This window comes from Bubalus bubalis, chromosome 15, assembly GCF_019923935.1.
Source record: "Bubalus bubalis isolate 160015118507 breed Murrah chromosome 15, NDDB_SH_1, whole genome shotgun sequence".
Taxonomy (NCBI): Eukaryota; Metazoa; Chordata; class Mammalia; order Artiodactyla; family Bovidae; genus Bubalus; species Bubalus bubalis.
The window spans coordinates 18,854,192-18,926,280 of NC_059171.1; the positions used below are offsets into that span (position 1 = coordinate 18,854,192).

General features: G+C 40.9%; 1 protein-coding gene and 1 non-coding gene across 3 annotated transcripts; both read right to left on the bottom strand.

The window, feature by feature from the left end:
- Positions 1–17,261: 17,261 nt before the first annotated feature.
- On the bottom strand, positions 17,262–52,068 carry YWHAZ (tyrosine 3-monooxygenase/tryptophan 5-monooxygenase activation protein zeta). 2 transcript variants are annotated; one of them, XM_006046432.4, is made up of 6 exons: positions 51,910–52,068; positions 48,631–48,935; positions 24,814–24,937; positions 23,909–24,072; positions 23,732–23,827; positions 17,262–19,441 (listed from the first exon to the last, which is right to left on the bottom strand). In XM_006046432.4, the coding sequence occupies exons 2-6, from the start codon at positions 48,922–48,924 to the stop codon at positions 19,382–19,384; spliced, it is 738 nt and encodes a 245-aa protein (XP_006046494.1). In that variant the 5' UTR covers positions 48,925–48,935; positions 51,910–52,068; the 3' UTR covers positions 17,262–19,381. The 2 variants fall into 2 exon arrangements, with proteins under 2 accessions (XP_006046494.1, XP_025120878.1); XM_025265093.3 differs by lacking the exon at positions 51,910–52,068 and adding an exon at positions 51,406–51,529.
- A 6,333-nt stretch (positions 52,069–58,401) lies between these two features.
- On the bottom strand, positions 58,402–58,473 carry TRNAY-AUA. The gene has a single exon. It is a non-coding gene; the product is annotated as a tRNA-Tyr (tRNA).
- Positions 58,474–72,089: the final 13,616 nt, after the last annotated feature.

Sequence of the window (72,089 nt, forward strand, 5' to 3'; positions counted from 1 at the left end):
CTTCAAACAAACCCACATATAAGGGGTCCCACCCAGTTCAAACCTGTGTTGTTCAAGGGTCAGCTGTACCACAATCTGGGTGACTTAAACCACAGAGGTCTATTGCCTCAGTTCTCGAGGCTAGTAGTCTGTGATCGCGGTGTCAGGATGGTGGCTCTGTCTGAGGATTCTGAGGGAGGCTCTGTTCCATGATGCTCTCCTTGCTGGGGGTGGTTTTCTGGCACTCTTTGGCATCTCTTGGGCATTTCCTGTGCCATCCCAATATCTACCTTTATTTCAGCTGGTATTCTCTGTGGGAGTGGGTCTGTCTCCACATCCAGATTTCCCCTTTTTATAAGGACACCAGTCATATTGGGTGTCCTCTAATAACTACAACTTGATTATCCATTCGATGATTCTATTTCTAAATAATTGTCCAAATAAGGGTCGAAAATATCTGGTTACCTCAGTTTGAAATATACAAGTGCATCAAATCAACACGTGTACTCCTTGTTGTTGTTGTTCAGTCTCTCAGTCGTGTCCAACTCTCTGCAGCCCCATGGACTGCAGCACACCAGGCTTCCCTGTCCATCACCGTCTCTCAGAGCTTGCTCAAACTCATGTCCACTGAATCAGTGATGCCATCCAGCCATCTCACCCTCTGTTGTCCCCTTCTCCTCCTGCCTTCAATCTTTCCTAGCATCAGGGTCTTTTCCAATGAATCAGCTCTTCACATCAGGTGGCCAAAGTATTGGAGCTTCTGCTTCAGCATCAGTCCTTCCAATGAATATTCAGGACTGATTTCCTCTAGGATGAACTGGTTGGATCTCCTTGCTGTCCAAGGGACTCTCAAGAGTCTTCTCCAGCACCACAGTTCAAAAGCATCAATTCTTTGGCGCTTAGTCTTCTTTTTGGTCCAACTCTCACATCTGTACACGACTACTGGAAAAACCATAGCTTTGACTATATGGACCTTTGTCAGCAAAGTGATGTCTCTGCTTTTTAGTTTACTATCTATGTTTGTTGTACACCTTAAATTTACACAGTGTTATATGTCAATTATATATCAATAAAACTGGAAGAAAAGAAGCAGCCAAAAAAAAAAAAAAAAGACTCTATTACCAAATGAGGGACACAATTCAACCTGTAACAGAGCCCTTTACACCAGATCTCTGCCCTGACTCCTGTCCTTCTTCAGATAGCAGACTCTGTATTCTGTCTGCTTCCTCGGCCCACCCCAGGGGCATCCCAGTTCACTCCCAAAACTCTGTGCCTATCGGCACCCAGCTGGCTCCAGAGTACTCTCAGGTTGACACCTCAACCCTGAAAGCCAGGGTTTTTGAACAATAGAGCGCCTGGGTCACTGTTGCTAGTCTCATCAGCTTCTACACAGCCCAGACCCCTTCTGATCCTCTGGCGTGTGCAGGCACCAGCCCAGCTAAACTGCTGAATCGCACAGAGCATCAATTAGGGGGATAATCAACATAAAGAAAGTGTATTTGCTACAAAGCTCTTGTTATCTCAGATGTTAAGAGAAAAAAAAGAAAACCCTTGATTTTCTCAGTCTCTAGGGCAGCCACCAGAGCAAGCACAGAACTAGCTCTCAAAGAATCCGTGTACCAGCCCAGCCCCCACCTACCACTGGAGTAGCTTTGAGCAAATCACTTAGCTCTCTGGCACTTTCGTCTCTCACCTGGAATGGACTTGCATTGAACTAAGTATTTACAAGTTCTTCATCTCTGTGATTCAAGGAGGACAGGCAAAGATCAGGCAGGAAGTACATGCGATACATGGTGATATCTGTTTTTCCTGAAAGCTACACAGGGCTGCTGGGCTGGAAGAAGCACAAGCTGGAACCAAGATTGCCGGGAGAAATATCAATAACCTCAGATATGCAGATGACACCACCCTTATGGCAGAAAGTGAAGAGGAACTCAAAAGCCTCTTGATGAAAGAGGAGAGTGAACAAGTTGGCTTAAAGCTCAACATTCAGAAAACGAAGATCATGGCATCTGGTCACATCACTTCATGGCAAATAGATGGGGAAACAGTGGAAACAGTGTCAGACTTTATTTTTTTGGGCTCCAAAATCACTGCAGATGGTGACTGCAGCCATGAAATTAAAAGACGCTTACTCCTTGGAAGGAAAGTTATGACCAACCTAGATAGCGTATTGAAAAGCAGAGACATTACTTTGCCAACAAAGGTCCGTCTAGTCAAGGCTATGGTTTTTCCTGTGGTCATGTATGGATGTGAGAGTTGGACTGTGAAGAAAGCTGAGCACCGAAGAATTGATGCTTTTGAACTGTGGTGTTGGAGAAGACTCCTGAGAGTCCCTTGGACTGCAAGGGGATCCAACCAGTCCATTCTAAAGGAAGATCAGCCTTGAGTGTTCTTTGGAAGGACTGATGTTGAAGCTGAAACTCCAGTACTTTGGCCACCTCATGCGAAGAGTTGACTCATTGGAAAAGACTCTGATGCTGGGAGAGATTGGGGGCAGGAGGAGAAGGGGACGACAGAGGATGAGATGGCTGAATGGCATCACGGACTCGATGGATGTGAGTTTGAGTGAACTCCAGGAGTTGGTGATGGACAGGGAGACCTGGCGTGCTGAGATTCATGGGGTCGCAAAGAGTCAGACACAACTGAGCGACTGAACTGAACTGACTGACACAGGGCAGATAAAGTCTCTGTGGATGGGAGAGCGTGGAGCTCAGAGGCCTGGTTACTATGGTTTTGTGCAGGGTTATAGCTGGGGAGAGCAACCAGGGAGCCAAGTGCTGCTTTGAGAGGGCAGAGCCGCCCCAGTTCCTAGAGAGCTGATGATGTCCTTTTAAAGCCTTGCCCTAGATTTGCTAAGCAGGCAGTCCTCGGAGCAAGGTGAGAACGCTCAGAGGTGGGACTGAAAAAGCCTTCTTCAAGGATAGTCTTAGCATTTCAGGGCGATCGTCACAGCCTAAATTCCATTAAGGTGGAGATAAATGCAAGGATTCAGATTACAAGTACAGGAAATATCCCGATTCGAGGTCAGGAGACCCATCTTCCAGTCTCAGTCATGTCACCAACTGTGTGACGTCAGGCAGGTCACTGAACTGCTCCATAGCCCACGTGAGAGGGGCCTCAGAAGCCCTCTGCAGCAGTCAGCTCTAACTAAGTCTGTGTCATTCTAGAAGAACACAGTCAGGTTGACCAGGTCATCTATGAGCTAGAAGCCTGGGGACGAACGGGTTCTATAAGCTACAAAAGCCATGCAAAGGTAAGAATTTTTTACTGGAGATGGAAAACATTAAGATATACTTAATTTTCTCAATCATCTATGGGGCAACAGATATTTAGTGAGCTCAATGCTGGGTGCTGAGAATACAAAGAAACATAGGATAAGCCCCTGACTTGGAGGAGCCTCGGATCTAGAGAGGAAACAGCCAAGGACAGTGGAATTGGGAAGGGTGGTGGGCGGGTTGGGGTGGGGGAGCAGTCCTTGCATGAGGCGGCACTCAATCTGAGTCTCAAAGAATAATATCCTAGCCAAGGCTGATCTGACTTCAAGGAATAGAAATCTCTTCAAATGAGGGGCTGAGGGATCTCCTGGAACCTAAGCCAGGAAATGAGTTATGTAGCCCAGGGTCATTGATCTGAAATGGAACACTGGAAAGAACAGAGGAGACACATGGTCACTCTCTTTTTGAAAAAAAAAAAAAAAAAAAAAAAAAATTTTTTTTAAATTATTTTTGGCTGTGCTGGATCTTCATTGCTGCGCAGGCCTTTTTCTCTAGTTGTGGCGAGTGGGGGCTACTCTGGTTGCCTGGCTCAGGCTCCTCACTGCGGTGCCCTCTCTCGTTACACAGCACAGCTCCAGGGTGCATGGGCTCAGTAGTTGCAGCTCCCGGGCTCTAGAGCGCAGGCTCAGTAGATGCATGGGCTTCATTGCTCCACAGCATGTGGGATCTTCCCAGATCAGGGATCAAACCCATGTCTGCTGCATTGGCAGGAACCACCTGGAAACCACCCTCTGAACTACCAGAAGAGCCCGCCTCTTTTTCATTCTCTCTCTCCTACTCCTCCCTTCCCTCCCTTCCTCCATCCCTCACTCTCTCTCATTTCTGACTCCCTCTGTACATCTCTTCCTTTTTCTCTGTAGATCAGGTTCTCTGTGTGCTCATCAGCCTCTGTGTGCTCATCAGCCTGTAAATGAGCCCCAAGACTGCTGCCATAGGCTCCAAGCCCAGAATCCAGATAAACTTCTAGTACCGTTTCTGATTTGCTTTGTTTTTTATTTGCTTTGTCACTACCTGACCACAAGGTACAGAATTCGTTTGAATTCTAGAATGATTGATCTGGCTCAGTTGTCCAATCCAGGACACCCAACTCACTAGCCAACCACTGGTCAACTGTTTGGGGCTCAGCTGACCATCTCTGGTCCGATCAACAGAGTGCATAGTATCGGGAAATCTCTCTTCCAAGGGCCAGGCAAGCTACAGGGGAGTAGCAGGCTTGTTTGTCAATGTTGAATCTAGTGGAGAAGAGAGGAGAAGAGAGATGGCAAGGAAGAGAGAGGGCAAGGAAGTAGTATGAGTGAAGGACCATAAGTTCCTTTTGGTATCATGAAGCATCTTGAGAGGTTCAATAAAGGGTGCCTCCATCTAGAGATACTATTTGAATAATAACATCTTAACTGGAAAGGCCTGGCTGCCAGCCTATTAGAACAGGCAGTGGCTGTCAACAGCTGGACTGGTGCTTGAACCCGATGCTTGAATCCAGCATTCAAGGCTGAATATCACACCTGTCTTTAACTATTATGAAAGCTTTTCAAGCATCTGCATTTTTACTGAAGGTTGTGGCCCTCTCTTATCAGGCTCCCCTGCCCTCACTTCTTCTTTTACCAAGTGAACGATTCTCAGACTGAGGAATGAGTCAGCTCTGCGGGCTGGGTCAGGACTGGTTTTCACCTCCAGGCCATTTGTGGAGTGCACAGCACGCTGTTCCTTCTGGCTGCTGCTTGGGTCTGAGGGGACTTGACTTGCCTGCAAGAGTTTTGAAGCTGCATTTCCCCTTTTCAGACTTTCTAGGGATAAGAAGGAGGAAGCTAACGTGGTTGGATGGCATCACTGACTCAATGGACATGAGTTTGAGTCAACTCCGGGAGTTGGTGATGGACAGGGAGGCCTGGCATGCTGCAGTCCATGGGGTCTCAGCGAGTCGGACACAACTGAGCAACTGAACTGAACTGAACGTGTTTGAGCCCCATGGAGGCTGCAGAGAATTCTGGGTGAGTGAGCACTAAAAATGGGGCAAGTTTCTGAAAAGTGTTTCTCAGCCAGCAGTACTTTAACCCTGGCTGGGGTGAGTCTCTACCAAGCTTTGTGTACAGGTGACTCATCTGAATGACTCCTTCCCTCGCCAGAGTGGCTACTGGTTCTTATGGGGCATCTCCTATGTGCTGGACACTGAGCTAAATATGACATGTATCATCGTATTCAATCATCCATAGTCCACACTCAGATTCACTGCACAAACTTTTCCATCCCAAACATCCTCAGAGCCCACCTATTTCATATGGAGCTCTGGGTACTCTCTATAAAAACCACCATTTGGAAATAAGGCAGAGAAGATGAAGATGGCACAACCTTTTCACATCATAGCAAGTCAAAGAGCACCCCAGAGTGTCTAGAATTGCTCTGCCCAATGCAATAGCCACTAGCCACTCTGCCTGTGAGCTTTTGAATGGTGGCCTCTGGATTGAGATGTGCTGTTAAGTAGAAACTCTACACTGGATTTCATAGACTCAGCATGGAAAAAAATTGCAACATAGCTTCTTTAAATGTTTCATGTTGATTCCATATTGAAGTGATAATATTTCAGATATATTGGGTTAAATAAAATTTATTACTAAAGTTAACTTCAGCTCCTTTTTAAATATGGCTAATCAAAAGTTTTAAATTATGTCTGTGGTTTGAATTTTATTTCTATTGGGAGGACTGCTCTAGTGGAATGTACTTAGAACATCTCATTGTTTCCTATTGATTAAAAGTTCTAGATGTAATGAAGTTACTTGTTAGTTTATAAACTTTTTTCCAGTAGAGATGCAGATAATTTCTGTTGAGTGGAACAAATAACCCTTAAGATTTCACTGGTTTTATATCTAACCCAGCAATTGTATCCTAACATTTCATTATTCAATCATTGTTAATTCCTAACATCTTGGCTTTTCATGTGTTCTTTGTACTGGTCATAACATCTTATTGGTTCCCTAATTAATGAGTTTTTTAAAATCCTTGACACATGTTCATTTTACATTTAAGAGTTTTTCTTAACTTTTTGAAAAGTTTTTTTAAAAAAATAAGTGATTTTTACTTTTTAGGCCATCATTAATAGCATGCAAGCCACATATATCATTTAAAATTTTCTTGTAGTCACATTAAAAAGTAAAAATTGATTTAAAAAATATATGCCTTTTAATTTTGTATGTGCCAAATATATCATTTCTATAATCAACATAAAAACATTATCAAGTTTATTTTACATTCTTTTTTCATACTAACCCTCAGAAATCTGGCCCATCTCAGCCTGGACCAGACGCTTTCAAGTTCCTAATAGTCACCCGTGGAAGTGGATCTCACATTGGACAGTGCAGGTTTTGACTCTAAATGTAGAAGTAAAGGAATATGACCAACAAATAAAGTCAGCTCAAGACATCCAGGGTCCACATGTGAGCTGGAAGGCGGTTGTCTCTACAAAGACAACCAGAGGCCCCAGGGCAGAGTAGAGCTGTACCTGATGAGAGTCTGCCCCAGTGCTCAGGAAATGCTCATCCCACCTTTGGGATGAGCATCCTGTCCACCCACCAGCTGGGTCCACCTGAAGAAAATCACCTCTCTTTTGGGTTTCTCTCATGCATGTGTGATAAGTTGCCTCAGTCGTGTCCGACTCTTTGCAACGCTATGGACTGTAGCCCGCCAGGCTCCTCTGTCCATGGGAATTCTCCAGGCAAGAATAGTGGAGTGGGTTGCCATTTCCTCCTCCAGGGGATCTTTCTGACCCTGGGATCGAACCTATGTCTCCTGTGTCTCCTGCATTGGCAGGTGGGTTCTTTGCCACTGGTGCCACCTGGGTTTCTGTTTCCTCGTTTGTAACATGGAGGGGTTGAAGTTCTCTGAAGTCCCTTTTGTCACTGATGTGCCATCATTCTCTGAACTCCTCCTTAGAAGCACCCTCTGGGGAAGTCAGCCACTCACTCTTGGAAGCTTCTGGGTACTTCTGAGTCTTCCTCTTGTTCTTGTCATCTCTTGACAAGAGGCTGGGAGGCTGGGAAATGGATATGGAGCTGTCCACTCAACCCAGAAGAGGCTGCTCCCTTTGGGCCAGTGGGTAGGATCTCTTGCTTCATGAAGTTCTATAGTCAATCTTATGCAACAGAAGATGAAGGAAGTTAATTCCCTTCTGAGGATTCCAAGAGACTGTGAAGGATATTAGGAGCCAGGATGTAACAAAGAAGAAAGAGAAACTCCAGGTTGATGGCTCACTGCAGGAGCTGTTAACTAAGCGTCGATTTCTGTAGGTGCAATTCTCTGGAGCCTTAAGACCAAGTCTTAAGTCTGTAGCTCTTAAGTTTGTATATGTTTTTGCATAAATCAATGAGGGGAGGCCAAACGGATATGCCTTCCTCCAGTCCAACAAGATGCATATCCTGTGGGGATCCAACAACTAAATAACAGGGAGATGCCTCACCTGCTGGTGCGGGCCTATGGGACAGAGGCTCAGGGAGGTCAGTTTCTGTCTGTAGGTATAGGGACTGTCTGAAGATGGGAACTTCCTGTGAATCAATGGACAGCCTCCAAAGGCTGGGAGATACAGGCCTTTGAGGTTCCAGGCAAAGTCTACCAGGAGAAATGTTCCACGTGGAGGCTTAGGACCTGTCCAAGTGCTCCCCTGTTTAAATCACCTTATATCGTTTAATAACAGTTGTGCTTGAATTACGCCTTTTATTTCAGCTTCTCCAGTGACTGGCACATTATCTGGTCCACAGCAGCTACTCACTTGATGCTGAATTCATGCATGAATCTATCAAACAGTTCACCAGTGGATAAAGCAATGAATAAATAAATACATGATTCTTACATCAGATGGTTGTTGGACTAGGTGTTTTTTTCCAGGCTTGAGAATGGAAAGTTTAATAAGCTAGGAAAGATAGGAGAATCACCCCTTTCTCTGGCGCTGGACAGTCCTTTCTTCTGACATTTCCACAGAGCAGAATGGCCAGGAGCTTTTGAGGCAAAGGCTCCCTTTCCTCCTGGCCCATGACTTACTGAAGCCATCTCCGGACAGAAAGAGGAGGCGGGGAGGGAGAAGCAGGGGCAGAGATGTTTTCTGTCACATTTGGACTTATCCATTCAGGCCAGTTACATGTGTCACATCAAGTCACAGCAGGGTAGGCGCCTTACATACAAGGGCAGCATTATGATTCGCGAGATGCTAGAGAGGGCGCAAAAGTAGCTCCTCCCCTGTTGCCTGAAATCCCACCATGAGGGATGCACTAATAATTTCTTTATGTCTTAAAGAATAATTCTGATTTTAGGAGTTCTCTATTACACTGCATAAAAACCTGGGTGAACAGGCACCCTTAGTGCTTATCAGCTCATGTCTTAGGGTCCTGTAGGAAAAAAAGTCATAGCACAAGATGCCTGAAATAAACTCTGCTGTCTTTGTTCCTTAATGCTGAAGAACACTGGGCCTTTTCCTCCCTGGAGCTTAAGGGTTTAACATCGGGCCAATTTCTGGTGAGGGAAGGCAGATATAACACTCTGACTGCAGGCTATTATGAGCCAAACAGATCCTTGTGGAGGTCCTTGTGTGAACAAGAGCGGACCCCACCAATCCACAGGGCACAGGACAGACATCTATAATAAAGCCTACCTTGGACTAGAACCCTAGGAGCCAGGTACATCTTTAAAATACACCCTAAGCTTTCCAAATTTGCCAATAACTCAAACTGATACTGCTATTATCATTGTCCCTTGAGGCTATTTTTTTATATTAAAAAAATAGCTGTTAAATATAAAACAGACTTTATTCTGGAAATACGGTCTTGGGAGCAAATTACACGTGAGATTCCTTCTTCTAACACAATATTTTTTGAACACCTATTTCTAGTAAGTCATTGCTGCGTACTATTTATGTGTACAAAATTGCTTCAGTAGGGTCCGACTTTTCTGAGACCCCATGGACCGTAGATCACCAGGCTTCTGTCCATGGGATTCTCCAGCAAGAATACTGGCTTGGGTTGCCATACCCTCCTCCAGGAAATCTTCCAGACCAGGAACTGAACCCACATCTCCTGCATTGGCAGGTGAGTTCTTTACCACTGGCACCAACTGGGAAGTCAGGTAGGTGTTTGCAAAGTCAAAAAGGGAAAAATCTTTTTGTTAGTACAGATGCCAGAAGGAGGTTTACAGCTTATTTACAATTGTTTGCTAAGGATCTATTCTGCGCCATGTTCTATGCTGAGTGAAGAACAGAATGATCAAGAGAACATCGTTGTTGCCCTCTAGCAGCTTAATTCACTGTCCCTGTTGGGTGTAACTTGGCTGGGGTGTCTCCAGAATGCTTGCCCTGAGTAGGGAGGGTACACTTTTCCTGGTGTCCTCTTGTATGTGCAGATTCTAGCTGAGGATGGTTTTATTCATTGTTGAATTCCTGCTAGAGGTCAGGATAATTTTGGGGTCTCCCGTTAACAAGGAGAGTGTGGTATTTGGGCAATTTATTAATATAATTTTAAAGCAATGAGAATGTTGAATAAATGATGTGCCCTCTACTTTCTTAAGAGAGATTTTTTTTCTTCCACAGCATCAGCAATGGGGCTATCACATGCCTCCTGTCACGATACCCTGAGGACCCCAGCTCATTTCAGGGCAACTCTTTGAAAAAAGGGCACAACCTGAAACTAACGGGAAAACATCAGGGAAAAACAAAGCCCACAATGGAGAACAGAAACACAGATCATTGGCCTGTACTCTGAAAACATGCCATGAAGACGAGAACCAAGAAACTGTTTCAGGTTAAAGGAAACTACAGAGACATAACTAAGATCCTGGGTTGGATCTTAGACCCAGAAAAGAAGTTCCTTTCTTCTGCCACAAAGGTCATTAGCAGAACAGGCAGATTTGAATAAGGACTGTAGACTATAGTGTCACAGGTGTAAATTTTCTGGGTTTGATCATTATATAGTTTTATATAAGATTATCTTATTTTCTTTTGTTTTGGCTGTGTGGTGGCTTTCAGGATCTTAAGACCCCTGACCAGGGATTGAATCCAGGCACCCCCTGCAGTGAAAGTGTCGAGTCCTAACCATTGGACTGCCAGGGAATTCCTGTGACTGTCTTTTCTCTTTTCAAATAAATAAACACTCCAGCATACACTGTTAAAGAGGCATCACCTCTCAAATTTACTCTCACATGATTCAGAAAAATTACGCAGGGAGAAAAATATGGCAATATATTGACATTTGGAAAGCCTGGATGAAAGGTACATAAAAATTCTTCATATTATTTTTACAACTTTTCTCTAAGTCTAAAATTTTACAAAAGACCGTTTCATGTTTGCTATTCTTGTTAAGAATATGCAATCAAAAAAGGTTTTTAACTCTAAATCACCTGAAGCTCCACAACGTTGATCCTGTTTCTTTGATGAGAGAACACGCTCAAATTTTGCTAAATGTTTTAAAAGATACACGGACTATATTAATATATAACAGTTTTTTCTTAATAAAAGACTGATTATAAGGCTTTCTTCTCAGGAAAAAGTGGTTGCTGTTTTGTGTCATTAGACAGAAAGATTTTATTTTCTGGGAAAAGTAAAATTCCTCACTGGTGTTTTTGCTTGTTCCTTGAAAGAAAAATTAATCAAGTAGGAACGTGTTTTCTCAGTTTACTGAGCTGAGTTTTTTTAGATTACCTGCCAGATTATTCAATTATTATTCAATCACCTGTTCAGCTTTTTTCAGCATCTTCCTTTTTTTTTCATTTTGGTTTCTATGCTTTCACCTTCTTAGTCATATCAAAAACCATTTTTTCCCGTTTCTTTCAGATGGCTCTTTCACTCAAGCTCTTAGAGTGAGAATCCTTCCGTTCTTTTGCAGTCTCACCCTTGTCATTTTTCACTGAGCTGAAATTGTTTTAAAAGTGGAGATGAAGACCTAATTGCACAGCCTGTTAGTTTCCTTCCTTCACGGTGCGCTGATGGAGGGACGGGTGGGCAGCTTCCTTCTCCATGTCCTCACCTGGCCCACTCCTCCTCCAGCGGCCAGCTGCGCTGGCTCCAGCGGGGTTGCGTTAGGTGGGGGCAGCTCTCACAGGACGAGAACCACAGAAAATGAGCATTACTCTCCTCTGACCATGACGGATGTTTTAAGCCAACTTTCCTAGCCATCTGTTGATTCTTTGGAGATCAGTCACAGGCACTGCTGGGCATACACACTGAGGAAACCAGAAGGGAAAGAGACACGTGTACCCCCATGTTCATCGCAGCACTGTTTATAATAGCCAGGACATGGAAGCAACCTAGATGTCCATCAGCAGATGAATGGATAAGAAAGCCCTGGTACATATACACAATGGAGTATTACTCAGCCATTAAAAAGAATACATTTGAATCAGTTCTAATGAGGTGGATGAAACTGGAGCCTATTATACAGAGTGAAGTAAGCCAGAAAGAAAAACACCAATACAGTATACTAATGCATATATATGGAATTTAGAAAGATGGTAACAATAACCCTGTGTACGAGACAGCAAAAGAGACACTGATGTATAGAACAGTCTTATGGACTCTGTGGGAGAGGGAGAGGGTGGGAAGATTTGGGACAATGGCATTGAAACATGTAAAATACCATGTATGAAACGAATTGCCAGTCCAGGTTCAATGCACGATACTGGATGCTTGGGGCTGGTGCACTGGGACAACCCAGAGGGATGGTATGGGGAGGGAGGTGGGAGGAGGGTTCAGGATGGGGAACACATACATACCTGTGGCGGATTCATTTTGATGTTTGGCAAAACTAATACAATTATGTAAAGTTTAAAAATAAAATAAAATTAAAAAAAAAAAAAATCTTGAGCGCTCTCACCATCAGCTGCTGCTGCTCTGCCCTTCAGGGGATCCCAGCCAGGCAACCCTTTTAGACCAAGTTCCTGGTCTTGATCCTGGCCTCCTGGAAGCATGTCCACGTTCTGTCTTCAGAAATCCTGAGAGAGCAGACCGTTTCGAATGCCATTACTTTTCCCCATCTGCTATCAGCATCACCAGCTAGACACTGTCTCGACTTGAGAATTCCCAGTGAACCTAGCTTCACAGAGCATCACACAGATTTCAGAAGTTTATGAAATGCCCCCTCCTTTCTTCCCGAGCAGGCAGGTGGTGGTGGAGGGACATGCCCAGCACTTTAAAGCTTTCTCCTAAGAAACTGTCTCATTTTCAATTTTGCTGGCTCTTCAACTTTTATCCTTAAGACCAAGTGTGGACTAAAGTCTCCAAAAATGATTATCTGGATATCTATCTTGCAAACCTTGGGAAAGAAAACAAAGGACCAACAGCTGTATTTTTATTTGACCTAAGTACTTCTGTGTACGGATCATAAAAAAGTAGATTTTGTACTTTTAACTCGTCAGTAGACTTTCCCTACAGAAACCAATTAAGAACTCCTGAAGAATCCAAGAGATGAAAAAATATTGAAAAATTTAAAAATTGGTTGGTGATGGACAGGGAAGCCTGGCGTGCTGCGATTCATGGGGTCGCAGTCGGACACGACTGATCTGATCTGAAGGTGCAAAAGGAAATGCCTCAGTGATTTAGGACTGAATGCAACATGTTTCCTCTAAATGTTAAGGAGTGAGGAAACTTAGGGTGAATTCGCTGAAGTGGTTTGGCTGGTATGACAATTCTTCAGACCCCAAAATTCTTCAGGATAGACCCAGAATGTGCTGTCAAAAGTTCCTGAAGACTTTCCTCTTTCATGTTGAGACCCTTCATTCCTCACTTGTTTCAGTATTTCCTCACACACCTTACCGGCTCAGTCCTTCTTCCGGCCAGAGTTCTGGTTCTTGCTTCCTACTCCTGCACAATTAAATGCAAAGGATGGTAGGAGTTTTAGGGTGTAATGCATGGGGTGGCGATTTTTAAGTACTGACAGCTTCACGAATCTTGCTATTTTCCGTTATTTTTAAAACTGCCAATCGTTTTACCATTCAAGCAAGCTTTTGACTGATTGGCCCTCTGTACTTTGTTTCCCTTTAGTTCCTTTCCTTTGACTTTCAATACCCAGAACTGGGTTAATCATAATCCTTGTTTCACCCCTCTTCCTGAATGGATCTCTGAGTATTTGTGAACCCACTGCCCTGCTCCCAAGCAGATAACCAGTAACGTATTTACCTTGTCTTCCCATACTAGCCTATCCCTCTCCATAGTTCACCTCTGTTCTACATTTTATACTTGTCATACGAGTCCTTGGTACAGAAACTTTTATCACATTGTTTGCCTAGGCAAAAGATCTGCTCATTTTTGAACTTTATATTGTACTGTATTATGTAGTTTACTGAGGCTGTTTTCTTACTCAATGTTATTAAAATTTAAGCATGTTATTGACAGGACCATAGTTGACTTACTTTCATGAATGAAGACTATCTCATGGGGAAAATATTTATCCATTTCCTTTCAATGAACGTTTGGATCGTCTCCAGGTTTTTTCCCAATAGTTTAGCTCTGAATACTCTATTTCAGTTTCTTGGGGCACACATGCAAGTATTTTTAAGAGATGTGTTCAAGAGAGAGAATTGCTTGGCTACTTAACAAGATAATGCCAAATTGTTGTCCAAAGGGATGTAATTTAAACTCCAATCAACACTGTATGTGACATTTCCATCCACATCATCTCCAATGTCTGGTACGGCCAGACTTTTAAACTTTATCCATCAAATGGAGTAAAATGGTAGTTAAACTAAATTGTGGTCTTGGTTTGCCATTTCTCTGTTAAGCCTCTTTTCATGTATTTAATGATCAGGTATTTTCTTGTATAAAAATGCCTGTTCTGAATCTTTGTCAATTTTCCTATTTTTATTATAATTCTTTACATATTTATACTCGCTTTTTGTCCAGTCTTTCCTCAGTTGTTTCCACTTCCAGGTATAAAAAAACTCCTATACAGCTGAATTTATATTAAGGTTCATATATTGACTGCTTTAATGTTTCTAGTTTTCTGAGTCCACCTTTACTAGACTTTTCCTTACAGACTTCAAGGTCAGCAAGTTACTCAATATCTTATGACCATTCCAAAGTTAGCTTTTAAATTTTTCATTCTTCTGGTTTGATTTTTGCTTCCTGGCTTGCGTGATCTTACCCAACGAGCGGTTGAACCTGCAGCCTCTGCAGTCAAAATGTGAAATCCTGAGCACTGGACCACCAGGGTACTCTCTGATTTGATTTTTGTGCATGACAGGAGTTAAAAAAACCAGTAGAACTTGCGTTCATTAAAACAAAACATAAAATTGTGTGTTACCTCTCTCCTGTTGACAGTTTTAACCTACCTGCTCCAAACTAATTCAGAATCAGTAAGGTGAAAAACCTGTTGTGACAGGTAAAACATCATTAATCTCTGCTTAGGAAACATGATCTGCTAAGCAGATCCAACTTTTGTTTTGCAGACTGAAGCTTTTTTTGGGGGGGGCCGGCAGTTGTTGAAATGTTTTACACACCCTTGTTTTCTCAAATACCCAAACATTACATATTCCCTCTCCACCTAGACTTCAGCAAAGTGGACACTAAGTTGTAACTCATCAAGTAAACACATATCCCTGGGCTTTAACTTAAATTAGAATCCCTGAGACTGGGTGCTGGTAGTAAGCATTTTAGACAAGCTCCCCTAATGTGATCAAATGCATTACAAGTGCAAAGCTACAGGTGTTAGGAAAGCAGAGCCTGTTTCTTCGTACTCTCTCACAGGGCTCCTCACCTGAGTGCAGGGAAGTCTTTCAAGTTCTATCTTGATGCCTTTGTGCAGACTATAACCTCCATCAGGTCCCATCCATTTTCCAAGTCTGACTCTGACATAAAATCTCTAAATAAAGTCCACCTTAAACATTCAGGAACAGTGGCTGGCCCTAACCAATCTCTAATATTAAAAAATTTAAGTATCTACTGAAATATTGATAGGTTTTAAAGTTCTTGAATTGGAAATAATTTTACTAAGGACTTAATTTTTAGTAAGTTTGGGTTTTCAGAAATTTATGGTACTTATGAGTACTTACATGAAATACTCAACTGAATCCCTGGCATCACCTAGGATTGATAATAGCTGTGCCTAAGTATATCCATTCAATATATCTTGGTTTCTGCATCCAAGACACACATACTTGCTTGACCAGCACGATGGTTGGATATTCTTATATACCATGGGTACACAGGTCAGAAGCAGATGTCCTTGATTACTTGGGGGCTGACAGTCAAACATAGACTTCAAAGGACCAGGTGAGTAGTATAACCAGACTTGGATGTACACAAGCAACATTTTTAGTTTTCAGACTTTTAAAGTAGACCTACCACTGTGATGGGTTCTTAAATACCATTTCTTGATACCAAAAGTATCAATTTCCTTAGAGACACGTTGTAGTTTCCAAAACATAAAAAAAAAAAAAACACAGAAGACCTATGAAGACCCAGTGAGCAGATCTTACGTTTAGGTCTCTTGTATTTTTAAAGGAGCTAGAATCAATCAAGATTGTGATTGTTGTCAGTCACATCAAGGTAACAGAAAAGTACTTTATAGATGCAATTTCACATTCAGCAAAGGATCCAAGTCCAGCCATTTCCCAGATGCCTAGTCTAAGCCACCATTTTAAGACTGCAGATATTTTGATTCCACCACTATAATTTCCTATATGGTATGTGACAAAATAAAGTGGCTTTCTTATTTCTTGACCTTTTTTCTAAAGGAATGTGCATCTCTCTGAGCACATAGGGCCATTTAAAGTTCTCGCACACTTCAGGCTCTTTCTTATTTCTTGACCTTTTTTCTACAGGAATGTGCATCTCTCTGAGCACATAGGGCCATTTAAAGTTCTCGCACACTTCAGGCTCTCCTCTCAGGGAACAGACTACAATGTTCCTGCATCCAAATAAAATGCCACCCTCCCCTACTGGCAGTATAAACCACTTAGAACACCACCACCACCACAAGTCTCAAATTCTTAGACCTGCACTCAGTCAACTCAAGACTTTCAAACATCTCACCATCAATCAATAAAGTCAAGTCACTCAGTCATGTCCAACTCTTTGTGACCCCACGGACTGTAGCCTACCAGTCTTCTCAGTCCATGCAATTCTCCAGGAACAGTACTGGAGCGGGCTGCCATTCTCCAGGGGATCTTCCCAACCCAGGGACTGAACCCGGGTCTCCCACATTGCAGGCAGACGCTTTACCATCTGAGCCACCAGGGAAGCCCAATAAAGTTAAGACCTGACCACAAATAAATCTTTGACTGAAGATTACAAACTGGCTTTAACTAGTTTTAAAAATATGCTCTGGGCCATGGCAAAATTGTTGACTATTTTTAGAGAAGACAAGAAAACTCCTATAGTTACTAAGCCCCTTGACATTACCTTTTAATCCTCTTTGACCCCCACCCCAACTGGAAAAGCTAGGACCACAGGCCAAGGTGGCAGCAAAATTCAGATTTTAACTGATCACACTGCTGCCCACTCACGAGGCACAGCTCTCAAGTGGATATATACATTTAACAACTCCAATACTACACATACACCAAATACAAAAAACGTTGAGGTCTCCAAATTCCTGGGAATGTTGACAGAAACAGACATGAAGCCTGAATTGGGGGCAATTTAAGAAATGTTATAAAAAATTTATTATTCGGATCTCAAGGCAAAAAAAAAAATCTCAGGTTGAAATCTTCATCTACTGGGCACTACTATGCAGAAACATATTAACAGCTAATATTAATGAAATTTTATCACAATTTCAGAATCAAACTAGCTTAGCAGATGACTGAGGCACAGAAGTAGGCAAATGAGACAAGCTTTAGATTTTATTTATAATTTACGTGAATAAGATCCATCTCCTCAGTCTAGCTTCATTCCCTGTAGCTATAAAAAGATTTCATGTCCTTGGCCTGGCGGTCAGCAGAAATTAACAGAAAAAGAAAAGAGTTGTGAGTGAAGATGCATTATCAAGTTGTCCCAAATGCATAAGAGATCTCTTACTCTTGAAAGAAAGACCCCAAGGCCTCCATTGCACTTTTATTTGAATGTAAGATTTGGGACAGTTGTCCCAGAGGGCTAATTCCCAATTTAATCTGAGGTCATAATAAAACAAACAACAAAACAGTATTTGGGATTTCAGTTTCTCACCCTTATCATCAAGACTCACTGCCTCCCATCATCAGTATTTATTGAGCATTTACAGTGTACTAGGCACAATAGAACATACAGAAAACATTGTCCCTGCTCTTGAGGAGCTTACATTCTAGAAGGAAAAAAAAAAAAAATACACCTCTTTTAAAATGGTTATTTTTGTTTGGTGTTTTCTGCAAGGTACTGAGGAAATAGTTGGTAGGGTGAGCTTTGGGTATTACTTAGCCCCATCATTATTTAAAGAGAGGAAGGGGAAGGAATTTAAAGGCAAAGACAATGACAGACCATTCAGGATAGGTAGGGTGTATAGGGAGATAACACAATGTCATCAACTCAGGAGAGATTAGCTGCAGTGAACAGGAAGAGGGAAATAGTCTGTGGGATGCAAGCAAAGGAAGCAGGGTGTCCTTAGACATTGAGTGGAGCCAGAAAGATCATGCGGCCTTTTCCCCAAGTACATGGCCACCAAGTAGGAATGGTTGGTGACAAGACAGAGGCTAAAAAAGGTAATCCTGTGCACCTGACAAATAGACAGAAGAAAGGATCAAAATTGAAGACAGGCTATAAGAATACCAAGAAATTCTTAAAAACAAAAGTGATTTGGAAGCACAAAACTTACAGTTAATGCTACCCAATGTCATGATGGGCCAAGAACACTGTGGCTTCCTAAGTTAGAAAATGCCATATACCAAAATTTTAAATGGAATAACATTACTTTTTTCAATCAACTCCCCGTTTCTGAAAAAAATTTTCAGGGGGAGGGGGGAGTATAGGACATGGTTGGGAACAGTAGTAGTTATCTTAGTAGTATTTTACTGTTATGATAAACTTTGTATTCAAACTTGGTAAAAGCCCATTAGCTGCCAAGAGGGAATAAGGAATAAATTTCCAAAAATGTACAATTTTCTTTAGAGAAGTTTCAGAACCAAAGGACTAATTTACATGAAAAGCTTAGAGAAAGTAGTTGAAAAGTCCATTCATAAAACTTTTATTCCACTTACATGAACTTAATACACGTGTTCTTAACAATTATGCTTGGATTGTTCATGAAAATCTCATAAGACATTAAACAAAGCTAGCCATCATCTCAAGTTATTTCCCTGTTAACTATTTTTTACAGCACATGCATGTTAGGCAAGTATCAAAAAAAAAAAAAAAAAAAAAATCACAAAAGCAAAAAAAAAAAAAAAAAAAAAAACCTAAAAAAAGTTAAATACATGGGTTTTTGTTTTACTGCTGTGCTTGATATACATGAAGTAATGAATATCAAGCAATTCATTTTTACTGCATCTTTACTTGTACATTTGTTCTTAGGTTGCCTAAAACATTTAAATACAAATAAAATGAGTGTAGCAAAAATAATGAAAGCAAACAGCAGGTAACTTTACAAATAATGGAATGTGAACCGTTTCTGCCCTTATCCAGAGTAAATTGGGTCACAACTAAAGGAACACTTCTATAGCTGCAGTCAATGGTGTGCACACTGAGTCTGAGTATTCCACAGATAACACATGGTTTAACATGCAATATCCATGGGATATCCATTTCTACTACAGCTTTGTAAATGCTCCAAACCTAAAAAGTACCCACAACTACACCTGTGATTGGAACCAATTATCCCTTTTATTCCCCACCAGGACATACCAATATGCAGGCAGTTTTCTTTGCTTAGACATGGAAGCAGTTTTAACACTGGCCCTTGTGAAGCCACAATGTACCAAAAGTACTATGCCAAACATTTATAACTTGTATAAAAATTCCACATCCCCATATTGGCCACCTCAAGATGAAAACAGATAACTCCCTAAATGTTAACTGGCTCTACTCCCCTAATATTAAACATAAAAACCACATGGGAAATATAGAAATTCAAATAGAAGTAACATAAACCTGTCATAAATCGTAAACAAAAAACTATTTGTGGGACAGCATGGATGACAAATGGTCTACTGTGTAAATTTTAGAATGAGGCAGACAAAAGTTGGAAGGCAGGTTAATTTTCCCCTCCTTCTCCTGCTTCAGCTTCGTCTCCTTGGGTATCCGATGTCCACAACTAGTTAAAGAAGAAAGAAATAATTTTTAGTATATTTCAGCTTGAAAATTTTTTATCATATACTCCAAGGTACCAGAATGTAAGCACAATTATTGGAAGGCTTAAAAAATAGCAGCACTGAAAATAGCCTCAAGATATTAAACACCTCCAGGAAACTATCCAATATCCTGTGATTAAACCATAATAGAAAGTAATAAGAAAAAAATGTTATGTATGTGTAATTGAATCACTTTGCTATACAGGAGAAATTAACACAACATTGTAAATGAACTATATTTTAATAAATTTTAAAAAACACCTGAATAGAACACATTTATTTCCTACCTAATCATTCTTTCAGCACAGTAAATACATACCAGAGTTGTCTTTAAATAACAAAATCAGATTAAGGAAATGCTTGGCTATACACAGAAGGTAAAGAAAAAGTAGATGAAATCATAGAAATGCCAATTCTAAACATCAATAGCTATCAGATTATAGACTGTCTTCAAAAGCTGCAGTGTGTAAGTTCAGTGCAACTAAACCATAACCCTCAACTCGGCCCATGCTCAAGGAGCTCAGGCTGACTTGACTACGCCCACCTCGTAGCTTTAGACTTCCACTCTAAAGAGAGTCCCACACTCTATGACATTCAAGAGTCAGGAGCAAGTCTGGACTAAAATACAATTTAACTTTACTAACATTTTGTTTAGGAAAACATACCTTTTGTGAATCTGTCTGATTCAAAATATATAGTTAAACACAAAACAGTATGGTCAGAACCAAATCTTACAAGAGGTAAAAACTGAACTGTCTCAAAGTGGTAGGACTATGAAGCCTATTGATTTTTAGATTATTACAGCTTTTCATCAGGTTAAAAAGATGATTTTTAAAATTATCTCAGCTGCTTCAAATATCAACAGTTTTTCTAAGTCTTACCACCCTACAATGATTTTTAGAGGTAATTATAGAAGGACTATTTCAAGATGACCTTGAAATTCTATACTGCTTCATACTGGAAAACAAAGGAAGGGGAACCTTAATGTTTTTCTATCCCCCAAATTACCCATTAGTTTTATTAATCAAATATATTTCTGGCCTGGAAAGGAGACTCTTTGAGAACAATCATACAGTTAGCTGAATGATCTCTAGAAGTCTGTACTGCTTTTATTAAACTAGGAGTCTTGTAAGACAGAATTATCCTTCAACATTATCTTTCCACTTCTAACTTTCAAGGATCCTTGTATTTTTCACAGAAACATGAAAAATTGGATAAAAGGTGTTTCTCTTCCCAGGGTTATGTGTTGACAATATTTGTCAACTGGATTCAGACTCAAATATTAGTTTCAACAAATATGTCTTTGCTTGACATGTGAGTGAGTGGACGATCAACCCTATAATGGTAACAGGCGATACGACCAGGGCTCAGAGAAAGGCACATACTAGTGACAAAGTCAGAATCTGAACCTTGGGTTTTCTTCTTACTCAGCTGTTGTTGTATGCTCTTCAAGCTATACCGATATCAAAATTCAGCTGCAAGTATGTATTTCAGATCAGGCCTTCTCAAAAAGTGCTGACAATACAATTCACTAGTGATTGGGTCTCAAATTCTACCTTTTAGAAGTACCTCATCATTTCAAACCAGAAAAATATGAAAAATTAGCTAACAAACTGCAGTACTTCTTTCATTTAATGTACATAAAATTATTCGCTCTTTAAAATGGACTATACCATACCCTCTTGAAAATAATAACCTTCCAAGTGTATAGGAAGCCCTCAAGTACACTTTCTAAAATAATTTTCAGTGTTTAATAAATTAACAACTATACAATATTGTTCAAAAAACTGCTGAGAACATTCAACACTAGAATATATAAATTGGTTCAGAAAATTCACAATGGACTAGATAAAATAAAGCTGAGAAAAGTGAAATGTATAAAATGATGTACAGTCCCCAAAAGAAAAGGACCTAAAGCTAATAAAAAACCAGTAGCACTAAACTATAATCTTCACTCCTAGCTCTTTATCTGGCACATGACAGATCCTTAACACTTTTCACTCAAGCCTCGTAACTTCAAATTTAGTATCTATGTGAAGAACATGAAAACCCTTGGCCCAAAGAGACATATCAACTAACTGCAATATGTAGACTATTTGGATCTCAATGCAAGTAAAAAAAACTATTGCGGGGGGGGGGGGGGCGCGCGCGGCACAATATACAACAAAGACAATACAAAAAAAACAAGTGATAACTGAATGCAAGAAATTTACTATTAAGGAATTAACTGTGTACTTTCTCAGTGTGATACTGGCATTGTGGTTTTAATGTTTTTCAGTCTAGAGCAGCAGGCCTCAACCTTTTTGGCACCAAGGATCAATTTAGTAGAAGACAATTTTTCCATGGACCAGAGGCAAGAGATGTTTTGGGGAAGATTTAAGTGTATTATGTTTATTGTGCGCCTATGAGAATCTAGACAGCATATTAAAAACCAGAGACATTACTTTGTCAACAAAGGTTCATCTAGTCAAGGCTATGGTTTATCCAGTAGTCATGTATGGATGTGAGAGTTGGACTATAAAGAAAGCTGAGTGCAGAAGAATGATGCTTTTGAACTGTGGTGTTGGAGAAGACTCTTGAGAGTCCCTTGGACTGCAAGGAAATCCAACCAGGCCATCCTTAAGGAAGTCAGTCCTGGGTGTTCATTGGAAGGACTGATGTTGAAGCTGAAGATCCAATACTTTGGTCACATGATGCAAAGAACTGACTCATTTGAAAAGACCCTAATGCTGGGAAACATTGAAGGTGGGAGAAGGGGACGACAGAGGATAAGATGGTTGGATGGCATCACCAACCTCATGGACATGGGTTTGGGTAAACTCGGGGAGTTGGTGATGGACAGGGAGGCCTGGTGTGCTGTGGTTCATGGGGTTGCAAAGAGTCGGACATGACTGAGTAACTGAACTGAACTGAATGAGAATCTAAGTCACTGCTGATCTGACAGTAAGTGGAACTCAGGCTGTAAAAACAGATGAAGCTTCTGTTTGCTTCTCACTTGCCCACACCACTCACCTCCTGCTGTGCAGCCCAGTTCTTAACAGGCCACGGACCAGTACCAGTCTATGGACCAGGGGTTGGGGACCTTGGTCTACAGTATACCAAAAAGGGTTATCATGACCTGCCACAGTAAGTCATTTTTTTTTTCCCTAAGAGACTAGACAAAATAGATGTCAGACTATGCCGAGTATCTGAAATTGTATCTGAAATTGTATAACTAAAGTTATTAATGCCCTACCCCTAGCTACATAAATACTGTTGCTGTTTAGTTGTTAAGTCATGCCCAACTCTTTTATACTCCCATTGACTGCAGCCCGCCAGGCTCCTCTGTCCATGTTATTTCCCATGCAAGAATAATGGAGTGGGTTGCTATTTCCTTCTCCAGGGATTGAACCTGTAAGTCTCCTGCACTGGCAGGCAGATTCTTTACCTCTGATCCACACCAGAGAAGCCCTACATCAATACAGAGGCAACTTTAGGGTCATCATTTTTAATGGACTTCAAAGATAACTTAAGCACACTTTTGAAACTAAAAGCAAAACTCTGTGACTAAAAATGGAAGGAACAGAATTATTTGCATTGAAATGAAAAATAAAATGGCCTTATAGCTGAAAGTCCAAAACCATGAATTACAAAATTATTTTAAAAACCTGAGTTTTAATAAATATGTAACTAGTAAAAGGGCACATTTTTAGTCCTTGGTCTAATATTTCAGCTTCTGTAAGATGGTTTTCTTCAGTTTTTAAAGCAGATAGGATCTTACATTAAAAACAAAAAAAAAGGACTAGAAATATTCCTGTCGTAGTCTATAAAACATATATAAGCACACTTCAGAGATATTAAGAGTTCAATTTTAGATCACCACAGTAAAGCAGAAATCAAAGTGAGTGAGTCACATAAATTTGTTTCCAGTACATATAAAAGTTATATGGACACCATACTGCAGTCTATTAAGCATGTATTATGTGTTTAAAAAATCCAATGTACATACCTTATTAAAAAATACTTTATTGCTAAAAAAAAGTTCATCATCAATTGAGCCTTTAGCCACTGAAATCTTTTTGGAAGGTTTGAATCACTGAAAATTACCAAAATGTGACCCAGAGACATGAAATGAGAAGAGAACCTTGCTCAACAGAGTTTCAACAAGCCTTCAATTTGTAAAAACCACAATATCTGGAAGTACAATAAAACAGAAATGCACCTATAATCTCTTCATTATTAATTAACCATTCACAGTGCTGTTAGGTACTTACTGTCAAGTTATCTCTCAGTAACTGCATTATTAGCGTGCTGTCTTTGTATGACTCTTCACTTAATGTATCAAGTTCAGCAATGGCTTCATCAAATGCCTGTGACCAAAAAAAAACACATTTCAGTGCTCAAATAATGACAACTACTGAATTTCCACGTAACAGGTAAAAAATACATACTGTCTTTGCAAGAGAGCAGGCTTTCTCAGGGGAGTTCAGAATCTCATAGTAGAACACAGAGAAGTTAAGGGCCAGACCCAGTCTGATAGGATGTGTTGGTTGCATTTCCTTTTTGCTGATTTCAAAAGCTTCTTGGTATGCTTGCTGCGACTGATCCACAATCCCTGGATAATAAAAGGCACCAAAATATATCAATGAAAAGTACTTTGTTTTCATCCCTTGAACCAAATCTTTACTCATCCAGTAATAAATTCTGAAATACTAAGCTGCTGCAACTTAAAACTGGCTCCTAAATTAAAAAAAATAAGCTTCTCCTAGAAACCTACTCTAGTCACTGATCAATGTCAAGACAAAGTAACTCTGTAACCATCTCAGTATAATTTTTAATTAGTCTGTACTGCTCTACAGTTATGCTGTAATTACTATGTCTTAAAATTGTGAGGAAACATTCCTATACATCAAATTGACTTGTGAGCAATCATACATTTTACAAAAGCAATTACTAGGCAGTAGGTATACAGCTGATCCTTGAACAACATGGGGCTCAGGGATGGATACCAACTGTTTACGCAGCTGAAAATCTGAGTATAATTTTATAGCTGGCCCATCACGTCCAACCTTGTACAATGTAGTACTATAATATTTACAGAAAAAAAAATCCCTGTGTAAATGGATCTGTGCAGCTCAATCTGTGTTCTTCAAGAGTCAACTGTACAGTCTCAGGAAAAAGGAAAAAAAGGAAGGAAGGGACAGGGACTGGGAGAAGAGAGAGAAACAGAGAGGAAAAGGCAGAAAGAGCAAGGAAGAGTGAGCCGAGTCCATTTGCTGCTCTTCAAACAACAGAAGAGACCACCTCTGGCCTCTGTTATTTTGTAACATCCAGCAAACAGGCTGAGGCAGCATACCTTTCTTGTCATCACCAGCTGCAACCTCAGCCAAGTAGCGGTAGTAGTCTCCTTTCATTTTCAAATAGAAGACTTTGCTCTCTGCTTGTGAAGCGTTGGGGATCAAGAACTTTTCCAAAAGAGACTTGGGGAGAAAAGAAACAGTCATAAGACTAAAATATTTATAAAATTCAAAGAATCTGCATTTCCAAAACACATACCACAACTTGTGATAAAATTTTAATACCCAGTCATTGCCAATAATACTACTTTTGAAAGTAGTAGGGTCATAAATTTGTGGTTTAAAAGCAGAAGCAATTTGGACAGCAATACTTAAAATTTGAAATTAGTGTTCAGCTTACTATTTAAGGCTAATTTGAATACTGGCCTTTCCCTCATAGAGCTTATTACTTTACATGCTGATAAAGACTGCATGTTTCAATGAATGTGAAAGCATGAAAGTTGATAAGACTTTATTATTATGTGTTATTATGTTTTATTAATACATATTTAACAAACTGGCAAACTTTTCGGTTTCAAGGTAGTCATGACACTAAAATGGAAAGAAGACAGAAATTAACCTTTTCAGACTATGAAGGTATATGACTTAAGCAGAAACTGTTAATATAATAGACACTACCAGACTCCATGACAGAGGAAGCAGAACAAAACTTCATTTATAAGACTACAATTAAAGTAATACCTTCTAAGGTAAAAAGCTGTTCCAAGTAAAAGTTCTATTTTTCCTACCTAAATTAAGAAACTGGTAGGAGTATGAGAATTTAAGATCTGAAGAGTAAACCTTTAGTTCATTAAAGTGATTCTCAGCTAATAAGAAATATGTTTACCAATCACCTCAAACAAGTAAAACTTCACCCTACGTAATTCTGTTCAAAACTATAATAATCTAATTAAATCCAAACATGCTAATAATTACATTCTACAAATGATTTCAGAAAAACATGACTTCACTGTATTAGGGGGATTAAGGCACAATAAACTAGTGATTTTTTTTAAGGAGGAGAAAGGTAATATTCCAGTAGTAGAATTAGGCAAAATGTTTACTGTTTTTAAAAATTCTCCACTTCCTATTAAATATACTCTACGAATCAAAGTCAATTTTCAACTGGGCTTAGCCCCAAACAAGTCTCAATCTTTACAAGGAATAAGGGTATTTAATTCTTGGTTTCTATTCTTGTAGTTGCCCAGTGGTTTAGTCTATATAGCACTTCCTTATATGCCAAACAGTTTGAAAAATGCTTTAAAACAGTAACTCTAACTTTTTATGTTTATCCCATTATCATGTTCCAAACGGTGAGTGGGTGAGTAAGCTTTAATCTAGCTTCTCTCCCCTTCCTACAACTTAAAACTACATATACTCAAATGAATTGGGTAGTTTCAAGTTGGCAGTAGGACCAGGTTGCAATGCATTACAGGAAAAGGTTGGAGGTGACAGAATTCAACCTGAAACAATGTTTCCTGTGATTATTAGCTAGCCTGAAATCAGAAGAGCACTTTGGTTAAGTAACACAATTCTTACTACAGGACACCCAAGCTGTCATCCCTCAGCTGCAGAAGTGTTCTGTCATTCATTCCTTCATTCAGTTAAGTTTTAAGGCTTCCTAGGTGGTACTAACGGTAAAGAATGCACCTGCCAATAAATGCAGGAGACGCGGGTTTGATCCTTGAGTGGAGAAGATCCCCTGGAGTAAGGAAATAGAAACCCACTCCAGTATTCTTCCCTGGAAACTCTCAAGGATAGAGAAGCCTGGCGGACTACAGTCCATGAAGCTACAAAGAGTTGGACACAACTGAGGGCACACACACACACACACACACACACACACACACACACACACAGTGTGAAACCTCAACCAGACTAGAAATAAAGGAACCCTCTGGGTTTGGAGCACCACTGCTTTCTCTGAAGGAGGAATGCCTATGTAGACTCAGCAGAATTCAAACTTCTGCCATTCTGTCTCTTAGACACCATCATTCTCTTTTGAGGCATGAACACTGTGAACATCAGGGCTGGTCTTTGAGGATCTGCCTCAACAGCATAAGAACATTCCATTTAATATAGTGGTTTTTAAAATTAAATGCCCTGGCCTTTTCAAGTTTTATATCTTAATACAAAATGCATTCATTCAACTATGGGGGACCGTATAGCATAATGGCTTTGGAGTCAGTCTAGGTTTAGACCATGGCACTCCACAGCTGGAAGGATCAATTCCACTTCTGACTGGCTAGGCTAAAGGTTATGCTATGAAGTCTAACTAAAGAAAACATGTACTGCGATTAACCAGAATTCACAAATAACTTTAAACAGCAGAAAAAAAACAACACCACAAAAATATACACACACATATAAATTTAAAGAAGGCTCTGTATATTATTCAATTGTGAACTGCTCTTTGGCTCATTTATGTAAATTTAAGATTATACAAAGAATATCTCCAAATGAAAGAAGTGACAAGTAAAAGGCCTAACCATGAAATCAGTTCTCTGTCTAGGTATTTCTAATTCACATTTTACTGCTTCAACATTTTTTTTTTTAAACATTACTTATTCTCCAAAACTTAAATATCACTGTGTGAGGCACTGGAAACAGTGAGCAAGACAGAACAAGGATAAAATGTCAAGCAGGGAAGGCACTATAGAAACTAAGGATTAACACAGCCTGGACGTGTCCTTCCACTTTTCAATGACTTTTATCTAACCCTCTGTGTATTTGTAAAGATAAAGGACACAAACATGTGCAGCTAGTTAAGGGTAAATCATTAAATCATTTAAAATAAGTATACAAACTTGGAGAAGTTACTTAGCCAAGGTGTCAATAAATGTCCTGAGAATTTGTAACCCATCTTTTATGGGTGGTAGCTTCTCTCTCTCTATAAAAACTACTGTTTTACATTAGGGTAACTCACACTGAGAATTTTTCAATTAGCAATTAAGTACCTCTTCCTCCAAGGTGAACACTGAATTTATCCATAACATCTGATTAAAACAATCACAACAAAAACTACTTTTTAAAGCTATTAACCGGATGCACTCAACTCACATGCTAATAAAGTAATGCTCAAAATTCTCCAAGCCAGAGGAACCCGAGATCAAATTGCCAACATCCGCTGGATCATCGAAAAAGCAAGAGTTCCAGAAAAACATCTATTTCTGCTTTATTGACTATGCCAAAGCCTTTGACTGTGTGGATCATAATAAACTGTGGAAAATTCTGAAAGAGATGGGAATACCAGACCACCTGACCTGCCTCTTGAGAATTTGTATGCAGGTCAGGAAGCAACAGTTAGAACCGGACATGGAACAACAGACTGGTTCCAAATAGGAAAAGGAAGACATCAAGGCTGCTTATTTAACTTCTATGCAGAGTACATCATGAGAAACGCTGGGCTGGATGAAGCACAAGCCGGAATCAAGATTGCTGGGAGAAATATCAATAACCTCAGATATGCAGATGACACCACCCTTATGGCAGAAAGTGAAGAGGAACTAAAGAGCCTCTTGATGAAAGTGAAAGAGGCAATTGTAAAAGTTGGCTTAAAGCTCAACATTCAGAAAACTAATAATGGCACCTAGTCCCATCACTTCATGGCAAATAGATGGAGAAAGTGAAAACAGGGACAGACTTTATTTTGGGGGGCTCCAAAATCACTGCAGATGGTGACTGCAGCCATGAAATTAAGACGCTTGCTCCTTGGAAGAGAAGTTATGACCAACCTAGATAGCATATTCAAAAGCAGAGACATTACTTTGCCAACAAAGGTCTGTCTAGTCAAGGCTATGGTTTTTCCAGTGGTCATGTATGGATGCGAGAGTTGGACTATCAAGAAAGCCAAGCGCCGAAGAACTGATGCTTCTGAGCTGTGGTGTTGGAGAAGACTCTTGAGAGTCCCTTGGACTGCAAGGAGATCCAACCAGGACATCCTAAAGGAGATCAGTCCTGAGTGTTTATTGGAAGGACTGATGTTGAAGCTGAAACTCCAATACTTTGGCCACCTCATGCAAAGCACTGACTCATTTGAAAAGACCCTGATGCTGGGAAAGACTGAAGGCAGGAAAAGGGGATGACAGAGGATGAGATAGTTGGATGGCATCACCAACTCCATGGACACGAGTTTGGGTAAACTCCGGGAGTTGGTGATGGACAGGGAGGCCTGGCATGCTGCAGTCCATGGGGTCACAAAGAGTCGGACTTGACTGAGCGACTGAACTGAACGGAACCGGAACCTACAAGTAACAAAAGGCAAAAGTCAGGCTGCTTACTGGCCTAATGATAGACCAAAAGGACCAAGTGTCAACACAGTGGTGAATGTTTCTGATAAAAGGCTGACTACAAAAAGCTGAAAAAGCAAACTCATCACTCTGTACCCATTAAATAAACAGTTTTTGTGTCACTTATACCTCAGTAAAGCTGTTAAAAATAAAAGGTGAGACAGGGATACACGACAAACTTAAAATCTTTTGATGACATAAAGGTAAAAACCATTAGGATTTAAACAAAAAAAAGCAAGAAAGACTGGATTAAAGATTAAATTTGGTTCAAATGGCTAACTGTGAAAGAACAGAACTGTGGTAGACTGACTCCAGAGATGGCCTCCACCATGCTCCTGAGTCAGGGTTAACTTTGTTGATTAACTTTAACCAAACAGAATGTGATAAAGATGACTCCTATTCCAGTTCCAGACCTAACCCATATGAGGACTAGCAGCTTCCCCTATTTCTCTCTTTGAGCCCTAAGCTAGTGTTAAAAAAAAAAAACTACTATCCTGCTAGAGAGCAAGGTCAAGTCAGCTCCAGTCATGAGACATGTTTAGTGAAGCCACACGGGTACTTCAGACCCAGCTGAAGACAGCAATGAACGACTACAGCCAACACCATGTGAAAAACTGTCCAAAAGAATCCGGACAAGCCAGAGTCATGAAAAGAACTAAAACCACTGTTTCAGTTTTTATTGGTTTGTTATATAGCAAGAGACAATTGAGAAAATAAAAACATCACTTCAGTAATAAATGGCATTTTAACACTTAAATTAAGCACTTTATATGGATTAATTGATCCTTCCATAACCTTACCTCTGAGGCACAAACTACAATTAGCCCCATCTCATACAAGACAACAAACAGGGCCCAGCAGTATACGTGCTCAAAACTACAACTAAGTTGTAAAGGTACAACTCCAACGAGGCAATATGACCTGTTCTACATTATTCTACATTTTCTCTGCCTACCAAGAAGCAGAACATGATTCAGAAATAGTAATTAGAAATCAAAGTTAAGGATGATGTTTTAGCTCTACACCATGTTGATGAGACCAAATATTAGAGTATGTTGTTCCTTTAAAAACAGAGGCTTCACTGCCAGTCCAGTGGTTAAGACTCCACTCTTCCACTGCAGGGGACAAGGATTTGATCCTTGGTGGGGGAACTAAGATGTCAAACGCCCCACCCCAAAATATCTAGACAGGCTTTGACAAACTGGAGGGTATCCAGGAAAGCAAGCAAGAATGTTGATGAAACTAGAAACAGTCACGAAAACTGAAAAAAATATGACATAAATGGCTCCAGAAGACAAAACTAAATTTAGGCAAAGACAGATTTCTGCTCAGTATGAGAAAACTTATGAAACAAATTTGGAATAGGTCATCTCACTAGATAGCAAGTTCTACTCTTCTTACAGAAATTTTAAAGGAGCAAATGACTATTTTTCAGAGATTTATAAATCAGATGTGGTTTCATTCAACTCTGAGATATGGAAGATACAGAATTCACTGCTGCTGCTGCTGCTAAGTCACTCCAGTCGTGTCCAACTCTGTGCGACCCCATAGACAGCAGCCCACCAGGCTCTCCCATCCCTGGGATTCTCCAGGCAAGAACACTGGGGTGGGTTGCCATTTCCTTCTCCGATGCATGAAAGTGAAAAGTGAAAGTGAAGTCGCTCAGTCGTGTCTGACTCTTAGCCTTCCAGACTCCTCCATCCATGGGATTTTCCAGGCAAGAGTACTGGAGTGGGGTGCCATTGCCTTTTAAGTTAACTAGAGATGATTTAAGTATGTTAATTTATCAGACTGAACAAAGAGAAATCAACGTTCAATTTTCCAGATTTAAAAGCCAGAGGAGAAAAGCATGATGGAAGGGACAAGACCATGATGGGAATAAAAACAAAAGGAAAAAAAAGGAAGTTGCACTTCTTAGAAAGCAGCAGTGACAAAAATTGGAGAACAGAAAACAAAGAGGAAAGAATAGCTATTTTCAAAACATACATAAACCAGAATACCCTGCACTAGGTACACAATACAACCTCCTATGTTTCATTCACGTATAGTAATACAAGGAAGGTGATGATACCTGGGACACTGTGACAATCTGAATTTAAAAGGAGACACAGCATTATACAAGGAAAGACGCAAACAAGGTGCCACAATTTCTACTTATAAGACGAAGGCTAGGCTGACTACTAATGCACCTTTCACGTGTAAAATTCTCCATATAACACAGTACACTGACCTTCTAATCTAAATGTAATTTACAACAGGAAAGGAGTTTCGTATCAAACGCAAACTTTCACATCGTGCACTCACACACTGGACAGGGTACCATGTGAACACACAGAGACCTCGCTGAAACAGAATCTGATTCAGATTCACAGTAGTTCCTCAAGCACTTAAAAAAAATCTGTTTTTGATGATAGCTACTGTCTTTTAAAGATAATCATGGTCATTTAAAAAATACCTAAAATCAATTCGCTAAATTAGAATTAATGCATGTTCTGACTTTATGCGGTAGTCATCTCAATAACAGGATTGGAAGAATAAAACCCACATCTGAAATGTCTCTGTAAATGGTTCATAATCCAAGCTAAATACATGATGTAATTCTGGAAAGGTTGCTGAACCTTAATCTTATCAACAGACAAATTATGTAGGGTTTGAGATTTTAGAATTAAAAGATTTTTCTTCTTTACAGCATCAAGTACAATTAACTTCTTAGGTTGTAAAAACACTTAAGATATATGGGGTAAAGTAACGATTTCTGCCTCCAAGTTAAACTACCCAAGGCAGAATATATAAACAATAGTTTCTAATACATGTATTGATCCAAAGAAGGTCAATGCTTTGACTTTGGGAGTGTATTAATACTAAGGAACCTCATAAACTGACAGGTTATCTAGTTCTGACTGCCCTTCTTAAGGTTCAACCTGCCACCACTACAATAAACATTTAATCCTAACCATGGTCAAGTATTTCTAATAAAAGGTTTGTAAAGTGAAAATCCACCTCTATTCTAATGATATACCTCTCTCTCTCTCTCCCTGTCCTTCAATCTGACTACAGACTGAAATTAAGAGTAAAACATCAACTGTTTAGGAACAATCAAGACTAGAGAATACCCTAAAACACCAAAACTGCAGCTGACCTCGTGGTGGCAAGGCCCTAATTTCTGGGCATCCAAGAATTTCTTGGAGCAAGTTTGGGGTAATAGAAACAATATAAACTAAAATCAGGCAAACTTATATCCCTGTTTCATCATTAATTTTGAGATCTCAGGCAAGTTAATCTCTCAGAGCCTTAATTTTCTCATCTATAAAAGAATTAAATGAAATTCAATTTTATACAATGATTTATCTTTTAATAAAAAATATACAAATTGATTACAATGAAAATCTACTTCAAAGGGCAGCTGCTCCTGCTGCTGTGTCACTTCAGTCATGTTCGACTCTGTGCGACCCCATAGACGGCAGCCCACCAGGCTCTGCCGTCCCTGGGATTCTCCAGTCAAGAACACTGGAGTGGGTTGCCATTTCTCTAAATGAGTATTAATATAAACAGGAAAGCACCCGTCACAGCTCCTGACAGAGTAGGCATACTCTACTCAGATGTAAATTTAAGGCCTGGGGATCTTGACATTCAAAAATCTGCTTTAGTGTGCTCCCTGGTGGCTCAGACGGTAAAGCGTCTGCTTACAACACAGGAGACCTGGGTTCAATCCCTGGGGAGGGAAGATCTCCTGGAGAAGGAAATGGCAACCCACTCCAGTATTCTTGCCTGGAAAATCCCATGGATGGTGGAACCTGGTAGGCTACAATCCATGGGGTCGCAACGAGTCGGACACGACTGAGCAACTTCACTTCACTCTCAATTTTAGTACTCTACTTTGGGTTCAGTCATCAAAAATTTGTTTATCTAGTAAGAGTGGTGAAATAATGCACAAAAAAACCTTTCATTTAAAACACAGGATTAAATTATATCAAAGCACAAAAGATAAAGCAAACATTTTCCATTAGTACTTATTCTTTTTACAGCAAACATGTAAAGGGCACGAGCTATGGAAACACTGCTTACTAGCTATGTCAGCTTGACAAAGTTCTGGAATTTCTCTGGGCCTCAGGTTTCTCATCTGTAAAAGAGATACTGGAAAATAGATGTGACTTCATGAATCTCCCCTAACAGGACTCCCAGGGTCCACAGATCACTTTTAAGAACTGCTGACTGACTTAAAGCAATCTGAACCATCCACCTTTCAATATACCACGCTTGAGCGACTGAACTGAACTGAAAGGTATGTTCTCCCTCAAGCTAATTCTCAGCAATACACTAATTTCTGCCAATATCAACAACGGACTAACTACATAATGTTACACTCATAAACACTACACTGACATTAAAAAGAAGTTGTGTGCCAATATGGAATGAAGCATAAAACATAATCAAAGTGTATGTGTGGATACAACTTACAGAACAGTTTCTATATGATCCTACTTGTATATATTCTTCAAGGACAGAACTGTTTGCACAGGCACTGTAAGTTCCCAGGATAAAAAAAAAAGAGAGAGAGACTGTTAGAGATTACCTCTGAGGAACTGGGATGATGTAGGGAGAGTTTAATTTTTTAACTTTATATCCTATGCTCTACAACATCTGTTATTCAGAACAATATAAAGTAAATTTTAATTATGATTTTGCACCTTCAACTTTTCATGTATGTATTCTCAACCTGCTTATAGGCTCCTTAAAGACACACGTTTGGCACATATTAGGCACTCAAACATCAAATCCCAAGGCCAAATTAACATGCTATTTTAACAGCCTCATTTAAATATAACAGAGGAAACTTAGAACAATCTTGACTATCAAAAGCTCATCATCTTCCCAAACTTCTAAATAGTTTAGGTAAAATGTGATGGAAATTACTGAAGTTGATATTGAAGGTTAGATAATTAATATTTTGCTCCAAGAAGAAAAACATTCTGTTTCTTTAAAGACCTAAAGTCAATAAAGTCAAGTCGCTCAGTCGTGTTCGACTCTTTACAACCCCACGGACTGTAGCCTATCAGTCTCCTCAGTCCATGGAATTTTCCAGGCAAGAGTACTGGAGTGGGCTGCCATTTCCTTCTCCATTAAAGACCTAGAATTGTTCAAAAATGACAGGTGTCTGGTTGCCGTTCTAAGCACATATATTCAGAAACAGCAGCCAAAGGGCAAGCTAGGTACATCCTAATATGCTTTCAGGACCCTTGGATCAGCTCTAGGTTCTATGTAATGACTCTAGAGCGGGCAACTAAGGAAGACAAAACAACAAAAATTCACCAGAGACAGGGTGGGAAAATAGTCTGAGGCAGTAAGGTGAAGAAAATCTGTTTGGAAGTCAGAACACCTAGATTTTGGTAGTAAAACTCCGCCACCAAGAGCAAATAGGAGTTTCAGATAGAAAACCATGATACACCCCCTCATTCAATCTACTGTATTTTATTAACAGCATTCTTTTCAAAACCTTCTTTCCAAATTTCATCCCAGGAAAGTTTCTCTAATGCACTGAACACTTCCCAACCCAACATTCTTCCTTTCTTTATTAAATGAGAATCAGACATTATATTGACTATAATGGGTATTTACTAATTTTTTTAAGTGTTTACTACAGCTCTGAAGAATGACCATCTGCCATGAAGCACTCATATCACTGGGCTATAGGCTATGATCTGGCTTGTCAATTAGAATGAAGTAAAGTGAAGTGAAAGTTGCTCAGTCATATCTGACTCTTTGTGACCCCATGGACTATACAGTCCATGGAATTCTCCAGGTCAGAATACTGGAGTGGGTAGTCTTTCCCTTCTCCAGGGGAGCTTCCCAACCCAGGGATTGAACCCAGGTCTCCTGCATTGCAGGATTTACCAGCTGAGCCACAAGGGAAGCCTGTCAATTAGAATACATGAAGCCAATTAATGAAAATAAATTTCAAAAGAAAATTACAAGTTATAGAGCTGGGATATCTTCCCCTTTCAAAAAAGTAATCCAATCATTATAAAATGACATTAGCACTTTGGTAAACTATATTTAGTTCTATGTGGCTCAGATGGTAAAGAATCTGCCTGCAATGCGGGAGACCCAGGTTCAATCCCTGGGTCAGGAAGATCCCCTGGAGAAGGGAATGGTAACCCACTCCAGTATTCTTGCCTGGAGAATTCCATGGACAGAGGAGCCTGGTGGGCCACAGTCCATGGGGTCACAAAGAGTTCGACATGATTGAGGGACTATCAAAAGCATCTGCCTACAATTCGGGAGACCCAGGTTCAATCCCTGGGTTGGGAAGATCTCCTGGAGAAGGAAATGGCAACCCACTCCAGTATTCTTGCCTGGAGAATCCCACGGACAGGGGAGCCCGGCAGGCTATAGTCCATGGGATCCCCAAGAGTCGGACACAACTGAGCAATTTCACTTTCACTTTTCATTGATTAAAAAAATCATATTTATGGGGCCCATCTATCTTAAAAAAATTTTAATTGGTACTTTTATACTATAGGATATTTTCAGAAGTCTCACTGCTGTTTAAATTTGAAAATATAATGTCCTAAAAATAATGGTTTGGTAACAACAACAGCATGTGTATACTAATATGATACACCAAGGAAGGCACAGTGTCATTCCCAGGAATTTTTCCCCAAAATGCACAGTCTGAATTTACTCATGAGAAAATCACCAGATGAATCCAAACCGAGGATTAGTTTACCAAAAAAAGAAACCGGCCAGAACTCTTGAAAAAAGTGGCAAATATGTAAAAAGGCAAAGACTGGAAAACTGATCCAGATTAAAGAAGAGTAAGGAGACAAGACAAACTGTGATCTTGGACTGAATTCCAGACCAGAATTAGGCAATTATGGTGGTACACTCTGTAAGTGCTATGGGTTACCTAAGTTTATTTTATCCATTATTTTATTAATTTATTGATTTTGACCATTAAGAGAACCAGGTAAAGGATATATGGGAACATTTGAAATTATTTCAAAATAAAAAGTCAAAATTGTAACAGGCTAGAAGAGACCATTTAATTACTGTATGGTAGAAGAGGGTACTTTCCCTTTTGGTTATTTAATATTACAATTATTATATAAAAGTTTTAAAGAGGAAATCTTTCTACTAGGATTCTTTTTCTGGAAGATTATCATTGAGTTCTGCTCTCCAACCTTATACCGTTTTCATGCTCATCTGGGTTTTTCAAATTTCCTTATTGGGCTGGTAAAACTTGTGTTTAGGAAATAATACAAAAACTAGTGATGTATTTGTAAATAAAAATATGAGGGGTGGAGACGAGGTTCCCACTTCGTTTCAGACTATATTCCACCTAATTGGTCACACTTTAATTTCCATTAATGTAAATATACATTAAAAAAAAAAATCACCAAATAGTAAATAGTCCCAGAATATCAAAGCAAAATAATCAACTTCTAAGAGACATTTATGAACTACAATTTGAAAACAGCTGGGGAAGCATCTCCTTTGACTTGACCTCACTACATATGTGTACACTGAAAAGACCAAGCCTCCACAACCCATTCCTCTCTTTTAGATTGTACTATCACAGCCCTCTTCATGAACACAACAAAGAAAAAGAGATCAGGATATAGATATTACACGTTTATACCAATCAAGCATAAAAAATGTCGATGGTTAAAAGGTGCCAAGAACTTGAAGCACAAGGCGTTCAAGTGTGATTCCTGTTATTTTCAAGTATAAAACTCTAAAAATGCAGTCTAAAACTAAAGCCATCACGTTTAATGAAAATGTTATTCTTCCCAGTTTGCAAGATGGGATTTAACCTTCACTAAAAACACACTTCTAACTTCTCTAATTATCCAACTCATCAAACAATTCAAATACATGAAATTCCAATGAAACAAAAAGTGGTCACTCTTTGCAAATTAAATGCAACTGGATCTCTCCTAGATTAACAAACACCCATTCAAGTCAAGCAACTAGACATCTTGTTGTGCTTCAGCATCTTGATCTATGAAAATGAAAAAACCAGGTAGGGCAGATGCTCCTTTAAGCCTAAAATCCATTGATTCAATAAAATTCACCTCCCAATTTATTATTCAATTTAAAAACTCAGAAGCCCCACAAATGTCATTTTAAATATCCTCAATATGAAATTTATTTCAACAGCACAATGTAGAAGATCAAAATTCTGGTATTGCACAATTCCCTTGTGCACAGAGAATTTCCCCAAACTTTCACTTTGGGGAAAGAGAGTGAAAAGAAAGTGGCTATTTTCATTGAGATAAAAGGCCCATCAATTTGGAAATTATTCTCTTACTCCCTCTTGTGGCTGGATTGCTTTCTTTTCAATTACAACTTCATCAGTTGCTTCCAAAAGTGCTCCACCAAAACTGCTAGAGAATTAGGTGGTGTCAAGAACTGATTTGGGGCTCCCCTGGTAGTTCAGCTGGTAAAGAATGGGCCTGCAATGCAGAATACCCAGGTTTGATCTCTGGGTCAGGAAGATTCCCCTGGAGAAGGGAATGGCTACCCACTCCAGTAATCTTGCCTGGAGAATTCCATGGATAGACCATGGAGTTGCAAAGAGTCAGATATGTTGAAGCAACTAACACAGACACACACGCACGCACGCACACATGAACTGATTACGCTGGTATCTGTACACTTTTTGACTTTCTGTGCAATGTTGGCACAAAGTACGATTTTAGGTGTTCTATGAATGATAAGGTCACACTGCTATAAATGGGCAGAGTTGCTAACTTCAAGGATGGAATCATACAGGACTCTGACCAGTCACTTAACTGAATGCATTTTCCATTAGTAAGAACTGGTAAATCTGCACCATATAAGTTTTAGCATATCAACAAGAAATTGATAATGCCAGATTCAAAATGTACCTCCTAAAAATTAAGATGGTGAAACACACCAAAAAGAACTTACTGAGTATTGATTGGTAACTGCTAAAACGGACACTAGGGGGTTTTCCTTCTCCCTTTCCCCAGAGCCCTTTTCAGAGCTGGCATTAATGTTGACCTGGGCTGAAGTTTCTCACCAATCAAAGCTCCATTTCCCAGTATTTCCATCACAAAGGATGTTGTTTTAAAAAAAACTCATTTTTTATAGTGTTTTTAAAACTTGCACATGCACGTTGTATATTATGTACAGCTCCCTAGTGGGACCAGATTTTATCAGCCACTTTTAAAATAGAAGGCTGAAGACCAGTTCTTCTGAATTTGACCAACACAGCCCTTTCCCTTCTGGGTTGCTGAGATTTTTTATGAACAGAGGCTTTTTTCCCGGTTAGTATTATTTTTTAATTTTACTTTTTACTTTTGTTGGTTTCTGCCGTAGGGCAACGTCAATCAGCCATAACCATACATATATCCCCTCCCTAGTGGGCCTCCCTCCCCTCCCCCATCCCACCCCCTAGGTCATCCAAGTGCAGGCTGGGCTCCCTGTGTTAATACAGCAACATCCCACTATCGGATACTGTTGAGTAGATACTTTTTCTATTTATGTTTTTCTTTAGAGCACACAGCTTATAAAATAGCAGGTAATCAATAAATATTAAACTTATTAACATTCTCTTAAATTTAATATCCAATAAACAAAGCCTCAATGCAGTGATAACAAAGAAGCACAAAAGTGCTATCAAAGAAGGTAAGCAGTATTATTTGCTATTTAATATCAACACAGAGATGTATTAACTCTACATAAAATACCCTACAGGCAGATGCTATTATCATTTCCATTTTGATTATGTGGAAACAAGAGTCACAGATATGAAACACTTGCCCAAAGTCATAAAAAATGAATTAAAGAAAATTCAAACCACCAAGGTCTACATAGACTGTGCTAGGTTATGTCACCCTTTTAAAGTGAAGCAGCAGTTTACATTTTTAGAAATGTTACACAAGATTATTCTTCAAGTCTTATCCCTATGATCCAATTAAGTCTGATAATGCTGTCTCATCAGGTGGAAACTATCAAAGAGGAAACTGAAAGGAAAGGTCATTACAAGAGCATGATTCTTCTGATGTCATAAACATCTACTCTAAACACAACAGAAAAATACTCATCAAATTACTGACTTGAGAACTTGCCTGTTCTAAGTAAACTACAACTTACCTACATAAATCAATGTCCTCAACTGTCCATTTCCCAGAATAACATTTTGAAGGTAATGTGTTTTGAGTAGGATTTTTACCTAGTGCCCCCGGGTTGAATGTGGCTCAAGTATTCCTTTGAAATTCTGGGCAACGGTTTTTAATGTGTGTTTTAAGAAGCAAAAATAATTATGATCTGACAATTCACAAGTCTTGAATCAACAAGAGAAGCAGGTCTATCTCAGAAACACATTTATATTTAATCACCTGGATGAGAAACATTCAACTCACCACTGGGTTCCTTGGTAATACTGTTAATTTGAAAGAACTCCTAGATCCCCCAACTTGTTTGCAAAACAGAAGTTAACTTCCACTAAAACATTTCTAACTTCTCTAATGTTGTCCAACTCATTAAGCCAATTCAAGTCAGTCAAATCCCTGTACTACAAAAATTGGGCATTCCTGGGACTCCTGGTTTTAAAAGAATGAACACGCATATAAGTCGACCCATTGGACAAAGTCTTAGCTTGACTTAAGTCTTAACTCTATAAATTAACATTTGGACTATCTTTATGTTCTTTCCTTGTCATCTGTTATAACCGTATTTTTATTTGGAGGAGAACCGAAGAAAGCTCACAAATTCTGTTGCAAGAAACTAAGAAAAAGATTATATGGTGAACTCTTTTACTAATCTATTCCAATAAAAACAAACGTGAACGTGTCATCAACAGAACCACACTGCTAACATGTCAGCTATATTCATCCATGCTCTGCGGTCCCCAAGACCCATACTATAGCAAACGAATGTCAACAGAATAAAATCAGTGAAATCTGCCAAGATATAAAACTATTTTATAGCACACTACTACTTATATGTTAACAGAAAATGCAAAACTGTCATTAATGACAAACTGCAATTGTATAGCAATTTTTACAGATACAAGTTTTTCGTTATTACAGGGAAATGCTCACTAGAGAATAAAATGGAGAATGATCTGTTGCAAAGAAACGTACTTAGTACAATGGTAACTGATAAGAAGGTGGTGGCTAAGCATGCCATTTTTCCCAAGCCAAATTCAAACTTGTGCCATCTAAATATTAAGCATATCATATTCCTGCAGTGTGTTTTACAAATTAAATACAAATGTCAACGGTCCTGCTTTTAAGGGGAATAAAGGAAGAGAGCCAATCCTAAACTCAAAAACAACTTAGACATCAAGATTAAAGAAAGTTATTTGGTGCAAAAGTAGTTGCAGCTTTGCATTGTTGGAACTTTGGTATTGGAATACATTATATTCATGCGCATTTCTTGCTTTATGGTTTTTTTTTTTTTGCTAATGACATTACTTTCTATTTTAGACTGCAGAAATGTTAGACAAAAAGCAAATTACAGCGATTTTTAAATTCAAGTTCAAAATGGGTGGTAAAGGAGCAGAGACAACTCACAACAATGCATTTGGCCCAGAAATTGCTAACAAAGGTACAATGCACTGGCGGTTCAAGCAATTTTACACAGGAGGTGAGAGCCTTGAAGATGAGGAGGGTAATGGCCAGCCATTGAAGCTGATCCCCTTACAACTGCACAGGAAGTTGCTAAAGAACTCAACATACACCATCCTACAGTCGTTTGAGATTTGAAGCAAACTGGAAAGGTGAAAGAGCTCAGTAAGTGGGTGCCTCATGAGCTGACCGAAAATCAAAAAATTGTCGTTTTGAAGTGTTGTCTTCTCTTATTCTAAATGAATCATTTTTCGATCTGATTGTGATGTGCAACAAAAAGTAGATTTTATGACAACCAATGACAACTAGATCAGTGGCTAGACTGAGAAAAAGCTCCAAAGCACCTCCCAAAGACAAATTTGCACCAAGAAAGGTTATGGTCATTGTTTGGTGGTCTGCTGCTGGTGTGATACACTACAGCTCTCTGAATCCCAGCAAAACCATTATATCTGAGAAGTCTGCTCAGGAAATCAGTGAGATGCATCAAAAACTGCCACGCCTGCAGCCGGCACTGATCAATAGAATGGGCCCAATTCTTCTCCACGGTAACACCCGACCGACCCAATGTCGCACAACCAACACTTTAAAGGTTGAATAAATTGGGCTATGACTACGTTTTGCCTCGTCCACCATATTCACCTGAACTCTCACCATCTATCATTTCTTCAAAGCATCTTGACAACTTTTTGCAGGAAAAACATTTCCACAACCAGCAGGAGGCAGAAAAAGCTTTCCAAGAGTTCATCGAATCATGAAGCAGATTTTTAAGCTATAGGAATAAACAAAAACTTTCCTCTGTTGGCAGAAATGTGTTGACTGTAATGGTTCCTGTTTTGCTAAATAAAGATGTGTTTGAACCTAGTTATAGTTATTTAAAATTCACTGTCTGAAACCACAATTACTTTTGTACCAATCAGAGTAAAGAAACCCTCAGGCCATAAAGATGGAAATTGGCAATGGCTTGTATCAGGGACAAGAAGACCAAACAAGAGCCAAAGGCACAGAAGGAATTCTTTTTGTTTTATAAAAAGATAAGAGAAAGAGCTATCTGTATGCAGCACAGAACTGGGAAAAGAACAGTAAAGATAACAAGTTCAAGTGAATGACCACCACTAGCAATATAAAGTTTGTAACTTAGCTTCTGTCCATTAAAATTAGGTCAAGTTTATTCTTACAACATCACTTTCTTGCCAATATGCATATGAGTGGGAGAGTAAAGGATAGAATTACTAGTAAAATGGGAGTGGCAAATAATCCTGGGTACTACCCACAGGAAATGTATCATACAAATGAGCATCAACACGAATGTAAAGAGTTGAGAACCAACTCTTTACAATGATGCAGCCAACACAGCAATTAACCTACAATTAGAAAAAGAACTCAAAGTTGAGTCCAAGATGTCATTGTTAAAAGTCTAGAAAATGTGCTAAAAATTAAGAGGTTAGAAAGAATAGGTAGTTTCAAAAGGAAGAGGAGCCCCCGACTGCAGCACACTGACTCTGACAGCAGAGGTTCCGTGCTCAAGAATCCATCTTCCAACGCAGGGCGAGGTGGTTTGATACCTGATCAGGGAACTAAGAGCCCACGTGTCAACACACAACTAAGCTCCACACTCTAAAGCCCACACACCACTGCTGGAGAGGAGCCCACGTGCCCCGACGACATATCCTGCACACTGCAACAAAGATCCTACATGACACAACTAAGACCTGAGGCAACCCAGTAAATACATACCAAAAAAGAGAAGGAAAAAAAACCTCCCTAAAGAGCAGTGTTTATACTCAATGCAAAACCGCAACAGAGAGATGGAAATCAGGATGAAATCACAATAGGGATTATCTCAGGAATTAAAATTCTAAGGCCTATTAGCATTTCAGTGGACTACATTAAGTTTTTCTGAGCTTAGCTGACATCAGAACACCCATAATTTTGACTTTCTCTTGCAATGCAGGAGATACTGGTTCAATCCTTGGGTTGGGAAGATCCTCTTGAGGAGGAAATGGCAAACCACTCCAGTATTCTTGCCTGAGAAATCCAACAAAGGAGCCTGGCGGGCTGTACAGTCCATGGGTCGCAAAACAGTTGGACACAACTGAGAGACCAGTCAACAGCAAATTGTATTTATGGGGGGCTGGGGGAAACCCTATGTCTTTCAAAAGTTAAAGCCCCACTTCCAAAAAACCCAAAGTTAATACTTAAATGATTATAAGCTATGATGGAGGGCACTGAAAATCTGCTTCTGATGTTAGTAGGGGAAACTTAGCTCTAATTCTCTTTATAAAAGCACAACTATTTTTGCATGCCTTGGTATCATTTCCTTTGGGTAAAGTTTTTGAAAGGCCATTAAGTCCCACATTCACTGATTTATAACATAATTGACCCCTTCATGCTTTAACCAGCACCCTCTCTCTCTTCCTAATCTCATCTCTTGCAAAATTACTGCAAAGGCTTTTGAATAAAGCAACTGTTTCCACCTAATGCACTGACAGAATGAACCATCACTTAATTTGCTGGATTAACCAAACCTCACTTAACAGACTGGCTTTATGCCAGGCCTTTTTCATTCCTAGGCAAACACCAATAATGCCCATGTCGTTTTATCTTTGGGCTAAATATTCACATACATTTTTCAGCTACTCTCTGAAACCCCCTTTAGTTTCTATCAGCAGTTATACCATTATTGAGCCCTGTATTTGTTCCCCAAGCTACGCCATTATACTTGGATATAATTACTTAAAATGCTATGCTATTTTTGTTATCAAATTTAAGTATGAAAAGAAGCATTTCTAATGCAATTACAATGAATGTTTTGAAATGACTATTTTTAAAGGAGACACACACATGTATCACTTGGGTTATCCAAACAATTGAAAGATTAGAAAAATTCTGATTATTTTCTTTTAGCTTCTAAGTTCTTACTCTACTATGTAAACTCAAATTACATTTTATAAAGGTTGTGTCTCTTTTAGGGGTGGCTAGTAAGTTATTTTCAAACTGTAGGTCTATGCACATTCAAAGAAAAGGTCTTAGCTCCACACTAGAAATGAGCAAATGAACACACACATTTGTTTTAACTGAAAATGTTTAGAACAAGTAGGAACACATTTGACCTACTTTTCAATTAACCAACTAACTAGGATCTTCTACTGTATCACTACTGAGAGATGTTACCGTAAGATTTTTTTACTCATAAAGCTGGGCATTTAATTTTTGGCCACACCCTGCAAAACATGTGGGATCTTAGTTCCCCAACAAGGGCGTTGAACCTTCACCCCCTGCATTTGAAGTGCGGAGTCTTAACCATTGGACCACCAGAGAAGTCCCCAAATTGGGTGTTTTTAGAAGAAAAACTGAAAAGCAAAATTACTCTTGGTAAACTATAAAGATACTCTAGGGTATCTTATTTCCCGACCTCTAATTCAAATGCCTCTGCTGGGGAGAATACAATTTCTTCCTCTTTCTTGGGCAGATCAGAAGAGTCGAAGAGTTCTTAAGTGTACATGTTCCTCCTCTACCTTTAAGATTTTTCTTAGGTTTTTTCTTTTTGAATTTCCATTTTCAATTCTGTAATCTATTCCTTAGTTCACTTTTAACTATCTTCACAGCTCATCTAATCACTAAACTTCTCCAAGTCATCTGCATCTCTTTCTAGAACAGGCAGGAAAGACTTCATTATTATATTAAGTATTGCTAGGCTGAAAAAGGATAGGTAACCTGTTGCTCTTGACCAAGCTGTTATTCTTCCCCTTCCCACCAAATAGTAAACACCTGTCTTTCCATTGTTTCTTTCCTTTACATTTCATACACCTCAGACTTTCCAAATATACAAACTACCTCATCAGGTACAACAGTTAACCGTTACCAAGAAAACTCTTAAAAAGACTGCTGAATTTTATTACCAAAAGACCGTCCCATGTCCTTCTTCCTGGAAGGGATTGCTGCTATCTCCTATGTCATGTAAGGTCTTTGTACTTTGAAACATACCAAAAGCAGTTATTTGACAAAAACATGTAAATATACAGTCAAGAAAATGAATATAACACTGCACAATTCTTTTGAGAAGCCCTTATTCCAATAAATGAATTGTCTAGTGATTTTCAACTTAAAACACTTATACAGCAGTTTTTAAAGCCCAAGGCACTTCCCAGCTTGCTCCTGCTTAATGGCAGTTCTATGGAGATAAAAACCAGTGCCCAGCAACAACACCTTAAAAATGTAGAGAAGCATAATAAAATGGAACTCAGTCAAGTTAACTGAATCACACAACAAATAGTTGCCAACTGTTATAAATGACAGACTCATGATTTTACTAATTCATGTCCTAATAAGGAAGCCATTCTTTAACTTATTCCAGTGGCTTTCAATTCTTAAAATGAAACCTTTGAAAACTTGCTGGCCAGTATGGGCCTCTGTCCTTGAAAGATACAGAATTTTTAAGGTTTCTTGGATCTTTTAAATTTCATTCTTAGATTCCCAAGTTAAAGAGACCTCTATTAACTTATAGGCAGGTTTGTACTACTCTCACTGCTTTAATGCAGGAGACCCGGGTTCGATCCCTGGGTCGGGAAGATCCCCTGGATAAGGAAATGGCAACCCACTCCAGTACTCTTGCCTGGAGAATCCTATGGAGGGAGGAGCCTGGTAGGCTACAGTCCATGGGGTCGCAAAGAGTCGGACACGACTGAGCGACTTCACTTTCACTGCTTTAAAGAGAAGCCCCAAACTGAGATAAATGGGGCACTAAGAGCTCTCTCTACCTGATTTTCTCCACAGCAGTCCTATGGGGTAGGTATTATTCCCATTTAACTGAGCTCAGTTTTCTCTGATGACTAATATCTTCAGGTCACCCAGCCATTTAAAGGTAACACTGGTTACGACTCAAAACCTGCTCTTTTTAGGCCGTTATATTATTGAGTTTGAATTAGGTACAACCTAGTATGCATATGCTTATTTCATTTTACATTTCATCATCTTCAAAATAAAACGACCTAATTTTTGGCTTCTTGTGACTTTAGGCAGAAGAGGTATCAACCCCTTCCCCCACTGACACAGAACATTTAGTCTAAGATCTGCTAGAAAAGGCTGACTGCATTAGTTCACATACTATAATTTCCAATTTAACAACACAAGGAAGAGAACCATAATTTCGCATAAAGAGAAGTTCATGTTGTGAAGAATAAGGCCGGTGACCATGTTCTTCAGTAATGCTCTAAAACTTCTGTACAAAGTAACATGGTCCCTGCTCTTTCACTGCTTAGTAAATAGTATAAATTAAACAAACACTTGATAAGTACATGTAACTAGAATGCCAATAACCTAATAAGAGTAAAGAGCTCTTTAGAGAAACTTTGAACCATGGAGATTAGTTCCTACTAATAGGAAGACAAAGAATATTTTCTTAGGCAGTATAGAACAATGAAGTCTGGTTCATCAATGATGCTATCAGCCAATAATATCAATTCTGAAAAGCAACTGTCTGCTTATTTTTCTCAAATTAAAAGTCAAAGAAAAAAACTAGAGCAATAAAAATTACAACTGGTTACATTTTTATTATATAAGATATTGAGATATAATTAGGCACACGTTCACTAATTATCAAGCAAATCAGGTCAAATCATTTTTTCTCTAGGAGAAGTAACAGTTCTGCTAGATTTTATTCTTCCATTTTACTTAAAAGGAGAAAAGGAATTTTATGCAAGATGTTTCCCGAGTCAACAGGACCTGTTTGAAGAAAGATGATAGGGAAAAGAAGCCTGCCTGTAAAGAATCACAGTATCTGTAAATACCCAAGTTTCCCCAAGTTGAAAGAGAAAAGGCCTTGGAAAATTAGCCGTACTGCTGACCTAGTTCCACCTCTTTTTCAAAAGAACCCAAAAGCTCATTTACTTAACAAATAATTTGAGTATCTACTATATATTAGGAGGGATGAGCCATGCATAGATCACTAATGGAGCTTCACTTCTGAGAAGACTAAGGCTGGAAGAAAAGCTTTAGAATTCTCTGAGCCTTTTATATAGTAAAGCAATTAAACTTTCATTTATCTATACTTTCAAAGTGGAAATTTCATTTGTACTTTCGAACTGGAAATTTCATTTAGACTTGGTGCGAAGCCAGGGTGCTATTCTGAAGGAGAACAACATAGTGATCAGCAACCAGTATCAAACTCCCTTAATAATCATTTCAACAGGAAAAGCTATTCAGAGATTAATCCAGATATTCTCACCCACCGATCCAATGCAGTATTTTTTTCTTTGATAAGGAAAGTAACGCTAAAGCTGCTACAGTCTTTTCCTAGGAAGAGTCTCACAATGACGGGAGCTTTTATACTTTTTGTGTGGAAAACATGCAAATACCTACCTGGAATTGCAAATAAGCTGTTAGTATAGGATGAATGTTACCACATCCCCTTTTATTCCTAAAACTGACTTTTGTCTTAAGGAAAATAATAAAACTCTTAATTATTTAATCTATCAGGTATAATAACTGGGGGAAAAACATTAGAGTGAACAAAATTTAATAACACACTTAGGTTCTTACCAGTAAACAGAGCAAGGAAGGTGGGGAAAAGTCCAATAGTATTTTTTTTATTATAGGGAAACATGGTATTTTCAAATTTTAAATATTCTTATTACATTAGCAAAGCATAAGATAAGCATTTGTCATTGAGTCTCGATAAAAGCATAGAACTCCCTTCTCATTTTAGAAATGAATGATAGCTATAAATGTAAAGATTTCAAGTAAGCAATCAAAAACTACCCACAAAATAGATACCACACGAGAAGACTGTAGCCCACATTAAGATAGAAAACGTTATTCTTCTTTAAAAAGACAGTCTAAAGTAAATTATCATTTGAGAAAAATACTCATAATTTAGGAACTGTATTCCATCAGCGTTAGACTACTGTAAAGGAATCTTAATACCATTACAATTTTAACAAAAACTCCAAACCCCCATCAGAAATAATTCTATATTGCTTGTTATAGTACTTCTTCCATGAACAATATTCAAATAGTAAGAAGTGCAGCTGCATTTTCAGAGGAAATGGGATTCAGCCTCTATATACCAGAGCCCTGTCAAACAGAGACCCATGTGTATGTAAGAGTATCCATCTGCAATGTAAGAGTAATCATTTAGTTAAACCCACTTTAAATATTAACTCCCAGTTCATTAAAAAATGAAAGTGTTAGTGTACACAAGTTGTTATATGCTAAACGGTTGCACCGTCCAACTTATTCTTATATTTCAACTTTTCTGGCACAGAAAGTCGCCATTTGTAAGAAAATTTTAAAATTAACCAAAATGTAATGTTCAAGTCTTTTAAGCTATTTAGAGAAGCAGTGCTTCAATGGAGTAGACACTGAATTCTTAAAATGCTTCTTGACTGAACCTGGAAAATCAAGCTTTGAGTTTTTCATAATCTTTTAATGTGGTTGTCAACGTTCAAAGTTGACTTCCAACACTTAAATGCAGAAAGGCAAAAACAACAGTCAAGCCAGTTTTCTACATGGCTGACTGATTATATTAACATTTCAGTGGCTAACCAGGGAAGGCTACTACGTCTACAATGTCTACTACATCTTACATGAAGCAAGATAGGTAAAATTTCTGCATCTATATACTTTTAAGAAAATCAGTTCTAGAATTACTACAAATATTCTAACCACAACTGAAATGATAATTAGACTACTTTACCTTTTCAATTAGAACAAAATATACTACCAATCTCTCTGAGCTGACTGATAATCACCACAGAATTCATTTAATACAAATCTAACCACAATTGTTCTAACATTTTAGTAATGACACTCTGAAAGACTTGGAAATCTACAACACCCCACTTTTAAAAGGAAAAGAGAAACCAAAGAAAGAAAAAGTTGAGAGTAATGGAACTGATAATCATTACAGAAACCCTGCATTACAGTGATACTAGACTGAATGGTTTCTCACCAGTACATCATTGCAGATATCTCTTAGCTCGGTCTCTATTTTCTCTCTGTATTCTCGAGCCATCTGCTGTTTTTTCTCAGCACCTTCCGTCTTTTGCTCAATACTGGAGACGACCCTCCAAGATGACCTACGGGCTCCTACAACATTTTTATAAGCAACTGAGAGAAGATTCCTCTCCTCATTGGATAATTCAGCTCCTTGCTCAGTTACAGACTTCATGCAGGCTGCCATGTCATCATATCGCTCAGCCTGCTCGGCCAGTTTGGCCTTCTGTACCAGCTCGTTTTTATCCATGACTGGATGTTCTGCAGGGGAAAAAAAGTAGCATTTAGATATTTTTTCCAGTAAAACAGACTAAAAATCATAGCCTTAGTAAACATGTTAACACTTCAAACTTAATTACCAATGGAAGATTCTCTACATGTGGAATTCAATGAAACTTCACAAAAGGATGCTCAGAGGGGGGAAAAAAAAAGTGGCATACTCAGCATGCATAGTGTACATTTAAAGCAATTAAAATCGGTTTAGCGAAACTAAAATTACATTATCTCATCTTTGTCCACACGATGCTTAATTTCACATAAAGTTGAAGCACACTTGATGAAAAAGGCTGCCTTAAAAACCAATCCTTATGTTAGTTGGTCAAATCTCAACTCTAGTTTCAAATATCACTGGGTAATCAAAAATTAAGCAGCTTTTCTTTAGTGAAAACACCACCTATGAATATTACTACCATACTTTCAGAATCACGACTCCTGTCAGTTTAATGTAATTCATGTCCTATTACTGTTAGTATCTGCTCTTGTCAAGTGTTTAAATTTTAGCTGATAACACTCCCACCCCAAGTCCACTGATCTTTGCAACAGCTGATCAGCATGCCAATTTCCTGGGAGAAATGGCCGTATTGCTTATTTTAATACTGTGACTGTAAAACCACCATCAAGGATCAATAACTAACCCTAAGGCTTCATTCATCTGTACCTTGTTATGTGCACATGGGCTTAAAAAAAAAATCCCTGAGTCCCGGAACTTCACTTCTTACTATATGTGAGCACTAAAATGTAGATAGTAAATGCTTCCCAGTGTGATCAGTGTTTCTGATGTCATTGTTCAGTTTAAATGCAGACTTACTGCGCCTTGTTTCTAGTAGTCAAAAATTAATTGCATACATTATCACTCAAGCTGCCCTTATCAAGACTTCCTAATTCTTTCTCATTTTAAAGCTCTGGACTTTTCAATCTTCCCCTTATGCTGTTCCTTAAGACATCCTTTTGAAAGATCCTAAAGCAGCACAGAAAGATACTACCCCCTACAGTGGTCCCAAAGGGTACATGACTTACGATGAACAGAGGAGTCACTGTCACTCACTATGGGAACTGACTCCCTTTCTTTACCTTCCCAGGGAAATCCCACAAAACATTTCTTTGTAAAAAACCAAATCGGAACCAATCCTTTGTATTTAAACAAGTAACTAGCTAGCTTGAATAGGAAGTATACTGTTTTCAATGTCAAACCCAAAATCTATTATCGCATAACCTACCCCTTTCTTGCAATTACCAATTCTCCCCCCTAGAAATTAAAAAATGCTCTCCGACTAATGCTACTTCTAAAGAAAATTATCTACAACCAGTACAAAGGTTCCTCTCCCAAACCCCTCGGTAACGAGGGGAAGTGGACTAGTTTTCTCTAAGAATAAGCAGCGCTTCCAGGACTCGCCGCACCCATTTAACCCTTCACCGGCGGAAGACTTCGAGGTGGGTGAAACGACAACGGACCGTCTGTGACTTTAAAGGGCAAATCCTACCGTCGGCGCCAGCCGCAACCCCCCTCCTTGGCTCCGCCCAGGCTGGTGCCTCCGCGCGAGTCCCCGCGTCTCCCTCTTTGTCATGGCGGATCTGTGTCAAGGAGCCCAACCTACTGCCTACTGTTAATTCCCCCACCGGGGCCCGGGCTGGGGGGATGCGAGGAGGAGACGCGCGCCCCCGCCCGCGCTGGGAATGGGGAGCCGCCCGCCCGCCTTGGGGGCACGGACGCCGGGGCCGCCCGCCCGCCCGCAGAAGCGGAACCACGAGCGGCCGGCCGCGGACACACCCCACTGTCCCGTCGGCGTCCGTCCGCCACCGGCCGCCGCGGGTGCTCCTTTAGCCTCCGGGGGCCCGACAGCTGCAGCCGGTGGGGGAGGGGGCGAGCCACACCCAGGCGAGCCCGGCCGCCGCCGGCTGTTACGCGCGGGTTCACCCGCCCCGCCGAGCGGGGTCCCGGTCGACACGCGCGCAGGGACCCTCAGGTCTACCAGGCCCCCCCACCCCCGGCAGGGCGAGCGAGCCCCGTGGTCCCCCGTCTTCCCCACCCTCATCGCTATCTCCTACCTGGGCTCCGAACACCGCCCCCCCCCCCCCACCTCCTCCACGCGGAGACAGAAAGCCAGCCCCATCCCCCCCAGCCCGCCGGGAATATTCAAGTTCTCCCCGCCCCCCCCCCCCGCCCACCCCCGCGGAACCCGGGAAATTCGGCTCGAGGTCTTGGGCGGGCCCCACCCCAGGGCCGGCTCGACCGAAGCACGGCCTCGCCCCGCTCTACCTGGCGGGCGCTTCCGGGCCGCCTTGGCTCGCAGCCCCGTGGCCAGGGCCGACCCTCCCGCCGCCGCGCCGCCGCCGCCCGGGTGGGGGAGGAGGGCTGGGTGCCTCCGCAGCGCGGGGCGCGGAGGCTGCGCCGCCGAGAGGGCGGGAGAGGCGGGGGGAGGGGATGGGGGGCGGCGGGGAGGGGGCGGCTCACCTGCGCCACTGCAATGCCCGCGGCCGCCGAGTCATTCTCTCTCGGACGGAAGCGGGCAGCGGGGCGGCGCGGAGGAGGGGGCTGCGGGGGGGTGGGGCGGGCGCGAAAAAGAACGGATCGCGGCCGGCGCTGCCTCGGTCACCCTCGGGAGGCCGGCGACCGGGCGGGTCCCTGGAGGAAACCTGGCGTGCGGGCGCTCTTCCCAACCCCCCCCAACCCCCGGGGACCGGATCAGACCGGGCGCCCCTCCGGGCCGAGGCGTCGATCCGGAAGCAAGTAGCCGGAGGCGGCCGCGAGCCGCCCGCCAGAACCCAGCGGAAGAGAAGCCGCCGCCCGTCTCCGCCTGAGGAGACTCCGCCTCAGCCCAGCGCCGCTCCCAACCGCGGCGCGAGCGGGACTTGAGGGGATGCGGAGCAGGGACTGCTCCCGCGCTTTCGGATGCTTGGCCTAGGACAGGAAGAAGCGGCGCGAGGTGGCGGCGGCGGTGGCGGCCGAGTCCCTTACCTGTGTCCGGAGTAGGTGGAGGCGGACGGACGGGGCTCAGCAGTCTCTGGGCGGCAGCGGCGAGGCTGAGACTCTGTCCCTGGATCTCGCTGCTCACAGGCTACAGCCGCTCCGCAGACACGGGGTTTCCTCCAATCACCAGCCCCGGCAGCAGGGGCACCACACGCACGATGACGTCAAACGCTGCTATGGCAACCGTTGATTGGTGCCCACAGCTCTGGGGGCCCAGAGCAACCGCCGCTCCCCAGCGCGCGGCCGTCCTGCCCGCCCGCGCTAGAGGGCGAGCGGAGGAGCGCGCGCGTCCCCTCCGCTCCCAACTCTCCTCCCCAGCCCTCTCGGCTTCCAACTTCTATACTCCTGTCCTGAGGGTGCCCGAACAGAAAGCTCTTTTTTTCTTCTTCTGGTCACCAGTATCCCCACCGTTTCCCTCGCCTTCCCCACGGATCCCCCGCAACCCTTCTCCGGCTTCCTCCCCCAAAACCAGCTGGGAGGCAATTTTCCCCCACCCCCACTTAGGGTTCGTGCGACCCTTCTGCGCCTGCGCCAGTTAGTCCCTCAAGAAGGGGCGCCCGTTCGGCAACATCCGGGACCTTTCACACTCCCCCCACCCCCTCCCATCCGCCTGGCCCGCCCCGCCCTCCGTGCTCTGCGGCGGCAACTGCCCCCCGGGGCCATCCGGGGGGCTAGATTACGAGAGCGGCTCCACGGCGCTGGCATTATGATCTGGACTTGGGGGTGGGGGGCACGGTCAAAGGGTCGGGGAGGGGCGATGTGGCGCGCTAGCCCCCCAGCTTCCCCCGACACACACGCCGGGCGGGGCGATCGGGGCGCGCGGCCCCTCCCTATCTCCTTTCCGCTGCCGCCCCTTTACCTGCAGCCTCAGGGACTGCGCCTGGAGGCCTTTTAAGGCTCGGGATAGAGGGAGGCGTCCGGTCCCAGTACGTGGGCTGAGCCACCAGTTGGTTTTGCCAATCGGGGCTGGGACATCAGTGCGCAGTGACAGCTGCGAGGGGACAATGGGTGGGCACCAAGTGGGAGTGAGGTGTGGCGGGCGGAGCTGGCGGGAGGTGAGGCCTGGGAAGAGGCCTTCAGCCTCTGAGAGGGAAAGACGGCGTCCTTAGGTGGAGGCTTTGAGGGGGCCCTGGAGGCTGTAACATGACAGGAGGCAAAGAGGTTTGAGTGTATTCCCTCGTTTTTTGTAGGTTGAATTTTTCCTGTCCAAAATAAAGCTTTCACTTAGAGACCCCATGCTTCCGTGGTTTAAAACGTGATGATTACCTGTTTTCTCCTGAGAGCGGGACGTGCTGTTCCCAGGGCCCGGGTTGACCCAGCGGGCGGTGGGCCGCGGGCGGGGCGAAGAACAGGGGCCGGGAGCCAGGAAGAGAGGGAAGAGAAGGGCGGAAATTGCAGGTGCCGCGTTAACGTGCCAACCTAAAACGGTAGGGCCTCCACCCAGTCAACTTCAGGAAGTTCAAAGACATGCATTCACTGTGTGAAATGTCTTTGATCCGTCTTCCTTTAGGTAAGTGTTAGAAAAGATTAGTGCCTGGATGACCTACCAAACCAATTGCAAAAGTCATTGAGAGTTTCTAGAACTCAGAACTCTTCCTGCTACCCATGTGTGAGCTCCATCTTGGCCTCGTTGACTTTTCCAACATCACTTTATTGAGCACCAACTGTGGCGGTTTGGTCGCTGAGTCGTGTCCGACTCTTGTGACCCATGGACTGTAGCCTGCCAGGCTCCTCTGTCCAGGGGATTCTCCAGGCAAGAATACTGGAGTGGGTTGCCATTTCCTGCTCCAGGGGATCTTCCCGACCCGGGAATCGAACCGGGTCTCCTGCATTACAGGCAGATTCTTTACCAACTGACCTACAAGGGAAGCCCCTGAGCACATACTAGGAGCCTGCTTTAGGCACAGCTGACAAAAGAGCCTTCCAGGAGTTCAGCCTCAAGTTCCCCAGAGAATTTCTCAGTAACTGTCACGTAAAATGTTTCCTCACTCTTTGAGCGCCTGGTGCTTCGGAGCGCCTTGTCTGTTCTGACGGGTACAGTGTGCCACAAGACTGTTCTACAAATGACGTTTGGCCTGAATGTCCAACTGGCGGTTAGATAGTAAAATATAAACGAGAAAGAGGGTTTTCTACTGATCAGTTCAATTTCAGTGGTTTTAATTTTCCCGTCGGAACAGATTAATAGTAGAATGGATGAACAAATTGATCAGAGTTTTGTTTCTGGGATATTAAAGTCACCTTTCTTTGACTCCCAAGCAAATTCTTTTAGAGAGTGACTCACTTAAAATGACTAATATTTCAAAAGCTTTCTTTAAAAGAAACTCTTGCCTCTAGTTTTATACCAGATTTCAGCACCAGAAAGAAGATACTAAGTTTAAAAAATCTTTCCTAAAGGGAAGTTAATGGGAGTTCCCTGGTGGCCTAATGGCTGGGATTCCAGGCTTTCACTGCCATGACCTGGGTTCTATCCGTGAGATGAAACAGATTTCTCATAAGCCGTGCCCCATCAAAAACGTGAGGTTGTTTAGTATCTCAAATATATATACAGATATATATGCCCTTTGTTTTAGAGGAAGTTTAGGGATTTTGCTGCATTAAATAAGTTGTGGATTTACCTTAGGAAACAGCTAAATTAGATGTTTGCCTCCTGCTTTAAATAGCAAGGCTTTTTTGGTGAAAGGACAGGAACTATTAGGTTTTACAAGCTCAAATCAACGTGTTCATGGAATAAAGTGTAATGAGTTTGCAGGGAAGCAAGAATAGGGAATGTCATGGAAGCCCCAAATGACAAATACTTTGAGGAATAGGAATAACATATGCCAAGGATAATTGAAAACAAAGAAATAGAACCTATGAACTTGAACTCTAGGACATTCACTAGAAACTTTCACTAGTAGTCTGACTTGTTTTATTTTCTTCACTGCTCAACCCTGTTGTCTCAGTCAAGTTGCTTAACCTTCTGTGTCTTGATATTACTGTCAATAAAGTACTGGTAATAAAAACACAACTCATTAAATGATATTGAAGATTAAATGAAGATATATATAGATATAGATATAGATATATATCTATATATGGCTTCTCAGGTGGCACAAGTGGTAAAGAACGTGCCTGCCAGTGCAGAAGACCTGCCAGTGCAGGTTCAATCCCTGGGTCAGGAAGATCCCCTGAAGGAGGGCATGGTAACCCACTCCATTATTCTTGCCTGGAGAATCCCTTGGACAGAGGAGCCTGGCGGGCTACAGTCTATAGGGTCACAAAGAGTTGGACACGACTGAGGTGACTTAGCACGCATGCATGTGACTGAGCACTAATAGGACATATCCAAAGCCATGTTCTCCACTTGTGGCTTTGGTCTGCAAAAACCTCCTTGTTTTAACCTCTGTTCGATCTGTTAATGGACATCTATTTGCCAGCTGAAATAGGACTCCAAGGCTTTAGGGGAGGGGCACCATAGATAAAAGCAGTCTGAGTCCCTGACGGCCTTTAAAAGTCAGCCTTGATCAGGACTTTATCGAAGGATACCTTTTCTTTTTTAAGCCAGTGAAATTTAGGTTTTATCTGTTATAACAGCTCGTGTTGTAATGTCTGTAGATATCATTGGCAAATCCAAAGCATGGTAAGGGTTTATTTTATTTTTTTTTTTTAAGAGGAAATGTGAAAGAAAAAAGGCACAGGGAGGGAAAACAAGTGAGAGTAAGGGCCTCTGCTCTTATGATAAGAGGTATTTTATGTATTCTCAACTAATCTATTGACTCCTAGAATGACTTTAGGAAAGTTATATTTTCTCAATTCTTAGTCACTCTAATAGTCTCACTACTTTTTAATTTACTATTCACTTGATGCCATCCTTATTCTTTTGTATACTGTTTTAACCTTGTTTTTCTTAAAAAAAAAAAAAAAAAAAAAAAAACACACACAAAACTTGTTTTTCAGTCCGTACCTTTTAACTCTATCCTGACATCCCAGTCTCTAAACGGTGTTCTGTGATACTTTGATCGCAGACTGGATTTTTTGCATGCTGATTAAAAAAATTAAAACGTAAACCAATAAGAACCCCAAGTCAACTGTGAGCTCTCATTTCGTACCTTCACCAGGCCCTTAACTAGAGCCCACTGGTCAGAGATGATGCTGCTTTGGAGGGATAGAAATGCATGAGTCATACTCCCTCCCTGAAGCAACACATGGTCAAGGGACAGACCCATACACCAAACGCAATTACAGAGAAGCACAGCGAAGTAAGGGCTCATGAAGGTAAGCAGATTGTGTTTTGAGAAATCTGAGCTGTGAGCACTGTCCGTGGAGAAGTGAGAAAGGTTCCCTGAAAAACAAAACCTCATATTCATCCTACAAATTACTTATTTGACCATCAGCAGAGTCAGTTTTGCTTTTCTGCCTCCAACGGCATTTTTAATTCCACAGTGAAATTTTAGTTGCCTTATATTTTTAATTTACTGATGATCAATAAAGACAATATCTCCCCCACCTTCCATTAAGTACAGAGAGACATTTTCTAAAGTCTTCTTTTCCCATAGTAAAGTCTTCTTTTCCCATCTTCAGTTGTATGCTGTCTTCAGATAGCTCTCTATTTCCTTGCACTATAGTTTTTTTTTCGATCTTGTGTTGAGGTGGTGATTGTTTTCCTATTACATATCAACAAGAGAAATTCCTTCCAGTCTTAGAGTTGGCCAACCGGCAGGTGAAATTTCCTCTGCTTCTCTTTGCCATCCTCTTGAAAAGATAGATAGATCTAAAGTTGTAGAAGAGTGCAGGAACACACTTACCTACCCAAATGCTGGAATCCAGCAGACATTTACATTTATCACTTGTGGAGCGACCGCCATGACAGGATCTTCCCCTGACCCATTGTCCAGTTGTCTGCAAGGAGGGGAATTTATGTTGTCAAGAATCAGAGGCTATCTGGGGTTCGTCTTTAATCAGCTGTGATAAATGGAAAAACTGCAGTCTTGAATACTGTGGGCTGTCAGGGTGCTTCCCCACAATGCTTTATCTGCAGCTCCTTATGCCAGGGGTCTATCCATCACATTCTGTAGCCAGCCACCCCTGCCTCCCTGGTTCTCTGTAATTCTCCTGTGCCTTCTCCTGGGATCTGGAGACTCTGATTGAATAACAATGTGAAGGCTTAACTTCTTCCTACCAATTTTGCTCTTCTTTCTTGAGGATAAAGTATTCATGATAAAGTTTCTTGATTTAGTTCCCTCTGTACTGTAGTTAGTGGAAATACCTCTTGCAAATGATTGATTCTTAATTTTCAAAAACTTTTTCACGAAACTTTAATGGGAAAATGGGAAAGATTGTAGCAAAGATTGTAACTTGGCACTATTTTGCTATCTTAACCTTTAAGTCTCCATTGCAGTCTCCAGTATTATAGGATTTATTTTAGATTCATAACAAAATTGAGAGGAAGGTACAGAGCTTCATATAGTTCTAGCACCCACTTATGCATAGCTTCCCCTATTTTTGACATCTCCCACAGAGTGGGATATTTGTTAAAATTAATAAAATTGAGTGGTATTTTCTTAAAATACATTTATAGTCATTATCACCCAAAATTCAATATTTACCTTTAGGTTCACTCTGAGTATTGTACATTCTACAGGTTTGGACAAATGTGTGATGACATATGGGCTTCTCCACTGGCTCAACAGTAAAGAATCTTCTTGCCAATGCAGGAGACCTGGGTGCGATCCCTGGGTTGGGAATATCCCCTGGAGAAGAAAATAGCAACCCACTCCAGTATTCTCACCTGGGAAATCCCAAGGACAGAGGAGACTGGCAGGCTACAATTCATGGGTCACAAAAGAGTCAGACATGACTTAGTAACTAAACAACAAAAGCAAATTATAACATATATCCATCATTATAGTGTCATACAAGGTAATTTCACTGTCCTAAAAATTCTCTTGTCCACCTATTCATCTCTCCCCCTAACCCTTGGTAACCACTGATCATTTTACTGACTCCATAATTTCCTCTTTTCCAGAATGCCATATAGTTGGAATCATAAAATAGCAGCTGTTCACATTGGCTTGTTTCACTTAATAATTTGCATTTAAGATTCCTCCATGATTTGTTGTTTTGTTGTTGTCTTTTTTTAAAGGACTGAGTAATATGCCATTGTCTGGATGTACCACAAAACTGTGATACACCCATTCACCTACCATAGGACATCTTGGTTGCATCCAAGTTTGGGCAATTATGAGTAATGCTGCTATAAACATCCACATGCAGGTTTTTGTGTGCACATTAGTTTTCAACTCCTTTGAGCAAACACCAAGGATGCCACTGCTGGATCATATGGTCAGAGTATGTTTAGCGTTATGAAAGTGAAAGTGAAGTCGCTCAGTCGTGTCTGACTCTTTGCGACCCCATGGACTGTAGCCTACCAGGCTCCTCCATCCATGGGATTTTCCAGGCAAGAATACTGGAGTGGGTTGCCATTTCCTTCTCCAGGAGATCTTCCCTCCCCAGGGATTGAACCCGGGTCTCCTGCTCTATAGGCAGATACTTTACCGTCTGAGCCACCAGGGAAGTCCTGGTGGGAAACCACAAAACTGTCTTTCACAGTGACTGTATCATTTTGCATTCTCACCAGCAGTGAATGATAGTTCCTATTGCTCTACATCCTTGTCAGCATTTGATGTTGTCAGTGTTCTGGATTTTGGCCATTTTAATAGGTGAGTAGTGTTATCTCATTGTTGTTTGAACTTGCATTTCACCAATGACAAATGATGTGGAGCATTTTTCATATGCTTATTTGCCATCTGTATAACTTCTTTGATGAGGTGACTGTTGAGGTCTTTGACCAACTTTTAATCCAGTTGTCTTCTCATTGTTGAGTTTTAAGAGTTGTTTGTATAATTTAGAAAGCAGTCTTTGTTAGTCTGTTGCAACTATTTTCTCCCAGTCTGTGGCTTGTCTTCCCATCCTCTTGATTAATTATATTTTTAATATATTTTTATATTTTGTAAGCAAAGGTAAAAACTTTAATTTGGTGTTAAGCATTAAAATAATTTTGGAAGGTACCATCGAGATTAGTAGTGCAGAAATGAAGGTACTGGTTTATGATGCTTACCAGAAATATTTTCTGAATTCAAAAATCATTTTGTATGAGAGATCCTCATACATACAAAGCAAAATGAAAAATGGTACAGGTACTGCCATGTCTGATTATCCTTTGGAGCTTTCCATCATTTGACAATCGTTTGAGGCAGGTGAAAGCAGCTGGGAATTCACAGTTTCCAAAGTGCATGATTTACAATTCAAAAGTAATCATGGAGTGAAGAGGTTAGAAGAAGAATTTGTCCCTTTCTGGACTGTATTTCAGCCCTGAGGACCCAAGAATAAGTGAAAGGAACATTTGGGATTCATTAAGGGTTGAAAATAGAATAATGCATATATATTAGAAGACTTAAAAATCCTCTCCCTCCCCCTCTCCTCCTGCCTGCCCCTGAACCTTTAGGCATCTGGAAAAGGAATCAAGGGCAATGTGAATTTCTGGCCATTTTCCCAGGACCTGATATAAAGTTTTTCAGGACCTAAGAGCAGAATTTCTGTATTGTAGTTTTCTTGGACTGGGGCAATCTCTCTCAACTTGAAATTATTTTTAGGAGTAGTTGACACACTTTCTTAACCATGAAATCCTAAAGAATCCCTGAAACATTTTAATATTTCAGCAATTTGACAGGAAATTTAAATCAAACCCACTCTATGGGACAGGAGATGGTTGTTTGGGTCAGTCAGATGTGTGTTTTTAACATGACTAACTTCTGTACAGTTAATGCCTCACTTATTTGTTAAACATTGATTTTTTAAAAAGGCTAATATAGTCAGAAGACTTCAGACTTGGTCAACTAAAAAATGAATAAACAACAACTATAAGAACATTTAAATTGGTAAGTGACCAGTAAAAGGAAAGGACACATGTGTTGAACTGTTTCTCTAAATCACCATTGGCCAAAAGATGTAGCTAAGCAATGTATAAGATGAGGTCACCTTCCTTTTGTGACTTTCCTATCATAGCAGTGCAGCTAGCAATAGCTTATGCATGCAAGCAGCATAAATAAGTCAAAATATTCTGCTAGGCAGCGGCTGTAGATATGAGAGGGTAGGGATTAGAAACAGTACGAAGGTCAAGCTTTAGAAAGAACAATTAACTCTGAGCTGCTGACAAAGAAGACTTGATTATTTTATTAGGGTAAGTTGAGTGTCAGAGGTCAGGGAGAAGTGGGTGTTGGTCTTGACTGAGAATTGAGGGGACTACAGATGCAGGAAAAGCCCCGACGTCTATTGCAGAGAGTCAGAGAATGGAGAGTGAGTTCTAAGACAGGATTTTGTATGGTACCCTACTGTTCTTTGCTGAAACATCTCAGGGCCTTTCTGGAAGGGCAAATAAATATTATCAGGACCAGGGGATTCTGGAATATCAGTGAAACACTCAACATCATCATGGATGGTCTTCATTGTCTTTAGGAAAACAGAACCCCATCAATGGATCTGGGTTCTGGAAAGACCATGTTTATTCTTTCTTTCATTCTTGAACAGATGTTTGTTGAGTAGCTACTTAATAAATACCAGATGTAGCAGGTGCTGAGAGTGGGAAGATGTAAACAAAAAAGACACTGCTGGACCACAATAGAGTCACATTTTGGTGGGAAAGACAAATGTATTAGCCACTCTTTGTAGGTAATTGGTAAAGACTGGTTGAATGGGGGAATAATAACTAAATAAATAAATGGATTTTTTAAAGAGAATAGCATGTTGGAGATTAGTAATATTGCTATGTATGAATAATCACCTGAATAAATGAAATTCACTGATAAACAAATTATCTTTATTTAAACCTAGAAATAGTAGGAAGTATTTATTTTTTAAGAAAAACTGAGTAAGTTTTTTTTATGTTCATTTCTCTGTAAAGGACCCCAAGAGAGATTTGGTTAGTGACGAAGTGAGATAGGAGAGTCAAGGAGAAGAGAAACAAGAACTGGATAATCCAGTTATGTATAAATATTGAAAATAAAATGGACATTGTCATTTTTGAAATATTTACTTTATTCAGACCCAAGACCAAGCTTAAAAGAGGCTATTAGAATTAAAATATCACTTGCAGCATGCCAGGCTTCCCTGTCCTTCACTGTCTCCTGGAGTTTGCTCAAACTCATGTCCACTGAGTCAGTGATGCCATCCAACCATCTCATCCTCTGTCTCCTTTTCCTTTTGCCTTCAATCTTTCTCAGCATCAGGGTCTTTTCCAAAGAGTTGGCTGTTCACATCATGTGGTCAAAGTACTGGAGCTTCAGTTTCAGCATCACTCCTTCCAATGAGTATTCAGGACTGATTTCCTTTAGGACGAACTGGTTGGATCTACTTGCAGTCCAAGGGGCTCTCAAGAGTCTCCTCTAGTACCATAATTTGAAAGCATAAATTCTTTGGTGCTCAGCCTTCTTTATGGTCCAACTCTCACATTCACACACGACTACTGGAAAAACCATAGCTTTGAATATATGCACCTTTGTCGGCAAAGCAAGAATTTTTTTTTTCTACGGGGATCACAATAAACTGTGGGAAATTCTGAAAGAGATGGGAATACCAGACCACCTGACCTGCCTCTTGAGAAACCTGTATACAAGTCAGGAAGCAACAGTTAGAACTGGACATGGAACAACAGACTGGTTCCAAATAGGAAAAGGAGTACATCAAGGCTGTATATTGTCACCCTACTTATTTAACTTATATGCAGAGTACATCATGAGAAACGCTAGACTGGAAGAAGCACTGCTTGAATGAAGATTGCCGGGAGAAATATCAATAACCTCAGATATGCAGATGACACCACCCTTATGGTAGAAAGTGAAGAGGAACTAAAAAGCCTCTTGATGAAAGTGAAAGTGGAGAGTGAAAAAGTTGGCTTAAAGCTCAACATTCAGAAAACTAAGATCATGGCATCCGGTCCCATCACTTCATGGGAAATAGATGGGGAAACAGTGGGAACAGTGTCAGACTTTATTTTTCTGGGCTCCAAAATCACTACAGATGGTGACTGCAGCCATGAAATTAAAAGACACTTACTCCTTGGAAGGAAAGTTATGACCAACCTAGATAGCATATTCAAAAGCAGAGACATTACTTTGCCAACAAAGGTCCATCTAGTCAAGGCTATGGTTTTTCCTGTGGTCATGTATGGATGTGAGAGTTGGACTGTGAAGAAGGCTGAGCATTGAAGAACTGATGCTTTTGAACTGTGGCATTGGAGAAGACTCTTGAGAGTCCCTTGGACTGCAAGGGGATCCAACCAGTCCATTCTGAAGGAGATCAGCCCTGGGATTTCTTTGGAAGGAATGACGCTAAAGCTGAAACTCCAGTACTTTGGCCACCTCATGCGAAAAGTTGACTCATTGGAAAAGACTCTGATGCTGGGAGGGATTGGGGGCAGGAGGAGAAGGGGACGACTGAGGATGAGATGACTAGATGGCATCACTGACTCGATGGACGTGAGTCTGGGTGAACTCCGGAAGTTGGTGATGGACAGGGAGGCCTGGTGTGCTGAGATTCATGGGGTTGCAAAGAGTCGGACACGACTGAGCGACTGAACTGAACTGAACTAATAATTAGGGATGTTTTTCCCCTTGAGTTTCTTGAGAAAGTAGTTATGTTTATTAAATGACTGATGAATCAGTGAGTACTGGGTGTTTTGTATTTTCATAGAAAAATCATCATATTTTTTGTTCAGAGATTTTAAGAAGATAAAAGCTTGAGAACCATAGAAGAAACAAATTTAAATGTGGTCTGTGGAAGAGTTTGCAAGTTTGCTCCTATACACCTTCTTCCTTTCTTTTAGAAACATTAAAAGATTTTCTGATAGTCAACTGGGCACAATGCTCCCTGCAGTAAAAGACCACATTTCTTACTGCCCACCCAGTTAAATGGGTCTTGGAAATAAGTGACACCTGAGAGATATAAGGGATGTTTGATGTGAGACTTCTGGGAAGTGTCCAGAAAGGGAAAGGATGCTCACTGCCAGAATGTGGACACAGTGAGGGCTGGGACAGCCTGGACCGAAGTGGAATATCAAGGAGAGTGGAGCAAACAAGCAGAAGGGGCCTGGGGTTCTCACAGCTTCCTGGAACTGCTGTACTAGTCCTAACCTGCACTTCTGTTGTTTTTGTTAATAAGATTAAGTATGTCTGTCATATGCAGTCAAATGTAATCCTAGCCAGTAGTGGCATGCTGCTGCTGCTGCTAAGTCACTTCAGTCGTGTCCAACTCTGTGTGACCCCATGGACAGCAGCCCACCAGGCTCCTCTGTCCATGGGACTCTCCAGGCAAGAATACTGGAGTGGGTTGCCATTTCCTTCTCCTCTAGTAGTGGCATAAATAGTTCTAAAATTGTTACCTATTTTGTATGCTTGTCATGGATTCTGTGACACTAGTTTGAGATTCATTTCTCTTTTTTGCCTAGCTACGGTTTTTCCAGTAGTCGTGTACAGATCATAAAGAAGGCTGAGCGCCAAAGAATTGATGCTTTTGAATTGTGGTGTTGGAGAAGACTCTTGAGATTCCCTTGGACAGCGAGGAGATCAAACCAGTCCATCCTGAGGGAAATGAGTCCTGAATATTCATTGGAAGGACTGATGCTGAAGCGGAAGCTCCAATACTTTGGCCACCTGATGCAAAGAGCTGATTCATTGTAAAAGACCCTGATGCTGGGAAAGATCGAGGGCAGGAGGAGAAGAGGGTGACAGAGGATGAGATGATTGGATGGCATCACCAACTCAATGGACATGAGTTTGAGCAAACTCTGGGAGATAGTGAAGGACAGGGAAGCTTGGCATGCTGCAGTCCATGAGGTTGCAAAGTCAGATACAACTTAGCAACTGAGCAACAACAACATTGGATGTCCAGTTGCTCTAGCATCATTTTTTTCTTTTTTGGAAAGGTATCCTTCCTCCTTTGAATTGCTTGTGCACCTTTGTCAGAAAACCAGCTGGGCACATTTGTGTGGGCCTCCAATCGGGGGTTTGATCCCTGGGTTGAGAAGATCCTCTGGAGAAGGGAATGGCAAACCACTTCAGTACACTTGCCTGGAGAATCCACAGACAGGAGCCTGACAAGCTACAGTCCATGGGGTTGCAAAGAGTCGGACAGAACTGAGCTACTAACACACACACAGTTTAGTTCATTCCTTGTTATTACTGAATACTATTCCATTGTATGGATAGTCCACAGGCTCTTTATCCATTCACCCATCGTTCGACGTCTGGTTGTTTTTTTGCTTTTGGCTCCTATGAAGAAAGCTGCTGTGAACGCTGACAGTTTTTGTGTGGACATCTATCTGCTTTCATTTCTTTGGGGCTAATATCTAGGAGTGGGACTGAGGGCTCTTATGGTAGGTATATGTTTAATTTTATAAGAAGCTGCCAAACTGTTTTCATACACAAGCAGTGTATGAAAATCCCAGTTGTTCTGCATCCTTGGAAACAGTATTGTCCGTCTCTTTGATTACAGCTACTCTAGTGGGTGTGTAGTGCTATCTCATAGTAGTTTTAAAACGCATTTCGCCAATGACTAATGAGGCTGGGTATATTTTTATGTTCTTACTTGCCATTTGTATATAATCTTTTCTACATGTTAATGTTTTTTTGTCTTATTAAGTACATAATTAAAAAACTCAAATAAGTATTTTGAGGGAGATTACCTTTAAAGGAATGCTGAAGTGGTCCTTCCCAGCTTCAAAGTGTATTAGGTCTTTAAGAAAACAAAATTTGTTCCTCATTTTTTTTTAAAAAGAGGGAACTACTTTCCTAATTTATTTGGTGTATATATTTGCATTCTTGTATATAATAGTAAGTTATTTAAAGAAGGATATACAATAGAATGGGCTTCCCAGGTGATGCTAGTGGTAAAGGACCTGCCGCCAGCGCAGGAGATGCAAGAGACACGGGTTTGATTCTTGGATTGGGGAGGTACCCTGGAGGAGGGCATGGCAACCCACTCCAGTATTCTTGCCTGGAGAATCACACGGACAGAAGAGCCTGGCGGGCTACAATCCATAGTGTTGCACAGAGTTGGACACAACTGAAGCGACTGTGCACACACACAGCGTAAGCACATGCAGCAGAATAATTTAAAAATATATGGTGCTTACTGTTCATCCTTTGTTGAATTAAAGTGAAAATGATATTTTGGTGATCATATTGCTAACAGAAGGGGCTTCCCTGATGACTCATCAGTAAAGAATCCGCCTGCAATGCAGGAGATGCAGGAAACTTGGGTTCAGTCCCTGTGTTGGGAAGATACCCTGGAGAAGAAAATGGCAATCGACTCTAGTGTTCTCTGGAATCCCATGGACAGAGGAGCCTGGTGGGCTACAGTCCACGGAGTTGCAAAAAGTTGGACACAACTGAGTGACGAGGCACACGTTGCTAACAGAATGTGAAGGACTTAAACTCTTCAAGCCTGCGTGTTAGCAAATAACTATTCTTAGTAATTTTTCTGACCCTTTTCAAAGGTAATCATTTCTTCTAACTTTGAAAAGCTTCTCAGCGTTGCCAAGATGTGCCTCGTGGCATGCCCCTCCTGGGGATGGCAGTAAGTGCCATGATCCAGTGGGGTAGAGACACCGGAGACAGATGGAGGGTAGTGCAATCTTCTGTCTTGCTTTTTGTTTCAATCCAATGGATTGAAAACCAGCAGTAGATTTGATGCCAGAGTCCACCAAGCACATGGGACAAGAATGATGTGCAAGTCAGCAGTTGGTTACATTGTTAAAAATAAATTAACTTTATTTATAGACTATTTGGTGGCATCCTAACTCAGAGGCAATATGGCAGAGTGAATAGGGATTCGGTTATAGGGTCACTTACAACCTCTCTGACCTGATCCTCAGTTTCTTCATCTATAAATAGAGATAATAATATCAGATATAATATGAAAATTAGTGATATGTAAATAATGTCTGCCGCTCTCCTGGGCTAATAGTAGAGGTTCAATAAATAACAACTCTTATTCTCATTTTTCAGTGATCCTAGTCTACAAGCTAACCACTTAAAAATCAGAAATGACTATTGTAATAAGACTTTAATTTTAGGTTGTGTTTTATTATATGTTGTTTTCATTAATTGGACAGTTACTGTGTACCAAATTGTGCACCAAGTGCTTTATATATGAATTCTCACAAAACTAATGTGAGGTAGGTTTCCTTATTCTTTTTTTTTTAAACAGGAGAAAAGTATACAAATTTTATTGAATTTTTACTTATATATAGGAGCCTTCACAAGAAAATGGAGACCTGAAGAAATGACCAGAGAAGGATGCTTTTATACCAGAAACATTTTAATAGCCTGGTTTTCCTCTTGCTGTAGGTAATCCACTTGTCTGATATGAAAGATGCAGCTCACCCTGGGGATAGAGGCACTGTTTTTAGACACATTGGGGAGCATTTAGCCACATGAGCAGTTCTGGAGGCTGACATCTTGGATCTTCTCCTTATTCTTATTTTATAGCAAGTATAGATACACAAAGGTGAAGTTGTTTGCCTTTCTTAAATTAAGATCCTTCAATTAAGTAAGGGGCAAAGCTTGAATTCTGACTTTGTGTCAGAATCTGACAGAAAGCCAGATTCTGACACTGGTATTTTAACTCCTACAATCCCCTGCATCCCATCATTATTTTTATTTGCATTCTATGCTTTATATAATTTATACCTCATCTTGCCTTAAACCCCTCATCTATGTTTGCAGATATGATTGCAAATATTTTCATCTAAGTTGTTGGAATGGTAGCATGTATAAACTTGAACAAAATGTGATCTGTTTAGCATTTCTAAGTTTTCTCCCTGACAGGCTCTAAAATCTACAAGCTTGATTCTTCCAAGTCATTATTCCATTCAATTAAAAATAAATTCCCAAGGACTAGTATAGAGAATGAATATTGGTATTTGTTGGTATAACTCTGATTTTTAACTAACATATTGAAAAGAAATAAATGAGTTTAGGTAGTACTCTTATAACTTCTTCTTATTTCTTCTTTTCTTTTTCACCTTTAAGCTCTTTAAAATTTTAATTTTCAAAGTACGATCTCAATTACTCTTGTAAAACTTAAAATTCCCTCCACACAACCTCTTAATGGTTGCCTTTTTCCATTTTAATCTGGCTTCTGCCTGGGAATAGATGATTCTTATTCCATGAACTGAAGGCCAAACCTGTAGGAGAGGCAAGGAATTATCGAACTGGAACCCATCTGCCTGATTCTAAGCTGTACATACACGTGCCCTGTGTGTGTGTGTGTGTGTGTGTGTGTGTGCGTGTGCATGTGTGTGTGTGTAGCTCAATTCCAGTTTGAAATCAGGCTTTTAAGGCTTTACATACAGGGAAGTTACAGAGACTTGGTATTAAAAATAGTATTGTAAACAGTTTTATGTATACAGAATGACTTTAAATAAGGTCTGCTTGAGATAATGTCCTGCTAATTAGATGGTGAACCATTAGTGTCAGCTGTTTGTATCACCCACAGCAGCAGGCAGATCAACCTGACATTCAAAATTTAGAGACATGACAGCTCCTGCTGTGGGAAAAATCACCATAGGAGGTGAGGAGCAAGTTGGATGAGCTCAAGGTTTACGAAAGTTGCCCAAACCCAAACCTAAGGGACAGTTGTTAGAGTTTCAGGGTCAAATCTCATCTTTTCACTCAGTCTTTTACAAAGAAGAAATAACTGTCAGCATTGTCATTTTGCAATTCAAAGGACAGACTCTTTAAGGAAGTGACATCCCCAGATCACCTGTGATGACAGAGTTTCTCACCAGGACACTGGGTAGCCAAGGACATGGTGTCTCTTTAGGCAACGACAGGGTGGACATCCGCTGCCCTCTGGTCAGCTCTGTGCAGCGGGAGAGAAGGAAGAAACACTCAGTGTCCTTCAGGATGAAGCCTGAGCACCTGCTTCAACCCCTCTTCAAAACTAACTAGAGTTAGTTTGTCCCCATTCAACATGGGACCGTTTCACATCAAGCCATCCCCGCCCTGCATGTAACCTCCAGGGGCCATGAATCAGTCCCCTGGTGAGCCCTTCATGTTGCCGCTAAGGAGCATGGCTGGTCACTCAGTATAGAGGGCACAGCCAACTTAGGCAGAAAATAAGCGGGCTATTTTCAGTAGAAGGCTGCTGTGGGTCTGGTGAGAAGAGATTTTATCCCAACCGATCCACGTCTGTTGATGGCCATGCTCTCCTAGTGGTCAGGATTCTCTTTAACCTCTCTCTGTAGATCTGACCAGTCACCAAGAGCTGCCATGACTTTTCGAAGAACGTCTGTCAGATTCTCCCATCCCTTCCTTCCTGAGGCGGACTGACATGTGTTGCTCAGAGCCCTCTTTAAGAAATGACTCGCTGACCAGCCATGGGGTGGGTGATTGTCCAACAGCCTGCAGCTGTCAGCTCCTTCAGGACCTGCCTCAGCGCTTCAAGTCAAGGTCACAGTCCTCTTGGGGGGATCCTCAGCCAAGGGCTGAGCAAGATGGCAGTGCTAGCCTAGCTGTGTCCCCTCAACTCGAGACGCCTCTAGCAGGCAGTCCCTGTGACTGAGCTCCTCGTGGGGTTGGCAGATATAGTCAAGTCTGATGGCCTTCGGACTGCTCCGCCTGCCCAATTCAACTTTCTCCCTATTTCCTTTTATAGATCTTGACTGCTGCTAAGTCGCTTCTTTATTTTTTGGGGCTCCAAAATCACTGCAGATGGTGACTGCAGCCATGAAATTAAAAGACACTTGCTCCTTGGAAGAAAAGTTATGACAAACCTACACAGCATATTAAAAAGCAGAGACATTTACTTTCCCAACAAAGGTCCGTCTAGTCAAAGCTGTGGTTTTTCCAATAGTCATGTATGGATATGAGAGTTGGACTATAAAGAAAGCTGAGTGCAGAAGAATTGATGCTTGTAAACTATGGTGTTGGAGGAGACTCTTGAGAGTTCCTTGAATTGCAAGGAGATCCAACCAGTTCATCCTAAAAGAAATCAGTTCTGAGTGTTCATTGGAAGGACTGATGCTGAAGCTGAAACTCCAATACTTTGGCCACCTGATGTGAAGAGCTGATTCATTGGAAAAGACCCTGATGCTGGGAAAGATTGAAGGCAGGAGGAGAAGGGGATGACAGAGGATGAGATGTTTGGATGGCATCACTGATTCAATGGGCATGAGTTTGAGTAAACTCTGGGAGTTGGTGATGGACAGGGAGGCCTGGCCTGCTGCCATCCATGAGATCACAAAGAGTCGGACACGACTGAGTGACTGAACTAAACTGAAGTCACTTCAGTTGTTTCTATCTCTTTGCAACCCTACCAACTGTAAGCTGCCAGGCTTCTCTGTCCATTAGATTCTCCAAGCAAGAACACTGAAGTGGGTTGCCATTTCCTTTTCCAGGGGATCTTCCTGACCCAGGCATTGAACTTGCCTCTCTTCTGTCTCCTGCATTGGTAGGTGGGTTCTTTACCAGTAGTGTCACTTGGGCAGCGCCCCCCCCCCCCCCCCCCCCCGCAAAAGAAATTCATACTGGAGTGGGTAGCCAGTCCCTTCCCCAGGGGATCCTCCCAACCCAGGGATTGTAGATCTTACCTCCCAATAAACCTTATATACCCCCAACTCTTTCTCAGCATCTGCTTCCCAGAAAACATAACCTACAACCATGTCTCCCTTCCCTAACCCTGAGGTGTGGCAGATCTCACCATGAGACCTGCTATGGAGTTCGCAAAAGTCTCCCAAGATCCCTCACCCACCCCAGTGATGCTGCTATTTCACCCTGGGAACAGTGGAAAGTACTGTTGAATTTTTATCTAGAGAAAGAAAGTGAAGTTGCTTAGTCATGTCCGACTGTTTGTGACCCCATGGACTGTAGCCTATCAGGCTCCTCCCGTCCATGGGTTTTTCCAGGCAAGAATACTGGAGTGGGTTGCCGTTTCCTTCTGCAGGAGATCTTCCCAACCCAGGGATTGAACCCAGGTCTCCCGCATTGTAGCCAGACGCTTTACCATCTAAGCCACCAGGGAAGTCCAGGAGATATGTAAAGGAAAACACAGAAGATGCGCTTGACACTTGAATAACCATCATGTGAAGAAAATGGGAACAAGTCATCAGGTTTGGGTTCAGTATTGGAATTTTTTCTTTCTTCTGTTCTTGTATTTATTTTTTGCAGGTTATTTTTCAGTTTTTCAATAATAATATTCACCATGGGATCATCTTAGAATGTCTGCAGGATGCATTTAAACTCACTGATTTATGAAATTTGAATTTTTACTTCTCTTTTCTCAGAAAGTAGCTATTAAGTTAAGTAGCTATAATATGCTCGAAATAATTGTTCTTCAAGATTGTAGATGACACATAGTAATAGAGTTACTTTTTATTTTTACTTTTATATGGCTAAAAATACCTGAAAGAACTGAAGAAACACCAAAGCATGACTTGAAAGAAGCCAAGAGGCTCTCAAATAAGGAATGAGAATCCACAACAATCCATCAAGCTTTGTTGTGCAAACAAAGACAGCACAGCCAGTTTTGCACTGAGGGTGAATGAGATGTGGGGAACAAACCTTTTGCGTACGACAGTCATGTAAAGTAATGTTGAGACATCGGCGCAAGCTTGATTTATCCCACTTGGTGAAAGAAGGGAACTGGCCACCTTTTTCTTTCACTTTTTGATTGTTTTAAGTAGTTATTATTTTCACATGACTCAAAATGCAAAATGTACAACACAAAGTATGTGGGCAGCCCTCCTTCTTACCCCAGTCCCATCTCAGGGGAACATTTTGAATCCTTCTTGGCCTTTGACCCACCACATCCGTTCCTTCCACAAATTTTTATTGAGCACCTACCTGATGTGAGGCACTGCTTGCAGGTATAAGGATACAGGAGAACTGACATTTTACCATGCAGAGGCAGACGACAAAGACAAACAGAATCTACAGTGTGCCTGATGGTGGCCACGGATGAAGAGTGTGGGATTTTGGTGGGTGGGAGGTGTTGTTGAAAAAGATTGGTCTCGGAGGGCCTTTTTTTTGGACACACTTCGTGGCATGTGGAGCTTCCAGCACCCAGATGGAACACACGCCCCGAGCAGTGCAGAGTCTTCACCACTGGACGATGAGGGAAGTCTTTGGAAGGCCTTTCTGATAAGGCGATAGTTAAGCAGATACCTGGAGGAAGTAGGCAGGCAAGCTCCATGGTCTCTTGAGAAAGGTTCCAGGTGAGAGGGAACAGGAAATAAGTGAATCTGAGGAAGACTGGTTCTTGTACTGTGCTGCTCTACTTTAAGAGTAACTTCTGGACACAGTACCCAATATTTTGTAATAATCTATAGGGAAAAGCATCTGAATATATATCTGAATCACTTTGCTGTATACTTGAAACTAATATAACATTGTAAGTCAATTATACTTCCAAAACAAACAACAGAGAGAGAGAGAGAGAGAGTAACTTCTATTCCTCTTCCAAAGGGAAATTCATGAGACAAATCACCTTCTCAGTATTTTATTTAAAGCCAGAGGTAGAATTTGGCTTGGTCATGGTATTGTCTTTTTTTCATACCTAGCAACAGTAAGTATTAATGGGCCATTTACTTATGAGGAATAATTGTTTCATCTATAGATGTACTTTGCTTAACTAAATTCTTATTTATTTTTTGGAAAAAAGTAGGTTATGTGTTGATTAGATTTTTATCAATCAATTATCTTAAAAATATTGTAAAATTTGGCACAGCCCTGAACCCAACCAGTATTCTGAGTATTTCTAACCTCCCTTCAATGATTACTTCAGAGCAATGGTTCCTAAATGGGGGTGATTTTGCATCCCAGGGCACATTTGACATTGTCTGGAGACATTTTTAGTTGTGACATTTGCATTGGAGGGAGGAGTTTCTACTGGGTGGAGACTAGAGATTCATTCTGCTAAAAATCTTACAGCAATGAACAAGATTGCCCCTCACACAAAACTTTTCTGGCTCCAAATAACAAGAGTGCCAAGGTTGAGAAAACTTGCTCTAAGATCATGAGCTTAAACTCAAACTTGAGAGTGGAGAGGCCCATGACACATGCATTCTGACCAGGTAGTAACAGATGGCGTGAGGCCACTGATGTGTGGCCTCTTAATGATGTGTGGCTCTTAAT

Excerpts from the sequence above, each read along its gene's own strand:
- YWHAZ (XM_006046432.4), bottom strand. The coding sequence starts at position 48,924 with ATGGATAAAAACGAGCTGGTACAGAAGGCCAAACTGGCCGAGCAGGCT. Across the intron at positions 24,938-48,630 it reads ATATCTGCAATGATGTACTG|TCTCTTTTGGAAAAGTTCTT; the intron begins GTGAGAAACCAT and ends TTTCTCCCCAAG. Across the intron at positions 23,828-23,908 it reads CCTGCTCTCTTGCAAAGACA|GCATTTGATGAAGCCATTGC; the intron begins GTATGTATTTTT and ends TTTTGGTCACAG.